Source organism: Nelumbo nucifera, chromosome 1, assembly GCF_055504915.1.
Source record: "Nelumbo nucifera cultivar China Antique chromosome 1, China Antique-T2T, whole genome shotgun sequence".
Lineage (NCBI taxonomy): Eukaryota > Viridiplantae > Streptophyta > Magnoliopsida > Proteales > Nelumbonaceae > Nelumbo > Nelumbo nucifera.
The window spans coordinates 127,324,963-127,397,051 of record NC_142649.1 but is presented as its reverse complement, the minus strand read 5'-3'; the positions used below and the strand labels follow the sequence as shown (position 1 = coordinate 127,397,051).

Below are 72,089 nucleotides of genomic sequence, written 5' to 3'. Positions count from 1 at the left end.
AAAGTCTGAATATCCCTTTTCCCCTCTGCCTTGAGGGCTTTTATAGGGGCGTTTTTGTCAGATCGAGCGTAACCGCCACTGGACCCCTGCCACAACCGTTACCTGCCAGTCTGCGCAGGTGGCCGTTGCAACGTACTCCTTCCCCGGGTGAGTAACACATTTCCAAGGGGCAGGCACGCCTCCGTTTGTCGAGAGACATGGGCGCAGACTATCGAAAGGACAGAGACTGCGCCATCAGTTAAGGGACGTGGCGCAGTCTGATCGGTACGACCTGTCAAATAGAAGCTTCCTGAGGAACGCTCATGCTGTGCACTTGTGAGCCACTTTGTAGCGAGCTTGGGAATATTTCAGGGTTACCCTTAGTAGAATTGGTCCTTGGGACGGCTTATCTGCTTGGGGGCCCGAGCGAGCTGGTTTCCCTAGCTCGCGAGCTAAAGTTGCCTCGGAATATCCCCTTCGGGGTAGCTCAGGGAACCCGGAGCTCGCGTTGTGGCGAGCACCTTCTTTACGAGCTACGATGCGGTGAGCTGCTTTATGGGCTCATTACTTGGTCGTAATAGGCCACGATGTTGAGCTGTTACTCGCGCTGAATCAGGTCCACGTGTCACCGTTTCGTAGGTCGGGCCAAATCATCCTCCATCAGAAAGCAAGGTTATAAAAACCAACGCGGAACTGGAACCTTCTGGCCATCGGTTTTTGGGTCAACAGTTTGACTGTTCAATTCGAACAGACAACCCATTCCAACTTAAAAAATTTATAAATTAAAAATAATTAAAATAAAAAACCATTGAACGGGTCAACGATTCCACTGCTCAGGTCCATGGGTTGTTGACCAAATCAATGATTTTTGGCCAAAGACCGATTTAAAGGTGAAACAGAACCGATTGCCTGGACGGTTCCCGGGCCAAACAATCCAATTGCCTAAGTCAATGATGATTCAAAAACACTGAGAGAAAAAGAGAGGGGGCGGGGGGAGGGGAAAGATGTTTTGTCCGAAACTTAAAATGATATGAGAGTTGCTTTTGTTGAAAAAGTGTCCATTGAGAATTAACAACTACCGTAAGAAGCTGTTTTTTTTTTTTTGTTAATTTTCACCTTTTACTATTTTGGCTATGTTTGGCGGATAAGTGGTTTAAAAAATACTTATTTTTGTTTGACAACCCCTTTCCCAAATCACTATACTTAGATTAAGTACTTATTGGGGTGAGGATATTTTGCAAGCCTCTTCTCCAATAAGTGCTTAATTTTGCGAAAATGATGTTTTTATACCCTACTTTACAAATCCATATAACAAAAAAAGTTCGGGAATTGCATATTATTAGAGTAATATTCCAAAAATTTCAACAAAGAATTCTGATTATGCATATAAATCGTTATATTATGCAAGAACATCCAAACAAATGTCTAGATAATGCATTATTATTTGAGTAATATTCTTAAAAATCCAAACAATATTCAGATAATGGTTTTTTCATTGAAATATGAAAAAAAAAATTATAAAAATGCTAAACGATCTAAATAAGTGGTTTAGGATGGTCGTGCCTGCCATCACTGGCAAGAATCTAAGTAGTATACAGTTAAAAAATTAGATCCACACAAAAATGCAATAGATCTAGTTTCGGGCTTATTATTGTTAAAATTGAAAATCAATAATTATTTTGATTTTTATATTATGTTAACCATTTTAAATGGAAATTAAATGAATAATGTTATGAATTAGTAAGATTAATTAACTAAATAATTAATTTTACAAACTATTATTATTAATTGAATTTAACTTACAACAATACAGGTAATGTCAACACATGGGCCCATATTGCAAAAGAAATCAAAAGTTCAAAGTCTAAGCAGAACTTGTTGATGGAAGTTGGTGAGGGGTAAAATAACCCTCCAATCACGAGCTGTCATGTGCCAGCTAAAACCGTCTTATGACATCTCGACATCACATGTGGCACGATCTCATTTGAATGCACTTTGACAGATTGACTTATGCTACCTAAGCTAACTCCAATCTCGCTTAAGAGTAGACGGGCATATGGGCTTACAGGACCTCTAAAATGCATGTCCATTAACTACCCCCGAACACCGACCTACCTCTCTGACCTGGGCAGCCCACAAGCTGAGGTGTCACGCTGACCTCAGGATGACTCTTTTGCATACCAACTCTCTGTTTCGATTTCCTATCTGTCACATCTCTTCCACCTGGGCAGCTCAGTACTACCTTGACCGTTAGAGTCCCCTACCTGGGTCATTCCCCTAGATTGTCTGATGTGTTTTATCTTGTAGATTCGACATGTCCATCTCATCTAGCATCTTTCGAGTTGTCACTGCCAACAGGGACTTGGTATAGGTCGACCCTCATCAGAAGTCATTTCTTGGTAAATCTTTCATGCAAAAATTGGCATAAATGGAGAATTTTGCTTTGCAACTAGAAGAAGAAGAAAGCATTAAAGATTCGCTCAAATAAATCATTAATTACATGACGGAAACCAAAACTACAATGAAAATTATATATATATAAACAGAGTCCATGGTGGCCATGTTTATCTCCTTCAACCTACATTGCCAAAATGGGTCTAATATTCAGGGCTTTACAACTCCAAGATACACAGCATGTATAATTCCATAATGGTTTTATTTTACAGCCTATATAGGTTGTCCCTGTCTAACAACCTATTCTACCTCGGCAATCGGCAGTCTCGCCAGTATATGATAAAAATCTATACTATATATTAAAATCTGACACCGGTAGTCTAATTCGACAGCACATCCGAGATCCGACCGGATCTCCCAAATGGTAATTCAAATTCGAATCCTTTAAGGATGTCGATCTAATACAAATTCTAAGAATTTTAATAATTATTTTAAAAGAAAAAATATAATAATATGTATAAAGAAAAACAAAAAAATACGTATTTTCATCATATATATTATTATATACATGTCTTTTTATAAAAATTTTACAAAAAATGTAATATAAATAAATATTCTAATAAATATATTATTATTTTTTTATAAGTAAATATGTTTATATATATAGGGGGTGATCTGAATTCAATCCAATTTTCAATCACCTCATATTATCCAAGTTGAAAATCCGACGGAGGGCTAACCCGAATTTGACAAAAATAGGATCGGATTCATTCAAATCAAATTGGATCACAATCCGATCCACTTGCACTCGTAGCCAAGTCCATGTGGGAAGAAGAAAATAGAAAGTTATAACAATGGAAAGCAAAATATTTTAGGAGTTAGTGAGAAAATTGGAACATTGATGTACACATTTAGACTAGGGGTAATCATGGGTCGGGCCGGGCTTTGTCTTTATAACAAAGGGCTTAGGCTAGGCCTAGGCGTGACCCGACCCGCATTATGGACCTAAAAATATAAGCCCAAGCCCGGCCCTACATGGGCCTAAGCCGGGCCAGGCCAAGATTTCATGCCTATAGTAACCTGTAAGAAACTTTAAACTTAATATCAAAATAAAAGCTGCTAACATAAAAGAAATTAAATAATTATACCTTGTAATTTATAAGTTTCAATTGGTGGTTTTGTGAAATTGGTGAGAGAGAGAGCCGAGAACGGAAAGATTAGGGTTTAGTACTTTCTATATTTTATTAAGTACTAAATTAGAATTTGGTAAGATCTAAGACCCTAGGATTAAAATCTTTAATTTCCTACAAATCTCTATTAATCTCTATTTAATATATAAAACATCAATTATCAAATATTTTTAAATAATATATATATATACATAAAGAAATATAGTATAGATTTGCCCAAGAAATTAGGAAAGTGAGAGTGGCTAAACCCACCTTCAAAATTCAAGCCTAACAAAAAAAGAAAAAAAAAAAACAGAGTGGTTAACATCATTAGAAAATTGTTAACTTCAAACACGTATAATCTAAACCAATGTTCTAAACATACAGAGCCATTTAATTTTTCAAAATTTTGGAGAATACACGTTTAAATTAGGGGTGATCATTTCAGCCTGGTCCGGAAAATCCGGGCTTGGACCTAGGTTTTATATTAAGGCCCAGCCCGGGCCCGGGCCCGTATCAGGCCCGCAAAATTTAGAACATCTCCCCCTGCATAATCATATATAGGAGGATGACACAGTACTCATGTGTGACTGCGGTGATATGTGGGTAGACTTGGGCAGGAGATCTGGATTCATAAGTTACCCCTCTAGAATTGCTGAGTTGGGACAATGGAACAAGGAGAGGCCATCTTAGGTGGTCAGCCTTGTTTTAATATATAGTATAGATTAGACTTGCCCAGAAACCACTAATCCCGATTTGGGCCCACCTAGACCTGTTCATGGGTCAGGTAGCCAACGGGCCAACACGGCCTGAGGCCAAGCCCGACTTGATAATATATGTTATATAATAAAAATATATATTGTTTCATAAAAATATATACAATAATTTTCTTTGTATCTCTTCTATTTTTTTAAGTAATAATGAGATGCTTTATTATTTTTAAGTTTTCAGTGCTTTTAATATAAATAAAACACTTTTTATTGAATAAACAAGAAAAAAAAGTTTTGTATTTTCAAATTTTTGATTGGGCCTGAATGTATTCTGTTTATACATAAAAAAAAGCAAGCCAACGAACAGGTATAAGCCCACCTAAGCATCAAAATCAAGAGGTGAAGATGACCACAGGTTGGCTGCTCTACGCTCTAGCACAATACTTTGTTTATTTGCATAGATCCAATAATTGAAACAAATATGAAATAAATGTCAAAAAAATAATTACACATCAATTCAAATATCATGACCAATTGAACAAATAAAATCCCCTAATTTGTTCCTTTCCTTTTTCCCATTTAACAGATAGAGAAAAAGAAACCCTTCTAATTTCTGGTCCTATAACATCTATACCACAAAATCAAATAAGAAAGCACTCTGTACCCAACAATGAAACTGAACATCACCCCTAAATTTCTCCATTTCTGCAACTCTCTCAATTCCTGCTGTCTCAAGAACCCATCCCCATAGAAAATGCATACTCCTCCCTCTCTCACCAAGCACATTCTCCTCCCCTTCTCTCCCCCATACTCATTTATCATAAAGCACTCAAATGGGTACTTGAACAAACTCAAGTAATGCATGAAAATCCAGTAATTGGGTATGCTGGCTTTTGCTATAAAGTACCCTGAGAAGAGGAAAAAAGAACCCATAAACCCAGCTATCAAGGAGGTCCCCATGATGAAATTCGGCACCAGAGCACTGAAGCATGCAGCAAATGAATTCGACATCAATACGGGGATGCTGAAGAGAAGAGCAAACAGTAGAAGGAAAGGAAGGAAGACCAGGGTGTTGGCAATTACATAGGATGAGACTCTGTAGGCTCCTCTGGAAGTCTCTCTCATCAAAATTCTTCTCTCCTGTAAGAAAATTGGAAGACCTTCTGCTGTTGAGGAGAGCAAGAAGGTGAGACTGAAAGCAAAGAAGCCCAGTCTGGTCTGCAACTGGGCCCAGCTTCTGTCATTATTAGCATTCATGAAGATGGTACCCAGCACTACCCCGGCTACTATGGCTTGAATCATTCTTGCTGCGAAAAGTTGCTTGGTTCTGAATGTGTTATTGCAGAATCTCTGGCTTAGAATTAAGACCTCCTGAAACCGAGAATTTGGATAGAATAGATGCTTTTCTTCAACATAATCATATATAGTTCTCATTAACTGCTGCTCTTCTTGCTCATCTTCTTCTGGGTCTCTATTAACTTTCTCCAGAGTATCTGTCACACTAAGAGCGAACTCAAGCACATTTACATGTCGAGGAATACAGTGGCCAGCTTTCTTTAGCCTCTCCTCAAGGTAACACAGTGATCCATGGTGAAGAACAGTTCCATTTGATAGCAGAACAACTTGATCAAATAGCTCGAGAATACGGAAACCGGGTTGATGAATGCTCAGAACAATTGTCTTACCTTGATTCACCACCATTGACTTAAGCAATGAGACCACATGAAGAGCGGATGCAGAGTCCAAACCAGACGTCGGCTCGTCGATCAGAAGAACAGATGGGTCATGCACTAAATCAACCCCAATCGAGACTCTGCGCTTCTCACCGCCGGAGATGCCACGAGAGGAATCCCCACCGATTCTCGAACCCGCCACATGGTCCAACCCCAGCTCCTTCAGTAGTTCTCTCACTCTAGCTGCTGCCACGCTAGGCCCACCACATCCCCTCAGACGGGCACTATACATGAGAGTTTCTTCCACTGTCAACAGTGGGAAGAGCGCGTCATGTTGGGTGACATAGCCCGACACTCTCCGAAAATGCGCAGCATCCATGGGCTGGCCATTGACGAGAACCTGACCTGAAACTTTAGCCGGCCGGTTAATTCCGGCAAGAATTTCCAACAGTGTAGTCTTCCCAGCTCCACTAGGCCCAGCAATTACAGTGAGCTCCCCAGCCTTCGCTACACAATCAACATTCCTTAGAACGAATCTAGTAGTGCACCCAGAACTCCCATGGCAATATAACCATCTGTATTCGTCGACCTGCCGACATAACCTGTAAGAGAGTTTCTTGGTTTCTATTCTATACTGTGTTTTCCGGCCACCGGAAACCGGTGTCCTTACCGGTAACTCCATTCTGGAGACTGTGCCAGAGAAGGTGCAAGGGGAGGGAAAGAAGATGTGAGAAATGTGGAGGGAGAAGATGAGCTAACACACCAAACAGGGCATTTCCAGGGTTCTGGTGGGGCTTGAATTTGACGGATTCGAATATAAAAAGGTAGCTAATTACAACGATTTTCAGGTGAACCGAAAAATTGACCAGCCAGGCAGTGGGTTCAGACTTCAGGGTTGCGTTGCTTGCATTTGCATCAAGGCCGTCGATTTCCAATTGGGATCTGTTCTTCACACAGGGCGGGAGATGTTCTCAGTGGGATGCGCCTGTAAGGTCGGTGTGAGGCGCCCAATGTAAGGAGCAGATACCAACTCCCAAAGTGACAGTTTTAATTGTCGGGTCTCTGTTTTCTTGCTAGCCCTTGGGATTCTGAAAACTTGTGGACTTTGGTGGTGTTAATAAAAAAGAATATACAATTTAATTACTTAGGGTCCCACCATATTTATGCTGTTCCTTAGTTTTTCTAGGAAAGCTCACCTCATTATTTTATACCCTTCTAATGAAGGACATACAATGAAGTGTAGTGTGTCATTGGCAATAGAAATCTCACTTATTCAATTTTCTTTTATATATTTTTTAATATTTTTATTTTTTATGTATATGAAATTATTGTTTTATTTATTATATTTATTTCTTTTAATATGATGAATATATAATATTAAAGATGTTAAATGTATCATATGTTTCTATTAAATTTATGTATTTTTTATAATTGTTTAGGTTTTATTTTTTTTTTATTTTTTATGTTTTAATTCTGATATAATGAGTTAACTCACTTTAACTGGATGGTAGAATTGCTCATTCACCATAGGGATGTAAAAAGATCGAATCAAATTCGAATCAAGGTATATTCGAATCCAATCTAATCCAAAAATCCGATCGGATTTGATAGGATTCAATTTAAATTTGAATCCTATTGGTAAGTCAAATCTTCAGATCTGATCCGATCTGATTTGTTTTCTTTAAAATTAATAAATTATTAAAATAAAAATAAAATATACTAATTTAAATAAAATAAAAACAAAATTTCAAGTACTTTAATTATTTTCATCATATATATACATGTTTTTTATAAAAAAATAAATAATATAACAAATATATAAAATATATTTATAAATAAATAAATAGCATATATGTATATATATTATATTTATATTTATAAATATATAAATATATAATATATACCAGATCAAATAGGCGTGGTCCGAATCCGATCCGAATATCCAAATAGGGGGATCCGAATTCGACCAAATATGATTGGATCTCAGATCCGGATCTGATCCATTTGCACCCATAAACTCACCACGAGGATAGAAGAAGGTTTCACTTTTTGTTTAGCTGAAAAAAACATGGATTTTATATTGTTAAATGTATTAAATATATATCTAATTAATAGAATTTAGGGCCCATTTGATTCCTGGGAATAGGGGTTTGGAATCCAAATCTGAATGACCTATTCTAATTCCAACCATTTGATTGATTATAATCAAAATCCCATTCTCATTCTTAATGGAATAGCATTCCCCATTTTAAGGGAATGATCATTCCCTCTCAACAAATTTTTGGGTTGGGCCTAGGTTTTGTGTCCAGGTTTTGTGGGTTGGTTGAAATAAATACTCCCGTTTGGATTGATGAATTTACAATATGAAGTCTAAATTGAGTTGGGAAGTTTGGATTGGCCAACCATATCACGAGAAGAATTGGGTGGGCTTGGGCTCCTGCTTTCTATGGTTAATGGTTCATAATTCAAATTGAGCAATTACAATTACAAGCTGTTCAAGATTCAATCTGGGTAATTGATTTATGATCAACGTGAAGCAGGAGGTGGTCAAAAAGGGCACGTTCTATGTGGATGTTGTGTGAGAATGTTGGATCGGAACTTGAATATTCATGGGCTATACCAATTGAGCGCTGACTTGTTGATGTATAAACTGGTTTGTTTCAATATTGACGCAAAATCAAAAAAAAAAAGGGTCAGAGGGAGAAATTATTAATGGTATATGGCACCGAATATCAAAAAAAATATCCATAGGTCATTTATGTTGATATGGTGAAATACGCAGTTGCAGGGTGTCTGGCATTGGAACTTGGAGCCTCACAAAATGAGTCCCACTTTTTTTTATCATCTAAAATATTCTTCCTCCTTTCATTAGATTTCACCCTCCCACAGCAGTAGCTTTTAAAATCGAACCAGTCAGGGGTTTGGTTATCGGTTCGAACGGTCTGATCATTTGACTCAAACAGTCAGTCTATTCTGACAAAAAAAATTAAAAAAAATATAAAAATTAATAAACGGTCAAAACCGTTCGAACGATTAATTGGCCAGCGGTTTACTGACCAAAATTAACAGTTTTAGAAAAAAACAGAACTGGTCAGGCCGATTTTTCCAATCCGGTTTTGAAAATCATGCTTATAATCCAAAATATTTTTATGCAAAAACACAACCTTATGGTCGGAAAGCCGGAGAGGTAAGAGTAAGACCCAACCAAATCATTTGTCGTGGGCCTGCATAAATATATTGGGCTGCTTCGAATTTGTGGCTGGGTCCAGATAAGTTTTCCTTGCAACACTAGCATAGAGTATGGACGATGGGACTTAAAATTTTTGGTTTTCAGATCCAGATATTCTGTTTCCTCGGATGTGGCCTGTCCCTCCACATAGACATGGAGGGCTCGTTGCAAAGGACAACATTTAAGGGTGTCAACGGACCGGTTTTGGATTGGACCCCGTCCAGTCTTAAATCGATTTGGACGGATTGGGCAGACCAATAAGACATATTGGATTGGACTAATTCAATAGATTGGATTGGATTGGACCTGGTCCATCCGTAACAAATTTATATTGGATTGGGTTGGATTAAGCCAATATCTGGCCCATTGATATAAAATAAGAATATATGTATCAATGAACTGGCTTTGGGTTGAAATCAATTTAAGTCAAAATGAATTTAAACAGATTGAACAGTCTAAACATTGAATTGGACCGGTCCAAATAAATCCAAAACATTCATTGGATTAGATTAGACCCGATCCATTTATAATGGACTCACATTAGACTGAATCGGATTGGACCAAATCCAGTTCAATTGACATCCCTAAGTCAACATCCACATTAACTAATTTTAAAAGAGTCCCAAAAGTGGGGAATAATTTTCGAAGTCCACGAGAATTATGGGCTTGCTAGTTTAATTAGTTTCGTTTGCGTCTAAGACTTAAAAGGCTGTGTTGGGTTGAAGATTTCCCTACCTTTTCCTTCAAACCAAACACAGCCTAAAAGTAATCTCCGAAAAAAAATTAAATTCAGAATTTCTCTTTGTGTATCTCTTTATTTTAATCTATTGTTTAAGCCAGTGTTTTTAATCTATCATTGACCCAACTATCAGACCAGTGATCTATTTACAAAAAATTATTAACTCAATTAATAATCCACCAACCCAAACAGTTGAACCGTCGTAGTGGAGACTTAGGATTGAATCTGGCCTTCACCAGGGTTAGGGGTTATGGGTTTGAGGGATGAACTACCTTGTTGAACTGTTGATCCATCCGACACATGTATTAGTTTAGTTTTTGAAAATTTTTATAATGATGATTCATTGACCGAGACAGTTGAACCACTGACTCATTGACCTGATGCTCAATTTGGAAGCAGTACAAATGCATATATATATATATATATATATATATATATATATATATATAAAATAATACAAAAAATTGACTCAACCTGAAGGTCGGGACACCAGTGTAAAGAAATGAGCTCATCTTAGTGGCTAGAATTCCAGACCACCAGTTATTAGAATCAAACATATTATCCCTTGAAAACCAGCTAATAGAATCAAACATCTCGTCGCAACATGTTCAGCAACAAAAGCCAACCAACAAATTGCTTTCTCCTCTTCAATTTGTTCTGGGAGGTTGTTGCATTTCGTTGAGGCCTAATGTAATGCATTATTTCATCAAATCCAAAGTTTTTTTTTTTTTTATTTGTTGACTTCAGGGTTCTCACTTATCACCAAATTTGCCGACCCTTCCTCCCATGTCCAGACTCACCTTATTTAGATGTTATCATTACCAACTACCAATACCCAGAACCTTTTTGACTTTAGGCCTGGTTTGTTTGCCGTGTAATTTCATTTGAACTGGTGCAGAAGTATGGAAATGCAAATTTTGCTTTGTTTTTGCTTCAACTTTTACTGTATTTTGTTTGTTTACGGTGTAGACGGTGCAAATGAGGTAATGAAACCCAGAATTTGCAATTTTCTCATTTGTACTCTCATACTAGTGCAAATAAATTAAACTTCAAAGTTCAAACAAACAGAGCCTTCATTTTCCCAACCCCATAAAAGAAATAAGGAAAAAGAGAAGTTTCTACAAACAGAACACTTCTGCAAAGCATGGTTTTCAAAACCGGACCGGACCGGATGGTCGGATTGGAAAAACCGGGAATCAGTCACCTGACTGGTTCCATTTTCTCCTAAAACTGTTGATTTTGATCAGCAAACCACTGAACCGGCCGGTTAACCGTTCAAACGGTTTTGACCATTTTTTTATTTTTTTTTTTTAATTTTTGTTATTTTGTCAGAACAGGTTGACTGTTCGGGTTGAACGGTCAGACCGTTCAAACCGGTAACCAGAACCCTGACCGATTCGGTTTTAAAAACCATGCTGCAAAGCCTTTGCTTATACCTCATCCACTGCACCAATTCAGACTAAAATACGAAATTATCTAGAGTTAAAGATTTAAGTTCAATCTGACTATAATCTAGAATTTATGTAGACTCAAAAACCCAAACACCATCCAAGATATGGTTCGGATTAGATCCACCAAACAACTTTGTCAATGCATAGGTGTTTTTTGGTATCATTTCCACTTCTACCTACAACGTCTGGGGTGGTCAATACAGATGTTTCAGAAATGTGTTGTTACATTACATGAAATACTTCAACCAACAAAGCGCATACATGATATTGATCATTGGCTTTTATTTGACAAAACATCAAGTAGAAATGGTAACTTGCATTAATAAACTCAAAAAGCTTGCAGTAAAAAAGAATATCTTCTCACAATTTTGTATTGACCAAATCCAAATGTTAATGGTAGAAGTGACAATGATACCAAACAATAGAAAACAACACCATAGTTACAAGCTTTCAGCCCATACTGAGACCACAGCTCCTAGAAGACCATCTGTACTTTCTGCAAGGAAACTAAAGGGAAACTAAAAGAGAATATCTCTGTACAATACACCCACTATACGGGATAAGGTCAAAAGGGTGCACGTGCATCAAGCAACTCATAGATCCATACCCCTGCCCTGCACCACAGAGAAAAAACTAACTGCATATCAGAGCAATTGCTTTCGAAATGGCAAATCAATCTTTCATGAATCATTGCAGAACTCTTCTCTCTCACATCACCTTTTGCTTTGCAATAGCCTCTGTGCGATATTAAGCAGCCAAAAGATTGAATAGATGTATTGTGCTATTTGGTGCATGGATGTAAGATGGAACCCCTTTTCAACGTGACCAAAGATACTCTTTTGATCATATTGAGGTGACATCATACCAAGTTCTCTTTTGTCATCAGCAGCTCCATCACTTTTTCGTTTGACAAATCAAAAGAGTAAAATGGTTACGTGCTTCACCTTCTTATTCCAATCCCACCACTCGTTAAACCCATTTGGGTCGTCCAGGTTCATGTCACTAGTTCTTAAGAAAACATGGTTCTTCGGTAAAAAAAATAGAAAACATAGTTCTTCTTTCCTTCTTTTCACAATTCATAGCAGTACATCTCTATTAAGACTGAATAAACACATAAAAACAAGCATATATTTATAACTTTATTTAGTTATATACAGAGGCCCTCTAGTCTTTGCTTAAACTCCCTGGGTTTAAATAGCAGAGAATACAGAGTATAAAGGCCTCTTTTCCACATCCATGCATTCCAACACACATCAAACATGAAACATACCATATTGAATATGCATATTGTCACCATTCCCACAAGGAGTTCTGCACTCATGAAGATGAGCTCAAAGATTCAAAAGGTGAAACCCTTCTCCGTTTGTTCGGTAGTATTATTCCTGGTGAAAATTCTGGTGAGGTATTCTTTTGAATGACAGACTTCAGCGCCTGCTCAATGGAACTCACAAGGTGGCATACCTCAGTGGCATTGTCAGTAATCCCTTCTTCATGGCTAGTCATTACAAAGACGTTTTTAACTCTGCTTCCCAAGGTTGAGATCTCAGCTCTTATTGTTTTCAGATGGAAAGTATCGAGTACTTGTCTTATATCAGCCAGTAGCTCAGGCCGATAATCACAACATAAAGATGCAGTGATTAAAAAAGACCTACCATCACAACCATCCCCATGAGGTTCAACTCTTACCTCATCAACATCCATCGGAATGACAGAGCCCTTGCTAGCTTCTGTAGCATTCTTTTTCAGCTCCTTCACATGACTGATCACTTCAGCAAGCAATGAAGCTTTGTCCATCTGCCAACAGAAGTTGACAATTCAAAAGGCCATTTCCACGCATTCATGGGGAAAAAAAGGATCAAACTCATCAGTTACACTGACAATGACATGCAACCAAATCCGTAACAAAATTTCTTCACAACTTAAGTACAGCTTTAAAAAAATCGGAGATGGTTAATCTCTAATACTACTTGCTGAGAAGGGGAAAAATCTGTAAGACTGTTTTCTTCATTCATTTCTCAAAGAACTATAGATTAATTCAGAATATCAACTCTAACCAGTATTGCTCTTGATAAGTAAGTATATATATATATATATATATGAAAAATTCCTTTTCCCTTCTGATCAGTAAGTTATGATAGATAATGAAGAAAGAGTGGTAATGATCCTTCTAGCAATTTCTTCCATTTATATTCTAATTTCAAAGGCAAGTAAACTAATCAGGTGGTCAATCTTCATTTCTCTTGACCATTTCCAATCCTTAGTTTTGAAACTTCATTATATGAACCATTTCCCTCACAACTTTTTGGTCATTAACTATAAACAATCTTCTAACTTTGTATCTTATTTTCTTATCAAGAATACAGGTCACAAATAAATCCATTTTAAACAGTACCAAATTTGGTTAAAATTGAGTCCACTGGGAAGACTTTCTCAGATTCCAAAAACTATACCATAAATGACATGTTATAGGAACAACCTTTCTAAATAATTTCATGTCTTACTTGTCATAGAATGAATTAAGCACAAACTAAGAAACCAACAAAAGAAAAGGAACGAAATATTTTCTCTCCAATTTATTTTTTTTTCATAGAGACATCTTGGTATATAATGGATTTAACCGACGCCAGATTAATCGACATTCTAAGTTAACTTTAAGCCATCTAATACAAGCATAGGTCTATTTACCCAGATTCATAACTCGAGATGATTTTGGCTTTTGATAAGAACAATTCCATGTCAGTATAGAAGAAACAGAAAGAACGCAAGAACATATACCTTGCCTGTGCAGGGTACAAGCTTCCGGAGCGTAGAGAGATGAGCATTGATCCTCTCCCTCCGCCTTCTCTCGGCCTCACTGTGGCTCTTCAAAGCAGCAATGGCTTTTTCTTCCGATATGGCCTTCTGCCCCAATTTTTCCGGAGCCTTCACGAGTTCTCCCCTCTCACTATCCAGAACCAATGATGAGGACGAAGCTGACCCACTTCGACCCATCATCCGAAACCCAGCATTTGGCGAGAACCCATCAAATAATTTCGGAAATTCAGTCTTATAAACAGCATTTGAATTCCAAGAAAACGAACCCATTTTCTAATTAGCTCCACTCTATGAATCCAAGAACCAGAACTGAATAAGCTGAAATGATGTTCCAAAACCAGGCGGGCGATTCGTCGGAGCGTTCCAAAAGAACAACCTTCGTCGACGCAGTTTATCTTCTAATCCTCCACGCAGTCCCTTTGTTCTGCTTCTTTTCATACCTTCCATTACGCAAAAAAAATAAAAATAAAAGAGAGCAATCTACTCTGCAGCAGTCAAATAGAGAACATCCACATTTTCTTCTTTACCGTCTTGAACTCAAACATTTCTATCTTGGTTTTCGAGTATAAACTACAATATTAAAAACCCCACTTGCAGAAGATTTCAATCTCTGAACCCAACCGGTTGCAGAACCAATGAAGTCTTCTGTTATACTCCCTGGTCAAACAAAACCGATAAAATGTTCAAAGCCCAAAACCTACAGAAGTGGCCAGGTATGAAAACTTGCAGAGGTTTTTTCAGCAGGTCTGAGAAAGAGAACAACAAGGAGGAAAGTGCAGAATCACAGTAATAGATCGTTGAGACTTGAGAGTTGAAGCTTAACTCTGGAGACAGAATATCCTTCCTTATACAACACACACTTATAAAACCCTTGACGAGAGAGAGAGAGAGAGAAGGTGTAGCTTGTAGGACAAGGGTAGGAATTCTTATAATTAGTATTTTATAGTTTGATAATTACAATGGTTTATTAATATTCTAAGGAACCTAATGACCCAAATTGGGTCCACTTATTACAATTTTCTATTTTCTAATTTTAATATATTTATTTTGGGTATACTATTTTATGTTCTTGGACATCGTAATAGATTCTTTTTTATTAGAATAAATTATTTGTATTAAATGATAATTCCACTCATAGTTTATTATATTCTTTTGGTAATTACCCATATTTTATTTATAGTATGGGAGGAAATGGAGGTAAATTCAGCTCATATACCCTATACTCCTATTATCTCAAAAAATAATAATAATAATAATAAAATTAAGAAAGTAATATATTTAAATAAATTTAAAAAACAGGTTAAATTTTTAAAAATAATATGAATAAAGGGCAAAAACATTGTTCATCTTCTTCTTCTTCCCATTTGTTCACCAGAGCCACCACTTGCCACCACCCGCGACCGCCGTCCGCTGCCACCTCCGCCCACCTCCAGCAACATTGCCAGAGGTAGAGGTGGCGACAGTGGCGCTGGTGGTCATTCCTCTACCCGCAACCGTCGCCACCTCTGTCTCCACCTATCTTCGGTAACGTTGCCGGAGGCGGAGGCGGAGGTGGTGGCATTGGACAAAGAAACCACCAGCGCCACCGTTGCCAGAGGCGAAAGCGACGGTGGCAGGTGGTGGCGAGCGGTGGCGAACGGCGGCTCTAGTGAACAAGTGGCAAGAAAAAGATGAACAGTGTTTTTGCCCTTTATTGATATTATTTTTAAAAAATTAACCTATTTTTGAAAATTTTTAAATATATTATTTTTACTGATATTAAACCCCAAAAGTTGCCCTTACATGCTAGAAACCCTTTTAAAAACCAACTCAAAATTGGAATTGTTCTGTCCATCTGTTTTGGGGTTAATGGCTCAATCATTTAATCCAAATACTGTTTCAATGAAAAAAATAGAAAATTAAAAAAAAATAATTAAAATAAAAAACATCCAAAAATCATTGAATAGGTCAACAATTTAATTGCCTAAGTCAACATATTATTGACCAATTCAACAGTTTTTGGGATAAAACCAAACCGGTGTCTGAATGATTCCTGGGTTGAACAGTCGGACCATCCAAATCAACGGCGGTTCGAAAACATTAATTATTAATCCTTTTCAATAAGTGAATATACTACCTAATTAGGTAAAGTGAAAATAAATAATTCTCAACAAGAAAATAAAAATATCATAAAAACTTCTTAGTTTTCAAGAAAACGGTTCTCACCTAGGTTTGCAGTTATATTAAAGGGTTTATCACTCCACTTACCAAAAAGAAAAGAAGAAAAAAGAAAAAAAAGCTCGTCACTTCGATGCTTCTTTCTCCAATCATACACATGCAACCCATATGGACCGTTCATTTAATGAACAAATCTTGAAACAAAATAAAATAATGAATAATCAGATCAAATAGGCACTTCCAACTGTAAATTTTTTATTCAGTAGGGGTGGCAACAACTCAAGCTTTTCATGAGTTTGCTTGAATTCGAGCTCGTAAAAAATTCGGCTCAGTTCAGTTTCAGCCAAGCTCGAGCTCAAGGCCAATTTACAGGCTTGATTAATAAATGAGTTGAGCTCGAGCTTAATAGAGCTCGGCTCGTGAGGTTCGCGCCGAGGTCAAATATATATATATATATATATATAATAAAATTATAGAAAATAATATATAATAAAAATATTATAATTCTTAATTTTTTAAATATCAAATAAAAAGTATTTTTATATATAATTTTTTATTTTTATAAAATATTTTTCCTCAAATCAAGTTCGGATAGAGCCGAGCTCAAGCTTATGAGTTTTTTACTTGAGCTCAAGCTCGAACCTTATACAACCTTGGCGAGCCGAGCTCGAGCTTCATACTATTCAGCTCGGCTCGGCTCGGCTCGAATCCACCCCTACTTATCAGCCATTTGTTTTTTATCAGTTCTTAATTGATTTTTTTTTTTTTTTTTTTGTTCTTATGAAATGGAAGATGACTCAAAGAGGATATGCTTAAAATGATGTTCATTTTCGGATAAGCTATTTAAGTGTTTATATTTCTTAATTAATACTTACTTTGGTAAATGCATTTATATATATATATTTTATTCGGGCGATCTACTTCGAAGAGATTCAAGGGAAATTTCATTTACCTTGGAACACACTTAGCACTGATACCCATTTGGATATTAGCAAATGACAACATGTCATCCCCCAAATTCCAATTCCAAAGAACTAAGGCTTCAAGAAAATATTGCAAAAAAACAAAAGATTCAAGTCCGTGAACATAATAAGAACGTCCTGAGGCAAAATAAAAAAAAAAAATAATAATAATAATCTCATTATCATTACTCTTATCCAGACAACATGAGATCAGCTACGTGAAACCTGTTTCATCATATAACTTGTTATTAAGCTATTTTGTTCAAAAGAATTCAATGATATTAGGCCAGTGCTGGTAGTACTTTTTCTGGGGGCATTTCTTTTATCTAGGGATTCCCCATTTATCACATATAAAGTTTTCTTCTTTTGTCCCACTTATTCTTCTTGTTTTCTTTTTCCTTTTTCCTTCCTTTGGTTCATATGTGATGGAAATTGTTTACAATTCTTAGCTTAGCTGCTTGGTTATCCCATTACTATTTTTTTTTTAATATTCCTTTCAATCCAAATATATAATTAGTGGAGACCATGTAGGAGATTGCTTACAACAAAAAAGCTTGTTCAGATGATTTTAACCATCCAATGTAGGGGCCTTTATATTTTTTAAGTATGGCAGCAGTCTCATGATTTCAAAACTTCATATTTCTTCTTCAGAAAGAGTTTTTTTTTTTTTTTTTTTTTCTTCTTAGAGATAGAGATGATTCTTTCTACATCATTATCCTCTAAGCCTCATCCTAGCTATATATGAACCTTGCTTCATCATTCCGTTCTATTTAATGTCATATTTACTACTAAATTATTTAGGTTTAAATCATTTCTTACTACGTCGACTTAGGTTATTTTCCATCTACCCCTAGTACTAACCCCTTCAACTTGTAACCAATACTTTTTTTTTTTATTATTATTGGTGTTGTAGGTAGTTTTCTATACACAACCCAATAATCTAAGTCTACTTTCTTCCATTTTTATATGAATATACTAATGTACCCTTAACTATCCTAAAACATGAGGTTTTCTAAGATAACTTCACTTCACATGGAAATAAATAAACTTATCTTCTCGTAGAGAAGATAAAGAAGAGAAAAAAGATTTTAGAAGAAATGACACATCATTCCTTAACTGGAAAAGTAGATAGAATTAATATCTACAAAAATCCCTTTCATTAATGATATTGATTTTGTGAGGTATTAGTTTATTGATAATGTTAAGCATAAGGTTTTGTTTTTTCTTTGTACAAATACCTCATACACCGCACACAAGGTTCAAAGTATCCGAAATATCAAGTGTATCAAAAAGGCAATTTTAAGAGATGTATCGGGATACATCTAGGATACGCATGCGTATCGGAAAAAACTAAGATACGCTTGGAAACACTATAAATACTTTAATAAATCATAAAATTACATCAATAACACTAAATATAAGACCTCAATGAGGTGCATATACATTAAATTAATATATTTTAGTGGTTTTATGAAGAAATATATTGTAGTTAATTATAATTTCATTAAAAATCACATGTTTAACTATAATTTATAAATTAAAACTCTTAAGTTTTAATGTTTAATGGCATGGGAAAAACTCAATTCTCCTATCCAACCATAAAACATGCATTTGCACAATTTCTAAGTGAAAATATTATTAATAATTAGTTATTATTTAAATATTATTATTTCCAAAAATTATCAAAAATAAATAAACATTATATAATATATTCAAAAAATAGTTATTAAAGAAGAAATTTCAATTGCTTTGTGGATATGATAGATCATATCCATAAATTATAATATATTCAATCATTGTGATCAAATGATAAAATATAATTACTTATTTATTTATTAATTCTAAAAATAAAAAATAATTATTAAAGAATAAATTTCAATTGGTTTGTGGATATGATAGATCATCCATAGGATTATAATATATTCAATTGTTGTGACCAAATGATAAATTATAATTATTTATTATTTATTTTTTTAATTCTAAAAATATAAAAAATCAAAAAAAAAATTATTAAAGACAAGATTTCAGTTCCTCTATGGATATGATAGATAAATCCATAGATCTAAAACATACCTAGTCTTTATAGGCTGAGAAAAAATTATATTTTCAAATTTTTTGTTAATTTATATTTTGCCTAAATATCTTCATGAAATTTCCGTAAATCTACCGATAACACAAAAAATTGTGATTTTGAATGTAAGAAATGTAGATCAACATAAATTTAAACATTCAAGAAAAAAAGAAATCACAAGATATTATAAAAATTTGAAAAAGCTTACCTATTCTTGCCATATATTTTCAAAATTCAAAAAATCATCAAACAAAATTAACGATTCACACTTGTTTCTTGCAATTTTTTGCAAAATTTTGCAAATTTAGCACTCTAGAAATGAGGTTTGGAGTTTTAAAGTCATTTGGGGGAGGGGGGGAGAAGGCTTATTTCAGGGAAAATAAGCTTGCTTTTCCCCCTTTATTTTTTTTTCAGTTTTTGGTCGTATCTTTTTTGTTGATACGCTACCGGTATACCCTCAATACGAATCCGATACACATGAAAAAAAAGAGACACCCGATTTCTATGCATATCCCTTATTGTTTTTCAAAGATACGATACGATACACCCCATATAGAATATATCGTATCAAAACTTTACACCTTGACCACATATTTGGAACATTGTGTCATTTCAAGGGATCCCCAAGTCATTTCAGGACCCAGATCTGTGGTATATGGTGCATTTGCGAGGCATACAAGAAAACAAATTTGTATGCTCAACATTTTTTTAGCTCATCTATCTATCTATCTATTTTATATATAAGGATGACATGTAAGAAGACAAAAGTACCCCTATTTTTATTCCTAAATTGATATGAGAAAAAAAAAAAAGAAAAGTCAGGAAGAGGATATGATTGGATTGATGAGCCGGCCATTTACATTACCTTAAAAGACCAATCAGTGACAATAAGATTCTCAACCATTTTATGATAACACAATAGAAATTTGAGAAAAGAAATTGTATGTTCCAAATACCCACTTATCTAAATACATTGGAGGGCTTATCTTTGTCATCATCTACCATTGAAATGGTCCCCATTCCACAAGGGCACTATCCCTGAAGAAAAGCTGGGATTTTATATTGGCGTTTTGTCTAGATGCAGTTGATTAAGATAAGATTTCAACAATTATTAATGACAAGTGATCATCAAGAGTTGCCCACGTCTCTTCTTACATCACAACTCTTTTTGTCAAAACACAAAGATTAATTTGTATGCACCAGTTATAGATGAACTAATGTTCAGAACTTCAGATGATGAGGAATTTCTCGTATTAATTTAATAGAGTGAGGTTAGCAATTTGTTGGAATCTCAAAAATGTATTTGAGCTTTTGTCCCCATTCTTTTTTTTAAAAAAAAAAAGATAATAAAATAAAGAAATATTCTCCATTCCTTATCCCTTGAGAAAGGTTGTGGCTAGGAGTGTAAGTCATGTACCTAATTTGAAAAATTATATTGCATTGGGCCAGCGCCCTTGAGCAAGACCCTTCATATTTTGAAAAATACTCAATCCGAGTATGAAGTCTAAATGACCCATGAATCTTCCACGTGGCAATATGGTTATGAAGCTGAAAAATACTTTTCCATTTGCATCTTGCCAGCTTTGGCGATTTTCAGTTAAAACCCATTGCAATATGTCTCAGAGCAAACCGATCTAATAGGTATAAGTACGTTAAATGAGTACTTAATAAGTATTCTGACAACTTAAATGTTAAGGGATAAGTGTCAAAAAATTCTCTAAGGCTGCATTTGGAAACGATGCAAATAGAGTGTAAATTCCGGTTCAGGGTAAATTTGTACTTTGGTTCATCTTTGCCAGTATTCTGCAACATTACATTTATGCATTGACAAATGATAAATCAATGCATATTTACATTGATAATAAGATGTAAAAGTACATCAATAAAAAAGAAGTAAATTTGTATTCAAGTGGGCTTTTGATAAAAAAAAAAAAAGCGTATGTTTTATTGGAATTCATGTTTGTATCCATTACAACTAAAAGTCTGTTTGGTAAGAAGGTAAATTTGTCAGTAGAAAACTAACCCAATTTTGCAATTTATGTGAACCTTTTGCACTCTACATATTTGCATTCACACTTATTTGCATCATTTCCAAACACAACCTAAGTGCTCATTGAACATGCTTACAACGTTGTGCCTACCTGATCAAGAGGGGTGCAATTTGGGTGAGCTCTGGTTAATGTATTGTTAAAATTTGAATGGGCCTGACCCAAAAACGGGTTAGATGCAATATAAGTGTTTTCAAATCGGGTACCTGATTTACATTAGACATCCCTAAAATATACCCCTTAGAGTTTGATATAAAACCTGTCAGTAAATGTTATTTAGGCTGCGTTTGATTGCAATGCAAACACAAATATGTACATTACATATTTACCCATTTTTTAGTTCATGAATGCAAATACAGTTCACATTTTAAATTGTTTTTGCATTCATCTTGTTTGTTTGAAATTGGTGCAAAAGTTTGGGCCCATCATTAAATGCTCCAAATATCATATGCTTTAATGCCTTAACTTTGGTCAAAAAGTTAATTATCAAGAGAGCACAAAATTGTATCCAAAAAATAGGTACAGTAATGTTTTCTTTTCAGAGTACAAAAGTGTCAGAAAATATATTTTTAATCTGATAATCATTACTTTTTTATGCATCAAACAAACGCTCACAAACTCAAATCAAAATACATAAATACCCCAGTTTAGTGTTTATATCGCAAACAAACGGAACCTTAACAAAACCTCTGCCACTGAAGGAAAATGCCTGCATCTAAGACCAATATGAACCAAGGAAGTTAATACATAACCAATGCATAGATTCCTCTATTTTATATGATCTGGGTTATCCACATTATCTCTCCTTGTAAGCCAAATTAGTTCAACTAGGCTTGCCTATACACACATAGACACTCAATACATTTTTTTTCTTTCGTTTTGTTGAAAAGAACCTTACCGCAAAAGTCAGCTCTAAATGTATGGAGTATAACTATGGTTTAGACTTCAGAGCCACAAAACAGCGGGCGCTCTAATGATGTACCACCCTGTTTCTGTAAATTTATAAATTTATAATGTTAAGGTCTGATTTTCATCTTTTTTATATATATAAACTCTAAGAAACATCACAAGTATAGAATATATAGAATATTCTCTGTCCATTTAAAATTCACAAAATTAAACGATTAGTCATGAGAATTGTGATTTAAAATGACAAAAATCTATACTAGTTTTCTTTTATTTTTTTATAAAGTAAAATCATACATAAAATGCATCATTTCAGAACGTCATTCCATTAGTTGATTTTGGTGATGGATATGAACTGAGCTCTACATTAGCTATTTGAGCCCAATATATAAACCCACTTGCTAATTGGGTTGGGTTCGAGTCCAATACAGCTTGGTTCGTTAAACTTGAACTTGTGAACTTTTATATATAATATTTTTGTATTTTTTATATGTATAATTTTCTTTTCTTATTTGAAACTTGATCCACTATCAAACATGAGATGAACTGAACTCAAACTTATGAGCTTTTGAGTTGAGCTTGAGCCCAAACTGGAGACTCATGTTTTTTTGCTGAGCCGAGCTCAAATCACCCCTAATTGTTTTAATTAATTTTTATTTTATCACAATAATAATTAGAACATAAGCAACAAGAAATATTTTAATATTTCCAACCCAAAATATTTGATATTATAAGATATTTCTTATCAGCTGTAATTTAGGCTGCGCTTGGAAACGATGCAAATAGAGTGTAAATTCTGGTTCAGGGTAAATTTACACTCTGGTTCACTTTTACCTGTGTTTAGCAACATTACATTTTTGCATTGACAAATGACAGACCGATGCATATTTACATTGATAATAAGATGTAAATGTACATTAATTAAAAAGAAGTAAATTTACATTCAAGTGGACTTTTGATAAAAGAAAAAGGCACATGCTTTATTGGAATTTGTGTTTGCATCCATTAAAGCTAAAAGATAAGAAGGTAAATTTGTCAGTGCAAAACTAACCCAATTTTACAATTTATATGGACCCTTTTGCACTCTACATATTTACATTATTTCCAAAACGCAGCCTTATGGGGAAATGTTTTTGAAAGAGATTTATATGATAAGGCTAAGATCCATAATCTTAATAGCTGACATTCACAACTTACGTCCTATAGGTGAAAAATATTTTAGTGGGCTTAAATGCAGGGGACCGACCTAAAAAGTTGGTAGTCATGGTCATGGCAGGCCTAGGATTTTTCTTTCCGCCCACCCTATATCATGCTAACGGTCCCGCTTATGGGCCATCCAAATGGTGGTCCATTATTGTTAATGGGCTTTGGTGCATTATTATAGCTCATAGTGGAAAAGAACAGAAGAACAAGAAATTAGTTCCATTGAAGGTCACTCACAAATCACAATCTTCAGTCATAATTATTTGATAGTGAGTGTTCATTGAACCTTGCTTCTGGCCTTCTGGGTCCACATAATCCACAGGGTCCTAGGGATGATCGAAAGAAAGGAATCTGAATCTTATTTTTCGTCTTGGTTTTATTTTATATGAAACACGTTTTATTTATTAGGATTTTGGTTTCTAAAGACGTTCATAGCATTTTTTGACCAGCACAATAGTAACCCAACCAAAAAGAAGATTATCCTGTGTTTTTGAATTTAATACAAGAAACTACTGTTCCAGTGGGAGTTTGTGTGAATAAAGGAAGAGGATTGTATCATGTGGCAGCATGTACTGATCATGAATGCCGATCTCATATAGGTGGGTTAAGGTTTTGATAACAGTGAGCTTTTTTTCTTTTCTTTTTGGCTCCAAGTGGCTACAACGGGGCCATCCCCAAACCCATAAACCCCCAACCTAGGTGTCAACAGGATTCGATGTCAAGTCTTTGCTACAACTAGCAAGAGGCCTTACCAACCAGCCAGTTGGCATCTTGTGATGATAATGAGTTGAACTCTAGTAAATTCCTTGTTTTTTTTTTATAATAAAATCTTTGTTTAAAGAGGAGCCGATTTACATTGTCTCAAGGAACCATTGAACCTAAAATATTAAATTGTTGGGTGAGGTCCCTGAATAAGTTTTTTATTACCTAACATGCCCTCTTACACAAAAGCCCATTGGGCTTGAAATGAAATGTGGACAAGCACTAAGCACAAGACCAGCCATACTTTCTATTAAATTTTAATTAACTATAATATAGGCGATGAAAATCAAGCATTAGACCACTTAAGCAAACAGGTCCTAACACCATCTCAAGGAACCCTTCAACCTAACAGCTTAAATTTGTTCAATGAAGAAAAAGAAAAACTCAAACACCAACATGAGAAAACATGCATTGAATTTGACAAAAAATCTTGATTTTCGAGAGAAAAATCACTTCAAACCTCAAATGCTCTTGATTTGCTATTCGATCAATAGGCATTTAATAAGATCACTACCTGCATTAAGCAATTTAAACCCAGGAAGTTGCTTTTGGGAAAAAAAAATAAACTAAAAATGAAATATATAAATGCTATATAGAAGAAAAGTCATTTAATACGAAAATTAAAGATTGATGAACCCATCATTTATTTGGAGCATCACAAACTGATGAAATTGGATGCTTATAAAGAAAATGGGGGAAGTGATAAAAAAAGAATTTGGATGAAAATATTTAATGTACAAAACACGATGGAATTGCCAAATTAGACTACTGAAATTAACTCCCCCATAAAACAAAAGAAAAGAGAATATAAGATAGCATATATTGCATTAAACAGCAATCTTTCAATTTTATTGACAACTTACATATAAACACTGATCCTGTGGACTTTATATATTCAAAGCTCAACAGAGGGATGACGACCCCCTTGGTTCGGTTCAATTTGTTCGGTTTTTGATGGAGCACCCCTACAGCTACAAAGCACTGGATTTGTGAAGTGAAATTAAAGAAGGAACACTCTGACATTCATATAAAATTTTCATTTCCATCATTAACAATAAAGTCATACTAATACTAATAGTCGTCACAAAGGTAGTCCTTTCTTTGACTAGAATTGCAACTAATGCTGCAAGCAAGCACAGGAACTTATTGCCACACCAGAGCGCCGGATGAGCCAGACATCTTATCCATGGGAACTGTCCATTTGCTCTGTGTCAAACTATGCAAGTCAGGGTATCTTGAAGTCCTATACAATACCAACTTTCGTACTAGAATATGCACTCAGCACTAAAGCTATTCCCGTTCTATATATATAATCTAGACCACCAAAAAGGAGCTCTATGGTTTGGTGAAAACCATAGTCCTGGCAATCTCCAATGCTTTCTGGCGTCCAAATAGCTTTTCCACAATTGCCAGTGAGAACTCTATGGAAGTCCCTGGGCCTCTGCTGGTAATGAGGTTGCCATCGACCACTACCCTGTTCTCAGCCTCGCTTGGATCAGAAAGCTTGTTGCACATTGCTGGGTATGCTGTGGCCTTCTTACCCTTTTTTATTAAGAAGAGCAACAAGTCACAACTAGAAAATGTTCACATAAACAGGAAGCCACACAGAAGACAGCTTGGTGAAAACATGGTAACCATACCTTCAGTAAGCCATGTGGCTCGAAGACGATAGCTGGGGATGCACAAATAGCTCCATAAGGTCTATTTGCTTCCTTCTGTGTCTTTAGCAAATTTACAAGCTTCTCTGAGTTCGAGAATGCTTGTGCACCAGGAAGTCCACCCTGCAAACACTCAGAATATTAGAATAAATCATGCGCATACTTGATACTTCAAGATGGGTCTGGTAGCCTTTTACTGTGGGGCGGGGGGTATGGCAATGCGGCTCTGGCCTCCATGAGGGTGAGGCGCCAACTCTAGACAGTCTGATACGTAATAAAATTCTGTTCAGGCCTTTATGGCAAAAACCCAACCTACCGGTAAAACAATAAGATCATATGACAGCTTAACAGCCTCATCAAGGAGCATATCTGCTACGAGTTTCACTTTTCGTGAGGCCACAATTTCTAATTTATCTTCGACAGAGGCAACCACAACATTTGCTTTTGCTCTCCGTAAAATATCAATGATCATGACAGCTTCCATCTCCTCTGTGCCATTAGCAATTGGAACAAGAATCTGCAGAAAGGCAATTCAACTACTCATCAAATCAATGATATAATGTGGGAGGAGAGGGGAAAAAACACCACACAGAAGTTTGCACAACACTGCAGACAATCGTTGTCTATAGCCTATCCAACTGCCTCCAGGCTCCAAAGATCATAGACAGCTATTCTCAGGAATAGTATAGAAGTATCTAAATTTTCATGGACAGAACTTAATAACATATTTATTCAATTGTTTACATGAGAAATGCACTGTTCCTGTTTCCTGATACTGATATTACTATAGACAAGAACGGGTTTTCACAATTAGAACAAGAAAAGATTCTCTGGATAGGCTTACACTGTAAGACACATCCCACATACATATGATGCAGTCAGGCATTCTTTTTCCCCTACAGTGTTAAATATGTCCATAGAAAAAACAAGATAACACACTGGAAACCATGGGCTAAAGGAACTTGCTGTAAACGTAACAGCAGAAATACCAGGGAGAGAAGAAAAAGAGAATAATCAATCGGATAAATAGATTGTGGAGAGGTAACAGCAGAAATCTGCTCTGCGTTAGATTTTCTAATGTACCAAAAAAATCAGAGTTGGCCATAGAGGATCCAAATTCATCCCCATTTCTGCTAGTAACTGCCATATGCTTCTATTTCCAAGTCCAAAACATCTCATATCCACGATTATATGATAATGGACAAAAAACAAGAAATGGAACAAAAATAAAACATCATCATCTAAGCCTTGTCCCAACTATATGGGTTCGCTACATTAATCCTGTTTCGCCATTCTATTCTGTTCAGTGCCATATCCATCATTAAATTATGGACACTTATCATTTCTTGTTACTTTCATCCAAGTCTCTTTCAACCTGCCCCTAGCTCTTCTAGCCCCTTCAACTTGTAATAGACCACTTTTCCTAACAGGTGGCTGTCAAAGGGGAATAAAAAAAATTAGACTGCCACACTTAAATCATCTCTGTCAAAGCAACAGAGATATTTCACTAAAGAGACTGCCACACTGCTCAGAGAAATTTACAGGGGAATAAAAAAATAATACAAACTTAGTCCATAGAAAGGTATTGCACATACAATACAGAATTTTAAATCTACTTTCTTTCATTTTATCACCTATGGGAGCTACTCCTAAGTTACTTTGTATGACATTATTTATAATCCTGTCTTCTAGTTTTTTTTTTTTTTGATAAGATCCTATCTTTTCTAGTTTTACCACTCATCCATCTAAGTATTTGCATTTCTGCTACAGTGATTTTTTGAACCTGTTGTTTCTTAACTGCCCAACACTCTGCTCCATACAGCATAGCTGAGCTTACAATTATGTTATAGAATTTTTCTTTTAGCTGAAGTGGCATTTCTTATCACATAAAACCCTAGATGCAACCCTCTATTTTACCCATCCCGATCTAATTCTATGGGCAACATCCTCTTCAATCTCTCCTTTGTTATGAATTATTGAACCAAGGTAACGAAAGAGGTCACATTGAGTTATCTCTTGGCCTCCACTCCTAAGCATACCATGATTTACACTCCTATTATTATTAGATTTATATTGCATATATTCTGTTTTAGTCCTACTTATTTTAAAACCTCTTATTTCTAATGCAATTTTTTTATCAATATTTCTAGTGCAATTATCCATAAAACTAATTTTGCATTTAATTCTTTGCTAGTTTCAATAATTTATAAAACAATTGTAAGGTCAAATATGATGTCTACGATGTAATCATATAATGTATACATATAATATAATATATGATGCATCATATAATTATACATGGATGTTGAATGTTTTCAGACTAAAACCAAAGGACAACAAAGATGCCCTCAAGAAAGGCAAATATACAATAGACAAGGACAACAAAGATGAAAATAATGAGAAAAGACAAAACGAAAAAGGAAACAAGAATAAATGCACAAAATCAGACAACTAACCTGAGGAGTATCTTTGAATTTCCACTCCAAGAAGTTCACCTCTCTCAGAGTATATTCTTCTCCATGATTAGAACGCATCACCTAAACAGAAAATTAAAAATTATACACATGCAAAATATAAAAGAAAAAATACATAGAAAATGATGTGGCACAATGATTAAAGACAGAAAAAAAAAAAGAAAAAAAAAACATAAAGCTGGGCAAATGTATCTAAATAAGTATTAAATAATGATAAATAAAGCAATGAAATACATGGTTCGGAACATCGTATTCTGAATGCATTTTGGAATTGACATTAAGGAACATCATCTTCAAGTGTTAAGATTATCATATCTGTTTTTGTAATTATGCATCTGCTAAAATCATGGTCTAAGCAAAAAGACATAATTTAAGCATAACCACTATTACAAGATAATCTCTTTATCCATCCTTCCTCCAGCTCAAGAAGTATGCCATTGACAGTTTGACACATAAGGCCACCAACAAGCCAAGCCTTGGCTCTTACTGTTGAATCAAGTCTGAAGTGAACCAGAACCCAAGACAAGAATTGGCTTCACTTGTGTACGTATTTGTAATAGATGACAAATACTAACCCTATAAAATTTTCCCATTTCTTGATTCCCCAGTTGGACATACAAATATATTTAATGGTGACCACTGTAAACAATGAAATACAACTTTCACCTCTCAAAAGGTAATATTAGAATCTCCCAAGGATTTGCACTCTGTAAAATACTCACTCAAACTCATCATGAATGATTTTCAGGTTTTAGAATGGAAGCTCAAAGGTCAAAGCCAAAAAGAAACTTCAATTGAAGCTTCCTGTTTTTTGGTCTTTTTGGGCTTCAGCTTCTACTGGGCTGTGTCTTTAAAACATAAAAGCATAGAAGATCTTTCTTTTTTTCTTTTGTTTTTTTTTTTTCTTTGAAAGAGAAAATAAAACCCCAGGCACAGTCTGACCAAGCATTGCCTACATCTATCACCATTTCAGATTTACATGATTCCATGCCCTTGATTTGTAATATGTAATTTTCTTTGGTAAGCAGCACCATGGACAAGACACTTCAAAGTAAGCAATACTCCTATATTCTTTGATCTTTATTGAAAGTAACTATTTTATTTTACCCAATGCCTCAGAAATTTCATATCCAAGGACTACCCAAACTATTACTATATGATTAAGGTGAATGGTAGTCAAATACAAAATAAACAGAAGGCCTTGACATAGAAAGACTCTATAGAACAAAACTACATCTCTCCCCCAGCCAGGATTATAGAAACATAAGATTGGCATTACTCAACGGGATTCTTGACTATAATTAGCAAATAAATCTAATTAGGGTTCCCGGCTATACAATCACTGCTCCCTTGATATTTCTACATGCCTAGCATTCCAATATCAGACACGGTATGTACCCAATATGATGAGTTGCTGCTCACCTCAGGAATCTCTTCGAGGGAGACCCTTCCTCCTACGCGGAAATGAAGAGAAAAGAGAAAGAAAGAAAGAGAGGGAGAGATAGAGAGAGAGAGAGAAGAGTGGATTCAATTTGCATGTTTCATTCACTCGGCCAACCCATCAGAGGGACCAGCTCTGAGCTCTAACGAATTCATGCAGAGGGACCAGCTGACGTGTTGCTTGTTGCAGTTGGGTGCTGAAACTGCTTGCATGCGTTCTTCCTCAGGTAAGTGCGAGTAAGTGGAGGCCTGGGCTTCTGGGTTGGGTCTGGGCCTTGGTTCTCAACAGTTCCCCCTCCCTCAAGATGGGCCTTGTCCTCAAGGTCCAAATCTGGGAATTGATTTTTTAGCTGCCAATACGGTTCCCACATGGAGTCATGGAGGGGAAGTCCAATCCAAGTTACTAAGGCTTCTTGCACTATGTTCTTCTCGCGATGGACCCAACGGTAATCCAATATCTTGGCAGGTGTGAGGGTAATGTCTCCTTCCTCTGTAAATGTTGGGAGGCTGCTGCCAACTTTGGTTGGATCCCCCACGGACTTCTTAAGCAAGGAGATGTGAAAAACTGGGTGGAGACGAGCTGTCTTGGGTAGGTCCAGTCGGTAGGCAACATTGCCTACCTTCTCAATTATCTTGAACGGCCCAAAGTAGCGAGGAGAGAGCTTATGCCAGGCCCTTTTTGCTACTGAGGACTGTCGATAGGGCTGTAGCTTGAGGTAGACGTAGTCCCCTACCTGAAAGTCAACGGCCCGATGTTTTTTTGTCGTACTGCTTCTTCATGAGTTGTTGGGCCTTGTGTAAATTCTCCTTCAGGAGGCTGAGTACCTCATCTCGTGCCAGCAACTGGGCTTCAACTTCTGCTACTACGGTTGAACCCATTTCATATGGAAGGATGTGTGGTGGTTCCCTTCCATACACGGCTTTGAATGGTGTCATGCCTGCTACCGCCTGGAATGTAGTGCTGTACCAGTATTCGGCCCATGGGAGCTACTTCGTCCAATGTTTGGGCTTGAAACCCACAAAACAATGTTGGTAAGTTTCCAAGCATCTATTCAGCACTTCAATCTATCCGTCGAACTGGGGATGATAGCTAGTAGATCGATGAAGCATTGCCCCCTGTAAACGGAAATATTCCTTCCAAAACTGACTAAGGAAGGCCGGATCCCGATCTGAGACGATCGATTTGGGGGTACCATGGAGTCGTGTCACCTCTTTGATGAAGGTTTCAGCTACTGAAGCTATAGTGTAGGGATGGGATAGGGCAATGAAGTGCCCATACTTAGAGAGCCTGTCGACCACCACCAAAATCACCGTCTTGCCCCCAGAGGATGGAAGACCAATGATGAAGTCCAGGGATATACTTCCCAAATCTGTGATGGAATTGGGAGGGGTTGCAGGAGCCCAGGAAGGGGTTGGGCCGAGTACTTTTGTTGTTGGCACACTGTACACTGTGCTACGTGCTGCTCGACTACCTTCTTCATGTTGGGCCAAAAAAAATGTGAAGATAACCTCTTATAGGTCCAAAAAACACCTGAATGTCCGCCCAACACCGAATCATGATAGAGCTCTAGCAAGGTCTTCTAATGCGCTGAAGTAGGAGAGAGAACAAATCTCCCTTTAAAAAACAAGTTCGGTCCCTTCATGGTGTACCCCGGTGTAGAGGTGGGGTCTTGCAAATAGCTTTGCCACACCTTTTCAAGGTTGGGGTCATCCTCAGCCTCCTCTCGTAAAGCTTCAAATAGAGGGTAATGGGGCTAAGAGTGTATTAACAGCGACAACTCAGCCTTCCGAGACAATACATCCGCAACTCTGTTGGTGACTCCAGGCTTGTGTTCGATTAAGAAATCAAAGCCCATTAACTTCATTATCCATTTTTGTTGATCTGGGGTAGGAGTTTTTTGGTCCAGTATATACTTCAAGCTTCTCTGATCCGTTTGGATTATGAACCTTCGACACAAGAAGTATGGTCGCCATTTATGGACTGCCAGCACTATTGCCATAAGCTCCTTTGTATATGTTGACTGGTTCTAGGCTCTAGTGGAGAGGACCTTGCTGAAATAAGATATGGGCCTTCCATTTTGCATGAGCACCGCTCCAACTCCCACACCTTATGCATCACATTCAACCACGAAGGTCTCTTCGAAATTTGGTAAGGTTAGGACAGGTGGGCTGGTCATGGCCTGCTTGAGGGAATCAAAAGCTTTCTAGGCCTGCTCTGTCCAAATGAAACAGTCTTTTTTGAGAAGCCCAGTTAGTGGGGTTGCTAGTGACCCATAGTTGCATATGAACCTCCAATAGTAGCCAGTAAGGCCAAAAAACCCACTTAGGGCTTTGACTGTTTTGGGCGTAGGCCAGTCTTGTATACAATTTATTTTTTCTGGGTCAGCCATGATCCGTCCAGCTGCAACCACATGGCCCAAATAATGGGCTTCAGTCTGCCTAAAAACACACTTTGAAAGCTTGGCAAACAGTTGATGTTGTTTCAGCAAGCTCAATGTCTGTTCCAAGTGTTGGAGGTATGAATCCCAATCCTTGTTGTATACCCGAATGTCATCAAAGAAGACCAAAATAAAATGCCAGAGGTAGGGCCTAAAGGCATCATTCATGATGGCCTGAAAGGTAGAAGGGGGCGTTGGACAGCCCAAACAGCATCACTAGGAACTCATAGTGTCCATCATGGGTTCTGAAGGTTGTCTTGTATACATCTTCAGGGTGGACCGGGACCTGGTGATAGCCGGATCGGAGGTCCATTTTGGAAAAATACTTGGCTTGCCCCAACTCATCCACAACCGGGATCGGGAACTTATCCTTGACTGTGATATGGTTCAAGGCCTGGTAATCTACATAAAAACGCCAGGACCCGTCTTTCTTTTTTACAAGGAGCACTGGAGACGAGAATGGGCTTGTACTAGGTTGTATCCATCCCTTGTGCAGGAGCTCCTTCACGAGCCTCTCAATCTCAGTCTTTTAGAAGTGCAAGTATCTGTAGGGCCGCACATTAGTAGGGGCTGCCCTTGGAATTAGGGGTATGCAGTGGTCTTGGAACCGGTTTGGAGGAAGCTGGTCTGGGTCTCTAAAGTAAAGGCCCAATAGGCACTAGAACCATCTGCATCAGTAGCAGGTGTTCTTTTCCAAACCCCCCTTTTATCATGGAGTGTAGACCTTCCACTAGTGGGCTGGGTATCTCCTGACCTTGCAGATGGCAGTGGAGCCCACCGCAATAGAAGTCCATGGTCATATGTCCCCAATCACAAAAGACCGAACCCAGTTGGCTCAGCCATTGTACACCCAACACTACATCTTTTCGTTTTTACAATGGACGCAAGTCCACGATGAAAGTGTGCTCTTGGATTACCAGCTTTTTGTTTTTACAAATACTTTCACATTCAATGTGGTTACCATCCACCACTCTAACAGCAAGAGAACTGTCATGCCTAGTTGGCAAGCCAATACTTGTTTGACAAAATTCAATGTGCTTCCACTATCTAATAGTATGGATACCCAGCGGCCTCTAAGCTTCCCTTCAATCCTCATAGATTTGGGGGATGCCAGCCCTGTCAAAGCTTGCAAAGACATCTCGGGGTTGTCATATTGAGTACTATCCGGTTCCCTTTCCTCCTCAGCTAGTTCCTCCTCCCCTCCAGTCTCCTCCCATTGCAGCAAGAACATCCTTTGGGTTTTGCATCGGTGACCAGGCCCAAATTTCTCATCACAATTGTAGCACAAGCCCTTCTCACGCCGGGCATGCATTTCAGCCCAGTAGAGGCATTTGAAGGGGACTGGGCTCTTAGTTGGCAGTGTGGGTCCTTGGGCGGGCCAATTGGGCTCCCCAACAGTTTGGTTGGGTTCTGTCATGGGCCTAAGGAGAAGCCCATCTTGGCAGGATGGAGTTTTTAACAAGGGCTCGGATGGTCGAGTCGTCACCTTCCTTAGTCGGTCGAGTCGCTCCTCTTGCAACCTTGCCAGACTTGCAGCCGCAGACAAAGAAGTGGGCTGAAGAGCCTTCACCTCTACCTTGATGTCGTCTCTCAATCCCCCGACAAAGCAACTGACCAACGCCTTCTCCGACCACCCATCTGTTTTACCCTAGATAGAATTTCATCATAGTTGTCGTGCCCAGTAGGACCAAATCGTATGCATAACGCCTCCGTGAATTCTTGCCATGAAATTTGGGGACGAGAGCGCCAGAACCACTGAAACAACAAAATCACCTCCCCTTCCAGATGAAAAGAAGTGATGGTCACGCGCTGGAGTCCCTGTACATCATGATATTCAAAATACTTCTCGGCCTTGAAGATCCAAGGAATCGGATCTCCCTCGTACAACGTTGGAAAGTCTAGTTTGGTGATTCTTCCTAGAACATAATTTCCCCTCCTGCTGCTGCCCCAACTGGATTCTTCATTGTCACTTTCTCGGCCGGCAGCAGGAGAAGCTTCCTCCTTCTGAGATGCGATTACTAACATGGCTTCCTTGATCTCCTTAAGCCCCATGACCACCTGGTGGAGATCGACTTCAATCCTGTCCACCCTCTCGTCCAGAGTCACCAGTCGGGTGTTGGTCATCTTTGCTCGTTCAGGTTAGCCGACCACGCTCTGATACCAATTGATGAGTTGCACCTCACCTCAGGAGTCTCTTCGAGGGAGACCCTTCCTCCTACGTAGAAATGAAGAGAAAAGAGAAAGAAAGAAAGAGAGGGAGAGAGAGAGAGAGAGAGAGAGAGAAGAGTGGTTTCAATTTGCAATGTTTCATTCATTCGGCCAACCCATATTTATAATGGTTTTGGTTATAAAATATCTCAACGAACTCTGAGATCTAACGAATTCATGCAAAGGGACCAACTGACATGTTGCTTGTTGCAGTTGGGTGCTGAAACTACTTGTGTGCGTTCTTCCTCAGGTAAGTGCGAGTAAGTGGAGGCATGGGCCTTGGTTCCCAACACAATACAACAGTGATAATGCGTTGACACTTCTACAGTCTATAGCATTAACACTTTTAAAAAGCAAAAGTGATACATCCAAAACAAAACCATAAGAAGTATCAATATGTTATGTAGCTTTGTCAAGATGCAACTTTTGATAAATGACAGATGGCTTCAAAAACTAGATACAAAGACATTTTATAGGCATTTTAGGGGGTGTCCTCACCTATATGTAAGATTTTTGTGTTTTGAAACAAAAGTAATTGTCACATCAGCAAAAATAAACCCTTAAATGGAATACCCATATGGCAGCATCCATATCCATGACCAGAATCTTAGGAAATGGAGAGTCATGTTCCTGTTTACCATATCTATATCTGTGTCAGATACATAAAAAGTTTTGAAATGCATAGCCTAGTTTGTATCAGCTTTAGAAGTTTAGATAGCAAAAGAAGACAAAGGTTTGGTTGGTATATCATATTTCTGAAAGACACAATTATTTGAAGGATGGTTAATGATAAAACAATGATGTACAACAGTAACAATCAAGAAGAAAATAAGGAAACAAAATAGGGGAAAACTGCATAGTTAAACAAAAAATTCATTGAATGGCACACCTAAAACTCTAACCTATACGCTAGAGATGTCTTTGATAGGCACCTAATAATACAAGATTAAAAGATAGTATAACCTTTATTCCAGCAGAAGCTGCCCTTTGGTTCTACCATCACATACCCACATCCAAAATATAAGCCATTTCACAAACTAAGGTATAAGGTTCACCAAAGTGCAAGCAAAAACATTCCCGTTACACATAGCTTTAGGATTTGCCATGGGAAGTTGTTATAGTCCCAAGTCTCCACTGTCACCACATAACCCTTGACACATGAACAGAAAATTCATCATAAGGCTGCCACCAGTGCACAAAGAAAGAAATACAACACCACTTCACTGAGTCCTCTCAAACTCTTTCCCCAGGACAGAAATCGAATATCCTTTTTTCCGAAAACCCTATTGGAACAGAAAAATGGCATCCATGCTGAACAAAGGAACTGAACCTATTTCACAATTTAGCTAGGCATGCAAAATTTAACCCGTTCTTTAAAAAACAAGATGTATCCCCACCAAAAAAAAACAGTGCTACATCGTTTAGCGTAAACATTTATAGAGCAACCCATGAAACAAGTTTCTAATTTACTAAAAACTGATGCTAAGAGGTTTGTAGTATCTATAGTATACTATAACAAACTTGGGTTGATTGATTGTCCAAACTGTGGTTGAAAATTAATAAAACAATACTACCTTACTTTATCATTTTATCTAAGAATGAATTGTCAAATAAGATAAAGCCATCATACCATCGGTCCAGCAACTTCATCTGCTTTGTCTTTCCCGTACAAATGCTCAACCAGGGCTACCGAAAACTCCATAGCCGTACCAGGGCCACGACTTGTCACAGCGTGGCCGTCCTTCTGGACTCTAGATTCAACCGCTGTAGCAGCAGATGATAATTTCTCCATGAACGAAGGGTAGCAGGTCGCCTGTTAAAAGTTGAAAGTCCTGGTTACCAATCAATTGTGATGATTATGACGACGACGACGACGACTAAGACGCCATTGAAACTTGTTCTTACCTTCAACCCCTTGAGCACACCCCATGAAGCGAGCGCAACAGCAGGCGCTGCACAGATAGCTGCGTAAAGCCGTCCATCAGCTGCCTGCTTTTTCACCATGCTTTCTAGAATTGCACAGTCTCGAAGAGTGGCCGCGCCTGGCATTCCCCCCTAAACCATAAAACGATACTTAACACGAAACCCTCATCCACGAAACCAATTAAACAAAGAGCAGGGAGAGAAAGATATAGATAAACAGAAGGCCAGAGCATTACAGGTAGAGAAATGAGGTCAAAGACGCTATCAACACAATCAGTAATTAGAGTATCAGCAACAAGTTTCACTCCATGACAGGCATCAACTTGGTGCTGCTTTTCGACAGACGCAACGGTGACATCAGCACCTGCTCTTCGCAGGACATCGATCGTGATGACTGCCTCCATTGGCTCGGTACCATTTGCGATCGGAACCAAGACCTAGACGACGGAGCAATAAGTATTCCATAGATTCTATCAACAAAATGAATCTTAGAACAGAAAAATATAGGACGTAGATGGAACTGATGAATTAATTACCTTCTGCACAGCAGACGCCATTGTTGTAGCAGAGAAACTCTTGTTCTTCAGAGAGGAAGGAAATGCTCGAGAACTTAGGAATAATCTTTTTGGGGCGAATCTTATAAAGGGAGAAGGGGAGAGAGAGGCTAGATGACATATAGCCATTACTCGTGTCTGTTGATCGAGATAGCACCCAGAAAGCTCGAGCCATGGCGGTGTGGAGTGTGGGTGGATATAGCTTGGAATTTTGACATGGGGCTCTGGTTTATTTGGTTTTCCCGGCCAAGTACACGTTTGGAAATAAATATAAGCAAATCCATATAGACAAACAACAGGTATGCAGGATACACTAAACCCGGGCAGCTTACGCGCACAGGTTCACGTATTCCCCTCACACGTGTATCCCAACAAATCTTTGCTTTATCTTGTATTTGGTTGCCGTGAAATTTTATTTGTATGAGAGTGCAAATGAAAAAATACAAATTTTGGTTTAATTTTGTTTTTAATTTTATTTTATTTTGCTTCACGTCTTATTTTATTTTATTTTTAATTCAACTGAAAAAGATAAAATTTTAAATAAAAAATAAATCAAATTTTATAGCCAAATCATTTGCACTATCATAATTTTGCATGAATGCAAATGAAATTGCACTGCAACTAAGTACAGCCTTACGTGTGAAACGTCGAGTGCATCCTCTACTCTCTTTCAAATGAAAGCCGGTCATCAAGGTTGACATGCCCCACCACATTGGATGTATCACATTAAAAGCCCTTCATCTTTTAACATAATTTGCTCTCACCCAACCCATTCAATCATGGATAATCAACAAAACCGCAAGAATCAATAAGTGCAAACCACTCAACCGTGGGAGGCAAACGAGAGCACGGCAATATGTAATGGCCTACACTCGCTTTTCGGATGTAAATAGATTAGATTGGATTTGAATTAGTGTGTTTCTAATTAAATCTTACAAAGGTTAATTCAAATTCAAATCCATTAAGGATATTTAAATACAATTCAATCTGATTTAATTTTTGAAAAAAAAAATATTAACAAATTATTAAAAGAAATTTTGAAAGAAAATGTATAGAGGATTGGATTTGAATTTGGACGGATCACGATCTTGTCCATTTGCAAAGTTGCACCATTCTTAACGAGTCATTTACTAAAACATCCCCTATAATTTCATAAATTTATTTTATATTTTGCATTTTATTAAAATACCCTTATAGTTGTAATCAATTTACTTAATAAATCTTTCATCAGCTGACAATAGAAAATGACAATTTTAACCCTAATGTCCATTTGAATAAATTTAATTAAAAAATAAAAATATCATTTTAACCCTAACAACCATTCTATTTACATCAATTTTGTTTCAAGGTTTTAAAAATCAACCTAGAACCATAATCGTTCTGGCCAACGTTTTTTATGGGTTGATGGTTTGACCTTCCAATTCAAATGGACAATCTGTTCCAATTTCCAACTTAAACAATAAAAAGTTAAAATAAGAGGCCCCCAACTGTTGAACAAGTTGGTGGTTCAACTGACCGGGTCAATGGGTTGCTAACCAATCAACATTTTTTTTTGTCAATGACCAAGTTTGGGGTAAAATGGAATCGATTGTCTGGATGGTTCTTGGGTTGAATGGTTTGACTGTCCGAATAGGTGTTTGGTTGGCATCGATGTCGTTTTCAAAAAATGATGCCATATTAGAAAAGGCGGTGCTTAATAAAATGACCTCTTATTTGGTATTGCTTTTTCAGGAAAAAAAAATAAACGTTTCTTCAAACCATTGAAAGCAATGCCAAATTTAATGTTTTCTCAAAAAATAACCCATTTGCTACCAATAATGCAATGATGTGGCATTATCTAATTCTTACAACTCACATATGCCCAACACCATTTTTATGAGAAAATTGTACAGTGTTCTTGGCACCAATGCCAAACACCTACCAAGTCAACAACGGTTCAAAACACATTGCAAATAAGCATTAGGGGTATTTTTGAATAAATAATTATAGGCCCATGCCCTTGAGCATTTTCTCTTCAAAGTAGGTGATAATATGGTAAAACAATAAAGTAAACAAGATGCAAATTATTACCTTATTGAGAACGTTTCAGTAAAATGAAAATGTAGGGTATGTTTAACTAAATTCACAAAACTATAAGGGTGTTACAGTAAATGACTCATTTTTAATAAACTCTTTTCAACTCACACGTGTATTCCAGGACTAAGTCATCATTAACCGTCGATTTATGTGTATGGACGTTCAGAATGACAGCCAATTGTGAGTATTATTACCTATCAAAAGAACAAAAAAAAAAAATGGGAGCACTATTAGGAGTGCGAGCAGGAAGAAGTTGAGTGAGCCTGCGATTGCGAGAAGGAAACTCCCCTCACTCAGGGTACGAAGGTAGGCTTCTTATCATTGGGTTTTCGTGGTCATAACTTCTATAGTTTGATTTTTGACGAAGCCGCATTTATTGTTCGATTTCAAATATTTTTCAATACAATAGATAGTTGAGGCATTGTTTTGATGCCTGAAATAATGTAGATAAGCTTATTTCTTTGGATTAATAAAGCAAATGCTCGCATTTTGCATCATAAGTTTGATTCTATTGGACTGGTAGATCTTCGTAACTGTTTCCGAGGAGATTTTGGTCTTATCGACTGAGTTATAATTGACCTATTGATATTACATGCTTAGGGATAAGCTGTACTTGGTTGATTTTATGAACACCAACCGTTTGTTAGTATTACTGATTTAATTGTAGCAGAAGCATCAGAAAACATGTTCCGGTTGATGATGATAGAAGAAGGAATAAAAAAAGTGTAATTCTAAATTATATTTGATATTGCTTTCAGGATTTTCCATCAGAAAACGTGAAACTATATGCACATCCAAAAGGAAAAAGAAAAATGTTACATATAATTTTCCTTCAAGAATCCATGGGGCGTTAGAGTCCAAGGCATGTTCAACACATGTACTTTATCCATTTAAGAAAGTCCATGCAATACATGGTCTTTTAGGACTCTTTTATTTCTTCCTTTCTTTTTTCCCCTCGAGAAGGAGGTGTCAAACTATACAAGGTGCTAGCTGGGTGATTGTGTATTTCTCTCACCTCTCTTTTAATTATGTTCTTCTATTTATGCTGGTTTCTCTATTACAGAAGTATATATGCAATCAAGTCCTAACCTTTAACATTTTTCTCAAACTCTAATTAGCATTCTCATGCTTGCCACTCCGAATTCTCACCATCACACCAAGTTATGGCCCTTTATTTTTTTATTCGCTCTTGTACTTATTTGTTTCTGATTTCTAGCATTTCTACATATATGGTTAATAGTCCAACTTTGTCTTCCTTCTATTAAATTACTACACCCTACTTTATCATTGAACCCTTCTTATAGCCCATTACAGAGCTAAAATCAAAACCTATACTCATTTGCTGCGTGGTATGTTTGAATTAGGTCAGTTTGGGGCCTTGCCTTCCACATATTTATAAAGGCACCATCACATCAATTTACTTGTTTAATTAATCCAACTTCTTCCGAATCTTTTCACTGGTAATAACGTCAAAACTTTAATTGACACGTGTCCCTGGTTCATGAATTTTGAATCCTTTACATCTTTCATTGTGAGTGTGATATCTGGAAGAAGAACAATGGGCATCCCTGCAACAATGGTTTCAAAGATGTATACATCTCAGGATAGTGCAACATTTCATTGTAGGACAGTTCTCTACTTTTTGAAACAATTCACCCCTTATATTCTCACATTAAAAAAAAAAAAAAAGTAAAGGAAACAAAAGTATCATTAGAAGTTTTTTTTCCCCTTTATTAAAGTAAAAGCATGGTTTCATCCCCACAGATCCCTGTGTAATCATAAGCCCCATTCAAATTGCAATACTTTGTTCAATGCTTATTAAGCAAATTTTTTTGTTCATTTTCCCCTCAATAAAAATCACTTGTGAATTGCTAAATTGGATTGAGAAGTTATGCTTTTCCATTAAAAGGCCACTACCCAAATGTCAGTCCCGGTGATATGGGGTTGTGGGACAGTGGGAGGGGTGGATTGGATAACCTTTGGCAGCTTTTTTTCACAGAGTGCCTACTCTCATACTCAAACCCTTCTTCACACCTACCAGCCTGAGATTTTACAATGCTTTTTCATTGTTATCTAACAAAATTTTGAAGGAAATTGGATAATTTAAAAAGTCCTTTATACCATGTTGTGTAAAACTTAAACTTCTAGGATTAAAAGAATAAATTGATGACTAAATTTTATCTAAGAACTTACAAAGTAAGCCTCCAATGGTTAAGACCTCCTAAACATTAACAAAAGGGAAAATTCCCGATTAGTACCCTATACTTTGGGCCTCCAAAGTATAGGGTACTAATCTGAAATTTTCCCTTGACAAAATGAAGATACATCTAAGTTTCTCAACAGACAATGGGTGGGGTTCAAATGGTTCAAGAGGAAACAACTAGGGTTATTAATTGGCTTTTAGATCTGTAAGCGTTTAATGGAGTTGCTAGCTATGTACTCAGATATAGGGGTGCTCACGGTTCGGTTAACTGCACCGTGGGCCTTTTTTTGTAACCGAACCGGTACTACCGGTTTTTGGAAAACCGGTAACCGAAACCAAACCGAAGCCAATCGGTTAACCATCGGTTCGGTTCGTCAGTTTTTTGGTTTTTTAATTTTTACAATATATATTATAAATATATATAATAAAGAATTATAAATATATATATAATATTATATTTTAAATAATAAATAATATATCATATATTATATATATAATGCATATTTATTAAAAGGAAAAAAAAAGAAATTACAGAGGAGTGTGACCAGAAGTCACTCGAGAGAGAAGAAAAACTAACTTCAAAACCCAAACAAGCATTCCAACCTAATCAAACCTCAACAAAAACCACCAGGACCCAGAATCCCTATAATCCACCAAAAACAAAACCCCTCAACAACAAAGAAACCCCAAACAGCCCAATCCAAACTAAAACTCAATGACAACCCTAACAAAATCACTTAAAACCCTTTGAGAACAAACCTCACTCGACAAAACCAACAACAAGGAGGCCTTTAGAAACTACAACCTTTGAACCTCTAAACCACTAAAGTCTTCTTGAGACTTTCTTGACCTTTGAAACCTTCCTGATTGGTGTAATCCCAAAGAGATTCCCTTTTAGCGTAGCAGAAGCCTTTGAAACCAAGACATCTTGATGTTTTCTCTGTTTTTTAAGTTTCTACTTGCTAAACATTCTTCCTGAACTCCAACGAGCAAGAAGGGTTCTCATTAATCCTTTCCAGTTGAGTTCTTAGGCATGTTTGGTTCACTGCCATGAATTCACATTTGCCCCCCACAAAACGGGCCCCAAAAACGCCCTACATGCACATCTCAGCGTGCATTGAGAACGTTTCTTGTACTTGTCATTGGGAAATGTTCTCATACATGATTGGGATGTTGGACATTTTTGGGGTGCGTTCTGTGAGGGCAGATGTGAACTCCGCTGCCACTAGCTTCATTTCTTATCGATTCTGAAAAAGAATGGGCAGAATGAGACATGGGTGGTTGTCTTCTTATACCTTGAGTATAATAATTAATACATCTTCCACTAATATTTATTAGCGGACATCAAAATTCAAAAGCTGGAGATAAAAGCAATTGCAATAATATAAATATGTACCTTACAAGTGAACATCTTTGCATCCATTTATTGCCATTTCCAAAACATTTTTTTTTGGTGTTCGATAATACCTTGCAATACGAGTGTACCATCTTAATGTTTAATGTTTAGTTAGGTATCTTAAAACTTCTCTTTTATTGTCATTGACATAATGTAGATCTATGTTGTTACGTGGATACCTGTACATGCCTAGTGTATCGGTATCATATCTGATACTTATTGGATATGATATTTGCCTAGCGTATCGGTATCATATCTGCCTAGCATATCAGGTGCCAGTCCTCTTTGAATAGCTCATCTGGAGCACTTCAAAGCAGTTGAACCTACTTAGCTGCATTTTCAGTTCAGCCCTCCCAAACAGGCCCTTAAACATGTAATTTATGCATACTGCATGGGATACCCATGCCCGTATCCTGCTTCCATGTCTTGTATTTTAGGAAATGGAGAACATATGATTCATATCCCCCATTTTTACTGTACACAACCAGAAGCCTTAAGATCACATTTGTTGGGTGTAGGCTCAAGAAGATTTGCCTATAGGTAAATCTTGTAAGTCCCAATTTACCTATGCATCTTCCAGTAGGTAATCTCATAAATTGAGTCTTCCTATGGGACAATAAAAGGTTTACCTAGGCAAACCAATATAAATGAATCCAGAAAAAAAAAAAAAAGAACACAAGACAATGGCTTATGTGGTTATTAGGTCTTATGCCTATGTCCACAGGGAAGATAGATCCATTCTTTACAATGAAGAAGGATGAGAAACAGTACAACCCAAAGCAACCCTTAACCTTTGTACATCCTTTCTCCCTTCTCTCTCTCAAACCCAAAGAATCCTTGCAGAAGAAAAAACCACTATTTTACAAAGAGCATCCACTTTCTCTTGGCCTTTCTTTTTCTTCAAAAGAGATCTCCCTCTTTTCTCCTCAAGAGAGAATTTCTAGATACAAAGGAAGGAAACCTTTTTATATGCAAAAAAAATTCTTTCCTAAGGAGACCACACCCATCGAAATATATTCTAATTTCACGTTTTTGTAAAAGCAGGACAATCCTAACAGTTTCCTGTATCTGAATCTCTGTCTGCATCCGTATCTGGGCATCATAAATTTAGATTTGATCTAACTATATCTACCCAGAAAACTTTTTATCCACATTTCTTGGAAAATGCATCTAGGCTTTTCTTTATCATCCATGACCCAACTTAGAAGATGCTAACCTTTGTCTCTTTCTCTTCCTATGTGACAATTGTGATCTCAATTGCATCTTTGAATTGTTGTGCTTGGGTTGCCCTTTATTTTTTCTTCCCCAGTAAGAAGTTTCTTTATTTTGGTCACATCTGTTTATTATGCGCAGGACAAATACGTATTACCATGGCAACAGCTAATAATTCAGATGTGGGATCTGACTCCAAATCCCAAGTAATATACCGGTGCAAAAAATGTCGAAGAATTGTTGCTGCACAGGAGAATTTGGTTTTTCATGAACGTGGTGAAGGTGAAAAATGCTTCAAGTGGAAAAAGAGAGATGGTGCTCCATGGGAATGTCAAAAGGAACCACCTGAGTGCACCTCCATTTTCGTTGAACCCATGAAGTGGATGCAATCAGGTGATGTTCTATTTCTGACCAATATATTTTTATGACAATCTTTAAATTTCTCCCCTAATCAGGCTCATTAGCTCTGCATTTCGGACTTTCAGTTGAAGAAGGTTGTGTGGAAGACAAATTACAGTGCATGGGTTGCAAAGCTCGGCTGGGATCCTTCAACTGGGCAGGGATGCAATGCAGTTGTGGTGCTTGGGTGAATCCGGCGTTTCAGCTGCATAAGAGCCGAATAGATAAATGTCATACATGAACTAAGCTATTCATCTTGTGCAATATATTAATACAAAATTACTTACAAATAAAACCTAGTTGTTTTATGTGGATAGATGGAATGGATACCAGATAATCAAATGGGGAACATACAAGAAGGAGAACAAATGATTGTAGTATAGATAATCAACTTTCCGAATGTAGAAATGATGAAGATGCTTAACCACAATTTTGGATTAAGAGTAGTTACTCTTTCTAACGACCTCAAGCTCCAATTGAATCATGCCCCCCTTTCTAACGACCTCAAGCTCCAATTCACTCTAGTTGTAGAACTTCAAATCTAATGTCTCAAATGACTTCAAGGATATTTGCATAGTGCAAATAGACTGCTTGGCTTGGATACTTCAAAGTAGAGATGACTATTTTGGCATCAAATTCCAACACGACTTTGATACTGAGAGATCAATGTGGTCATAGGCAATACAAGCGAGGCCAACTAGGAGAGAGTCATGAATAAAGTTGGCACCAGTGTTGATTCTAAGCTATCCTTTAGGGGGCAAGGAGCTCGTTTAGGAGTCGCGAGGCTCTTGAGATGACTTGTTCAAGGCAGCTATCAATACTGTTGAACAAGAATTTGTTTCTTCCTTTCCAAATCTCCCAACTAAGAATTGAATGGAGGGAGGCTCTTTGCAATTCTCAAACTAAGAGAATCCGATTTGCTATCGGGAAGGGGGGGGTGGATTTCTCTGTTCTTAAGGAGAGTGAACTACCAACCCAGACTGCCCTAGGCAATGGAGTAGGATGTATTGGATGTCTTCCTCCTCGTTGCCACAGTAAAGGCATTGGGGTCAATGTGGACTCCATGTAGGGGTCAGTTGGACTGGATTTGGTCCAATCCGATCCAGTCCAGTGTCAATCCATTACAAATGGACCAGGTCCAATTTGATCCAATAAATATTTTGGACCGATCCAATTCAATGCTCGGACCATCCAATCTGTTTAAATTCTTTTTAATTTAGATTGGTTTCAACCCGAACCTGGTCCATTGACACCTATATTCTTATTTTATATCAACAGACCAGATATTGGCTTAATTCAGTCCAGTCTGATATAAAATTATTATGGATGGACCAGGTCCAATTCAATCTAATAAATATTTTGGATCGGATTGGTCTAATCTAATATGTTTTGTTGGTGCATCCAATCTGTCCAATTTGATTTTGGACTGGATGGGGTCCAATCCAAAACTAGTCCACACCCTTATCCCGGACGGGCTTGAACAGGTTTTTTGGCCCGTAGGCTTAACCTCGGGCCAAAAAGCCCAGCCCACATAAAATTCAAGCTGGGCTCGGGTTTTGCCATAATAGCCCGGCCCGACCTATAGTTAAACCTAAGTAAAAACCCTATGTGATGTCCATTTGAATAAATTTTTTTATTTGAGAAGGTTGTTGATTCACTTGTAGGCCCATTGTTCATTTAAATAGGAGAAAAAACATCTGAATTAAAATAGATAATGTCTATTTGAATAGGGAAAAATTCGAATTTCTTTTATTAGGTCGGGCTCAGACTTCGGGCTTTTTATCAGGACTGGGCTCGAGCCCAAGTTGTAGGCTCGTTGGTCAGGCCGGGCTCGGACTCGGACCTAACATTTTTTTGTTAATAAAGAGACGAAACCCAACCCGAGCCTGGCCCGGCCCGGCCCGGCCCGGCCCATGAACAGATCTAATGAGCAGCAAGAGGCTAAGGCGTTGGAAACGTGACGCCAAACAAAGTTGATAATTTTTGGAGAGATACAAAGGACCCGAAAAAGATCTCCCAGGATCATATGGGATGGGGAAGGCCAGGGCAAGGTTCCTGTTGGATAGGTTTTAGGAAAGGTGGTAAGCTGATTTGACTTTGGATTCCCCAAGTTTCGCAAGTGCCATATAATTTTGTCAGGCCTTGGGCTATGGCTAAAGGGAATGGTTGCAGTGGCTCCATGGGGGACAACATTTCCTCTAACCTCATGATGTTTGCATGTCGTCCAGGAAGATTGAATCTGGGACTTTCTTAATAGTCCCCTTTCGGCCTGGGGGCAAGGATTTTGTGGCCAGGGATGATTCCCTTTCTTAATGGGCTCTTGGGGTCATCCCAAATATTAATGGAGTCATTAATCCCTACTCCCTACTCCCTAGATGATTCTCTTATGGAAAAGGATCTTACCTTTGATGAGACTCTTCCAACCCTGGAAGGGGCAGTGATATACAGGTGGGTTTGATAAATTTAAAATCTGAAAATTTAAAAGATATTATTAGGGTCTGAAATTAAAAAAAAAATAGAAATGTTTTTATGCTTTTTAGAGGTTCTGAAAAAATAAGATCATTTGAGTTGGAGCAATTCTCCAACATCTGAAATTGTGAAATTTACTATTTTACCCTTGTAAATAGATTATTTAATAATATTATAAATAAAAAAGAATATTAAATTAAAATAGGATTCTATTAATAAACAAATATTATATTTTTTGAAATAAATAATTATTTATTATTTAATTAAAAATAATATTTAAAGCATTTTTGTTGTTATTAATAAATATATTATGAAATATTCTTATTACTATATAAATATTCTTATTTATTTAAATTAAAATGATAATATTTATAATTTAAAAATAATAATTATTATTATTATTATTTAATAGTAATGTATTTATTATTTGTCGACGGTGACAAAGAAACCTCCAACGGCGACGTGTTCTTCTCTTCTTCTTCGACAAGTAGCTCCGGTGGTAGGGCCGGCGACCACAACATCATCAACATCTTCGTCCCCAAGCCCATCTTTCAGCTGGGGAAGAAGTGAATCTTCATTCCCAGCTGAAAGTCCAGCCTTTATTATCTGGTTTCTTATGAGCCCTAATTGGGAGCTGGTTAGCTACAATGATGATTCGTTCACGGGGAGCAGAAGAAGAAGGATCAGAGGAAACACTATCAGCTGGGTCATCGTCGAGGTCTGAAATTATGCCAGCGACCGTCATTATACGTGGAATTCGCTGGCTCATTCGGCCGAACGACGGAGGCTCGCTGGAGGCCAGCTCCAAGAGATTCGAGTAAGATTTAGACACCATACTTGTACTTCTCACAAAGATTTAAAAGCAAAAATTAAATTAAAAGACCTACCCAAATACAAGTTCTTTTTAGAACTGATCTAGACAGAATGAAAATGATAAAAGCAGTAATAAAACAGGAATATGAGATCGAATGGCTCTACTGTTTCAAAAAGTTTTGCTTAGAGAATTACAGAAAAACAGGGTCTTCATTTCTGCTAAACGAAACATCGACCAAAATCTTAACTTTACGAGTTCCCACAAATCTATAACCAAAAATGGAAAAGGGTCAGAACTAAGTACAGAGAAGTGGAACAATGGCATGAAACGATTAAAAAATGCTAAGATTTCTTCAAAATGAAACTCAGAACACTGAATCAAGCCACGGATAAAACTCGAAAACTTTCTCCAAAACAAGAAAATCCGATAAGAATCGAATCAATTCAGTTCTAACCTATAAGAAATCCATTGATACCACGAATAAAACAATAAAATACTCGATTATTGACCCTTGAAAAGAAAAGCAAAAAAAATTTGAAAAAAAAGGAAGTTGCAAGAAATTACCGTAATCGGAGAACCGAATCCCAAAACCGTGAACCCTAATCTAACCTCGTACTCTGACTCAAACCCTAATTTCTAGTACCATTTGCGACCTTCATCAATGTTCTTATATAACCCATAACCCCATTTCTCTCTCTCTCTCTAACTGGTACTAAGCTAAAAAATATCGTAATTGTAAATAAAATGGAGAGGAGAAGAAGAAGGAGAGAAGAGGAGAAGAACACGTCGCCGCTGGAGGGTTTGTTGTCACCGTCGATAAACCGCCGAAGCTCTACCGCCGCCGATGGAGGAAGGGTTTGGTGTTGGGAAACAAAATCGAAGAAATGAAGCCCTTTTGTCTGAGTTCCAGACCAGTTCGTGTCGCACGAACCGGTTTGCATCCGCGTGAACCGACCAGACCACGTTAACGCTCAAACGCGCATTAACGTTGGCCTGGTCGACGTGTCCTTTTTCCATTCGCGGGTTCACGCGTTCAATGCACCAACGGGTGCACAGAACACGAACTCGCCTTATTTGTTTTCCCTTTCTTCTCCGGAACGGGATATGCTCCTCACACGGGGGCGCCTCACATGTACATCCACCGTGCATTGTGAATATCTCCCGTGAATTAATAATTTATAAGTACGGGAGATGTTTCCAATGCATGAGGAGCAGATCCAGTGCTTCTCCGGCTAAGGTTTATGCAACTCTGCTTTGCCCCTTCTTTTTTTTCCTTTTTCTTTTCCTTTTTTTATTCAATTTTGCGTGTGTAATAGATTGGACCATGTTATTGGAGCAAACAGCTTCTTTTTGTCTTATAATTGGTCTCTATTTGATGAATCTGGTCTTGACTTATGATATTGAGCATGAGATCTAATCTTTGTTAGCGTCAACATTAGCATGAGATCTAATCTTGCAATTTCTTTGAATTGCAAGATTTCTCTCCTATTTTTGTATGTAGTAAATGTTCTGACTGGTTAGAATTTCTCCAGTCTCTCTTTTGTTTGCTTGCCAATCCATCGATTTGGAGATTGATAATTAGTCACTATCTTTTTCTTTTCTTCCAATGTTATTGATTGCTTGAAACCTTTTCAGTTGCAATCAGTTATCTTTCATCATCGTCAAAAAATGGGCAGAGGGAGATTGTTGCATATTTTCAAAACCTTTTGCTAGCCCCTCAAGTAATTCAAAGAAATGCCTGAACTATAACTTCCTTTTAATTTGGTTGCACAGGGATGGAGAACTCCCGTACCTGCAAGAGCTGCAATAAGAAGACTGTCATACGTGATGAGTTCACCGACACCTTGGTCTGTAAGAATTGTGGTATTGTGCAAGAACTTGACAATTTCCAAGCAAGTTTTGGAGGTATCAATGGCCCCCAGGGCACCTTTGTCCGTGTTGGTGCTTCTGCCAGTGGTGAATACAGTTATAAAGAGAAGAAGCTCTATGAAGCTGATAAGGATATTGAAGATATTGCTTTAAAACTAGGGTTCTCAGCTGCAACTTCTGCAGAGGTAAAACGAATGATCCAGCAAATTACTGATGAAGAGTTCGGTGGTGGAGAGTGGTTCCTTGTTCTCGTGGGTGCTTGTTCATATGTTGTGATGAGAAAGAACAGCAGACCCCTTTCTATTGCAGAAGTTGCCTCTATAATTGGTTGTGATGTTTATGAGCTTGGCCGGATGATCTTTCGTGTCGTCGATTTTCTTGATTTGAAGTTGCCTGAATTTGATATTGTGACCTCTTTCGAACATGCAATTAGGATCTGCCCTACTTTTTCCAGATTTTCAAAGGATGTGATGGATAAGATGGTTAAACAGGGAAGGTTTCTTCTGCAGTGTGCAGTTAAATGGTTCTTGACAACAGGAAGGAGGCCTCTTCCTATAGTTGCTGCTATCCTGAAATTTGTAGCAGAGTTAAATGAAGTTGATGTTGAAATTGAAAATATAGCAAAGGAGGTGCATTCGACAGTCGCCACATCCAAAAAGAGGCATAAAGAGCTCAAAGAGACACTAGTAAAGGTGGCTCAAAAATTACCATGGGGAAAAGATGTGACAGTTAAGAATATAGTAAAAAATGCACCTTTAGTGATTCAATATATGGAGATGAAGTCAAGATTGAAGCCAGACATTAAGAGGAAGAGTATAGAACCTGACAGGTTCAATTTAGAAGATGTAACTAATGATTCTCAGTACTTTGAGCTAGAAGACAGAAACAGAGTTCCATATCTGAGTTATGATGATGTGGAGAATCTCAAGCTGTCACAAGAATGCTTGGCAGGCATTTATTCAAAGTTCTCAAAAGAATCTTCTTACTTTAAGAATGTAGGTGAAAATGGTGAGGATCACCAAAAAAATAGGAAGAGATATGAAGATCGAGAAAGCAAGGAATGGTGGAGTGGAAAATCAGATTTGAGCAAAAAGCTCTCACTTCAACAGATTTTGGAGAAGAATGTGGGGTTTAATGCCTTGCCTCCATCTTTCATTACTGGTAGTTTGGCATGCAAAAGGAGGAGAGAAAAGATAGATGCAGCTAAGCTGCGAATTGATGAGATTATGGGACCTCCCAGCACTGTTTCAGGTGAAAAGAAGGATAGTTGCCTTCTAGAAGACTTGGAAGCTAGGAAGCAACAATGTCAACAATCAAAAGGAGGTAATATTGATTGGGAGGATTTCATAATTGAACTCCTACTTCTTCATCAGGTGAGAGAGGAGGAAATAGAGCAGGGCCATTATAATACCTTGTTGGAGTTGCACGTATTTAACTCTGGGAATATTTGTGAAATGTTTCAGCATGGAAAAGGAAATGGGTAGAATAAAAAGTTCTTGAAACTCAGACCAAATTTATTTTTCAATTATTTTACTTGTGAATCTTGATTCAATTTTGCTACCTAAGTATATTGAGATTCAAGGGTGATAATACTCCATCTGTCAAAATGATATCTTCAATTTTTGTATCCTTTGTTTTTATTTTATTTTTTTAACTAGTCTCCAATTTTTTTCTTCTTTTTGGTTCTTTTAGTTCTCTTTACATATTTATGATTTTTTTAGAAAACTTGACTGAAATTTTCATTTAGAGAACAGAAACATGAGAAGTAGAATGCTATGGAGATGCACTCGGGCAGCAGTGCTTTAGGTGATATGGGAGGAAAGAAATCTGAGAATCTTTGAAGAAAAGCAGAGGTGCAAGGAAGTGCTGATAGAAGGGATCATGATAAAGGTGATTTTGTGGGTAAAATCTGTGGGATTGTTATCAGATTTTACTGTGGATGATATCTTCAGAAATTGGAGGACAGTAGCTTCCTCTTCATCAACTAAAAAGAAGGTTTTAAGAGAGTGGGATCCCCCTGATTCTGGCTTCCTCAAATTAAACTTTGATGGAAATGGTTTTGGCAACCCAGGAAGGAATATCTGGAATTGGAGGGATGATAAGAAATGACAAAGGGGCTGTGGTGGGGATGTTCTCAGGCCCTATTGGAAGGGGAGACTCCACTACAGCTGAACTAAAGGCAGTGGCTTTTGGGATACAAAAGGCTATGGAATTGGGAATGAGAAAACTGGTTGTGGAAGGTGATTCCAAAGTGGTCATAAGCTGGTTAAAGCAAAATGAAAAGACTCCCTGGCTCTATAGAAATGAAATTAAGAAGTTTAAATGCTTTTCCAAGGACATGCAGTTGTTAATACAGTGGACTCCAAGCGCGGCAAATAGCTTTGCAGATCAGCTAGCAAAACATGGGGTTAACAAGGAACATTGTTTCTGGGCTCAGTTGTAAGGCTGGATAATTAAAAGTCGATAGTTGGCAAACTCTAAATTCTAGTGGGGTAGCTGAGGCTACTCATTTCTGTAATTTTTCTAAATTTATAATGAAATCTTTTTTACTGATCAAAAAAAGATGTACAGTACAGTAGCCTTAAGATATTCTCTATGAACTCCAGATTTGGCTAAGCTGTCAGCTATGGAGTTTAGTTACCTAGGGATCCAAATCAGCTTCACATTCAGAGAATCCAAAATATCTCTAGCCTCAGTCAGCAGATGAGCAAGCCTCCAAGACCCTCCGTTCTTCTCCCTTAACCATTTTATCGTATTAGCAGAATCACCTTTGATGATTAGAGAGGAAAGGCCTAGCATTTTGACATAACGAAGACCTGTGAGAGCAGCTAAGATCTCTGCCTTGGCAGTGTCAGCTCTCCAATAGATGTTCCCCCCTCTCCCATGGATTACTCCTCCAAATCCTGCTTGACCTGTGGATCTTTGAGCACTACCATTGAAGCTTAGAGTTATCAGTCACTCCTCCCTAGTAAAAAGTGTATGAGTTAAACCACTTCCAGGAGTAGAGGAGATCTGCTAAATTTCTCTGAAGATCATTGAAAGAAATACCTTTAAAATCTTATGAATTAAGAGCCCAAATGTTGCATAAAGAATATGAGAGATCAGATCTTTGATGTTCCTGCCTTCCTGGTTTTGTTTTCAAAGGTACTGTTGTCTCTTTCTTACATATTTATGATTTAAAGAAAGTGATTTTCCCTGTGAAAAGTAAATGCTTGGAAACTGTATTCTGTTGGTAATTCAAAACCCAATGTTTGAGAAACCAGACCAAGCAGTTAAACCATGAAATTCAGTGTAGGCCAGGGTCCCTGGTCAGTGGTTTTGAATTGTTTTAATTCTCTTAACCGGTTAACTGCTCCTTAATCTATAAAAATTATGAACGGCCATGCCTTCAAAATGAATATGGATTTGGTCTTAAAAACATTGAAGAGACCTTTTTTTTATAAAAAAAAAGTAAGGTATTGTATTAATGGTATAAAACAAAATGAGGCTAGCTACAAGGCCTGATGTTATAATGGAGGCCTTCAAGGAGTACTCCATGGATGATGTTATCAGTGCATTGATGGAAGAGGAGGAGAAGAGAGAGGAGAGAGAGAAGAGAGAGAGCAGAAGAGAGGAGAAAAGATTGAGAGTCAAAAAGCATGCTGGTGGCGCCAACTATTTTGTTATATATACTAGGGTGACAACAACTAAAAAATAAAAGGGTAAAAGTACAATAGTACCCATGTGGTACTATACTTAGGAAAATACAAGCTTTCAACACTCTCCCTCAAGTTGGGACATAGATGTCAATCATGCCCAACTTGTCACACAAGTCATAATGCCATGAATGGTGTAGCCCTTTTGTAAAGATGTCCGCAAGTTGATCCTCAGAGCTGACACAAGGAGTACACACTTCCCCTGTAATAACTTTCTCTCTGATAAAGTGTTTGTCGACTTCGATGTGTTTAGTTCTATCATGCAGCATTGCATTAGCAGCAATGTTTATGGCTGCTTTGTTATCACAGAATAGGATCATAGGCCTGTTCACTATAAAACCCAACTCACTCAACAGATTCTTTAGCCACTCTATGAGCCATTGTCCGATATTCAGCTTCAGCACTACATCTAGCTACCACATTCTTCTTTTTGTTTCTCCAAGTAACTAGGGGTGTCCATGAAAAACCGAAAAACCGAACCGATCAGTTCAGTTTTTGGTTAACCTACAAAAAAACCGACGGTTAACCGAACTAACTAGTATATATTTTTTATGTATATTTTATATATACTTTTAATATATGTCACATATTTTCTATGTATTATATATAAATATATATTCATTATATATATAAATATATACTTATATTATATTTATAATGATCTATTTATAAATATATTATATTATATATATATTATATATTTACAATATATTATATTATCATTTATTATTTATAACATAATATTATATATATATTGATGAGCATACAATTTATCTATAATTTATGAGGTATTTGCATAGATTTTTATGTCATTTTTATTTAATTTTGCCCTAATTTAGTTTAATGATAAAAAAAAGATTTCAGGGGTAATTAATCCAAGAAAAAGAAATAAAAAGGCAAGAAAATAATGTCTAAAAAGACCAAATTCAGCCCAGCCCAGTTATGGAAGCAAGAAAGCACACTTCGGCCCAAGAAAAACAAGTCGATTTCTTGAAAAAACCCAAGAAAAAAAACCTAGCAAAGAGTAAAATTCGGCCCAGTAGAGAATGCCCATTCTCAGCCCAAAAGAGCAACCTAGAGTGTAACTATCATGTGCTAAGAGGGAGTCTAAGTGCAGCCCAAATAGTAGCTCAAAGAGCTATGGGTGGCAACTCTTAGAAGGCTTTCAAGAGAACTCTAGAAAGTTCAAAATTCTAGAGGCTTCAAGAAGGGGCAAGAGCCTCTTTGAAAATCTATATAAGGAGGCCTCTAGAAGGGGGGAAGGTGTTCAATTGCTTGAGAGAAGGGCTCTTCCACTCCTAAAGGTTCCAACACCTTGAAGATAAGAGAAGAAAAGAGAAGAAGGGCTAGGCGCAAGGAAGAGAAGAAGAAGGGTTGAAGGAGTTCAAGTGAAACTAGCAAGAAGAGAAGGTGAATTCGAAATTGGGGATTTTTTATTCAGAGATCTATTGTAATAATTCCATTCTAGTTTCATTTTCCTTTGATTTGAATTCAGCTTCTTTGTTGTAATTTTCTTTTCTTTCTCCTTCTTTCATTCTTTCTTAATGTAATTAAGTTTGTAAATTTTCAGTTCAGCAAACAATTTCTTTTTTATTCATTCGAATAGGTGTGAATTGTTCTTAAAGTTTCTTGATTAGGGGTTAATTGTAGATCAATTCAGCCAATTAAACTTTCAAAACTCAGATCTGAATTCTCAGATATGAGATTGCAAGATCTGAATTGCTTGAAATAGAATTCAGATCCACAAATTTTCAAATTGGCCGAATTGATCTAAGCTTGGAATTCTTAGAGTGCTTGAGAAAGACTATAGGAATTCAGATCTACTATTCAAGAACTGAGTTGGATGCAAGGTTAGAGATAACTTGCACAATTCAGTTGGTGATCAATTCAGATTTGAATTGATACCTTAGAAGTGTTTGAAGAAGTGCATGCATGGGATTAGATCATTGATAGAGATATGGGGATCATCACTAATACATAGGATGAACATGCACTCGAAAGAGGTTGTTCATGACCTTGGGGTTTTACCAAACCAATGCTTAATCACAATTTATTCGAATGATTCAATTTGATTGATTGCTAAATTCTGAGATTAACATTAATTGCTTACTCTTCTAACTTGAATTGAAGGCAATTGAGCCAATAATTTAGATAGGTTTTAGTTTAGGATTTTTAGTTTTTGAATAAAATTTTGATTTATTGTTGATCAGATAAGAAGTGCCCAATTTAGTATTGGTAATTGTTTCCTAAATCCTCGCGGGAACGATACTTTATTCACTACTTTACTACTTGAACGGCTAGTGCACTTGTTAGTCTCACAATGGGCCACATCATATATATTTGTATAATATATATTATACATATAAAAAACCGAAAAACCAAAAAATCAAAGAATCAAACCAGTCAAAAATCGAAACTAGCAAACCGGTGGTACGGATTTGGTTTCGGTTTGGAGAATTGGAAAAATCGATACCACCAATTCGGTTTATAAAAAAGTGCCATGGTTCGATTAACCGAACCGTGGACACCCCTATAGGTAACTAGGTTTCCTTCTATGAAGGCACAGTAGCCACTAGTTGACTTTCTATCATTTAGGGGTCCTACCCAATCTGCATCAGTATACACTTCAACTTTCAGATGTCTGTGCTTTTGAAACAACAAACCAGTGCCTGGGAACTTCTTAAGATATCTAAGAACTCTTTCTGCTACTTCAAGGTGAGTGGTCTTGTGAGCATGTATGAATTGGCTAAGAACACCAATTGCACAAGCAATGTCGATGCGGGTCATAATAAGATATAACAATCTTTCTATAAGTCTCTGAAACTGTTTCGCATCCTTGATAGGTTCACCTTGGCAGTCACATAATTTGTGGTTAGGATCAATAAGGGAATCAACTGGCTTCACTCTTAATTGTTCTGTATCCTAGAGTAGATTTAGGAGATACTTCCTTTGGGAAATGAAGATACCCTTTTGTGAGTGGGCAACTTCAATTCCAAGAAAGTATCTTAGAGGACCTAGATCATTTACTTCAAACTGTGTAGCAAGAAAAATCTTCAACTTTTGGATTTCATTCTTCCAATCGCCAGTGATAATTATATCATCAACATATACTATCAGAGCAACGATTTTCCCTTCTCTTCTTTTCACAAACAATGTGTGATCATATTGACATTGCTTGTATCCTTTCTGCTGAACCGCTACATGGAACCTGCTAAACCAGGCTCTCGGTGATTGTTTCATCCCGTATAAAGACTTCTTCAACCTGTACACTTTCCGTTCATTGCCTTGAGCCCGAAAACCAGGGGGTTGTACCATGTAAACTTCCTCTTCAAGGTCATCATTCAGGAATGCATTCTCGATATCAAGTTGATGTAGATCCCAGTCAAGATTAGCAGCAAGGGAGAACATGACTCTAATGTAGTTCATCTTGGCAACGGGTGCAAAAGTCTCTACATAATCAACTCCATACACTTGTGTAAACCCCTTTGCCACTAAACGAGCTTTATACCTCTCCACAGTGCCATCAACCCTATGTTTGACTGTGAACACCCATTTACATCCCACTGGATCCTTTCCCTTAGGAAGATCTACTAGTTTTCATGTGCCATTTTTATGTAGAGCATTAATTTCTTCCTTCATAGCATCATACTAAAAGAGCTTCTGCCACATTCTTAGGGATAGGAATATTGTCAATGGAAGTGAGAAAGGCCCAAAAAGAGGGTGAAATGTTTTCATAGGAAATAAAGTGAGAAATGGGGTGTTTAGTGATGCAAACTTTAACACCTTTCCTGTGAACAATAGGAAGGTCAATGTCATTAGCAATAAAGGTATCAATAGCAATAGGGGCAGGGACATCGATAGGAACTAAGATACTTGAGTGAGTATGATCCGCTCCGGGGAGTTTGATGGCATTGGAGGTACAACTTCTAGGTTCTCCACAGCTCTTGCACTTGGTTGGCCTTTGTGACGACGAAATAAGATACACAAAGGAGGAGGATCAGGAAGAGGAGAGAGCTGAACCAGTTTCTCCTCATTCCTACACTCCCCCTGAGAAAAAATAGGGAAAAAAGACTCACTCTCAAGGAAAGAGACGTCCATGGAAACATAAAACTTCCGAGAAACATGATCAAAACAACGGTATGCCTTCTGAGTGAAAGAATACTCCAAGAAGATGCAAGGAATAGCACGAAGGTCTACTTTTTCACGAGTGGGTGATAGATTTTAGACAAAACAACGACAACCAAACACACGAGGAGGAATGGAAAGAATGGGAGTCTTAGAAAAAAGAAGCTGATGTGGGGCTTTGCACTCTAACCAACGAGAGGGCATACGGTTGATGAGATAGGTAGCACAAAAGACAACCTCAAGCCAAAATCATTTTGGGACATTCATATGGATTAGTAAACACTGGGCCATTTTAAGGAGGTGTCGGTTTTTTCTTTCGGAAACACCATTTTGTTGTGGTGTTTAGGCACAAGAGCTATGGTGAAATGAACCATGTGAAGCAAAAAATTCCGTAAGATCACTATGAAAATACTTTTTGGCATTATCTGATTGAAAAATTTAGATTTCAATTTGAAATTGGGGGAAGATCATCTGCTGAAAGTCTTGGATAATTTTTTGTACTTCATCCCTTGTCCGCATGGGATATACCCATGTATATCTAGAATAATCATCAATAATAGTAATAAAATACTTGTACCCACTCTTAGGTGGTAAAGTAACCAGGCCCCATACATCAAAATGAACAATGTGAAAAGGAAATTCAGATTTATTATTCTTTAAAGGAAAATGAGTTATACATTGCTTACTCAATTAACAAGTTTGACAAGAAAAGTCTGAAATTGACATTGACTTAAACAATTATGGAAACACTACTTTTAAAGACTCAAAAGATAAATGACCAAGACGACAACGCCATAAATAGACTTGACTCTTATAGGATTGACTCTTAAACTCTGAAACTTGAAGACCATCCTTATTCTCCAGCATGTAAAGTCCATCCACCATACATTCTCTACTAATTGTCTTCCCCGAGGCCAGGTCCTAGATCATACAGTAAAAAGGGAAAAAGGTAACTGAGCAGTTTAAGGAATTTGTAATACTATTAACAGAGAACAAATTAATGGGAAATTTTGGGACATGTAAAACATTAGAGAGTGTAAGGCCAAAAGGAAGAGAAATGGTTCATTGACCAGCTATGGTAGTATATGATCTATCAGTTAGTCTCACCTTGTCTCTTCCAGAAATGAGGTGATAGGTTTGAAAGTAAGAGGACGTACCAGTCATGTGTTTAGATGCTCCAAAATCAATAATCCAGGGAGTGTCAGGGGTATGAAATGCAACATGGAAGGTTGTGGCAGAGTTACCTGATGTAGACACAAATGATGTTGAGGGAGGAGCATCCATCTAACGAATTACTCTACCATAAAGCTCTAAATGGTCACAGAAGGAATTAATAATATCCTCCCTTGGGTCAGATCCAGAGACATGAGTCAGTGTCATAGTAGTAATGGGGGGATGATTTCCCTGAGAAGCCATGTTTGTTGTAGTGTTCTTTCTTGTACTTTGTTGTCCTAACTTTTTGTTCAGATCTGAACCTTGCTTCTTATTAAAATCTTGAGCCCATTTTGGCTTCTCATGGAGATCCTAGCATGTATCTCGGGTGTGTCGGGGTTTCTGACAATGAGTACACCATAGTTTGTCTTTGTCATCCACCCTTTTTTGAGAGTCCCCTCTCTTAAAAGAGTCTCCTCCAAAACTGTTCATCAAGTTCCTTCTACTTTCTTATGATTGTACAAGAGCATAAACTTCCTGGACGGAGGGAAGATCCTTGCTACTTAGGATCTGAACTCTGATGGATTCATATGCCGGATTCAAACCATGTAGAAAAACAAACACTCTCTATTGAGATACAAGTTTCTTGTATAATTTTGTATCTTCATCACACTTCCAGTCCACACTCTAATAATGATCTAGCTCCTTCCATACAGAAGTCAAGTCGGAGTAGTACATAAAAAGACAACTCTCCCCCTGTTTACAAGTGGACAATTCTGCCTGTAACAGATAAATCTTTGCATGGTGACACAACTCAAAATAGGTTAATTTTGCCTGTTCCCAGATTTCATTTGTCGTTTCAGCCCACATAAAGTTCCTTCTTATTTGGGGTTGCATAGACACTAAAAGCCAGACATAACCATGTTGTTCTCCTAGTTCCATCTATTGCATTCAGCACTCCCAGAATTGGGTTCTTTGATTCTCTCATTTATATAACCTATCTTCCCCCTTGCAGTAATGTATAATTTGATCCTTGTTGAACATTTCAAATAATTTAAACCGTCGAGAGGAATAACAGCCATGGGAAAGGATAGGTCCACACCCCCACTCATTCCATTCGGCATTGAGGAAACACTGGATGTAGTAGAATCTTCACCACTCATGATTTCAGATTCAATAAAATCTTAGAGGGGTACACAACTTTAAAAAGAATCCTAACACAGAGTACCAAGGAGAACCCATTTTTTCTTCACAAAACACACCTCTTTTTTGTAAAACACAGGTGTTGTAACAACACTAACAGGTTATCCTTTGACCTACAGAATTAACATAAGTGTTGCCACAGTGCATACAGGTCATCTCTTGACCTACACATCAATAGGAAGGCAATTACATCAAGTACATGTCACTTTCTGACCTCCAGTTCCCAATAAAAATTGTTGTTGCAGCACACAAAATCTATTACAGCAAGTACAGGTCACTTTCTGACCTCCAGTTCACCATAAAAGTTGTTGTTGCTGCCCACAAAAGGTCCTCACGACCTACAGTTTTACAGGGATCAGCTAACCCCACAAAAAAGGAAAAAAAAGGGACTGCTCGCCTCACATTAACAGTCTGAACTTATTACAGGTTCTGTTCTGGCACACGACCAGAAAAAAAAAAAAAAAAAGATAAGGGAGAGAGGGTACTTCAGTTTGATCTGGATTTGGATCTGAATCTTCAATGAATCTCGATCTGGATCTGGTGAATGGAGAAGACAGGGAAGTTATGCTCGATTTCTTCTTTTGGATCTAGTAGTCCTGCTCTGATACCATGTTATCAGTGCAGTGATGGATGAGAAAAGAGAGGAGAGAGAGCAGAAGAGAGGAGAAAAGATTGAGAGTCAAAAAGCATGCTAGCAGCGCCAACTATTTTGTTATATATACTAGGGCGATAGTAACTAAAAAATAAAAGGGTAAAAGTACAATAGTACCCTTGCGATACTATACTTAGGAAAGTACAAGCTTTCAATAGATGACATATTGAGGGCATAGGGAGAAGTGGCAAGTTCCTTCACAACTAAAGAGAGTTATAATGGAGTGGAAGCCTTTAGGAAATAATAGGGTAAAGTGGAATTTTGATGGAAGCTCAATTGGAAACCTGGGATCAACAAGGATTGGAGGTGTATTTAGGAATGCACAAGGCAAGGTGGTGGCTTCATTTTCGGGACCAATTGGTTATGCTGATTCCTTAAAGGCTGAAGTATTTGCACTACTACAAGGCCTAAAGTTAGCTAAGGAATATGAACTGCAACATGTAGGAGGGAGACTTGAATATGGTCATCTCTTGGATTTATAGGCAAACTTCAAGGGAAATTGAGAAGCTAGAAGGGGAAGTTGGAGCAACATTTAGATGGGTTAAGAGAACCACTAATGGGATGGCAAATCCCTTGGCCAAACAATAGGGAACAATATTTCTGGGCAGCATTGTATAAGGTTAAATACAACATATGGGTGGGTGGGTCTTCTGTTTCAGCTCTATTTGTAATTGTAATCATTAACTCAATTATTAATAAATCTGTTATTTGCTGATAAAAAATATATATATAAAACAAAATGAGATGCATTTGTAGCAAATTGTTGGTGGTGCATGACAATATTCTAAACCCAGAGGCTTATAGTTAGCAAACTGCTGTTATATGTGCAACTGGGAGGAAGAAACAGTTCTGCATTTGTTTTTCTCATGTAGTGTGGCAAATTTTATTTGGAAGTTCTTCTCCTACCTGTTTGGATAGAATGCATTTCATCCTTTGGTTCCAGTAGAGATTTTCTCCAAATGGCCAAAGATCAAAGGAAGTAAGAAAGCTAAAATTCTGTGGAGTTGTATCCCATGCACAGTATGCTGGTCCATCTGGAAAGAAAGAAATATAAGGGTTTTCAAGGACAAGGAAAAAAACATTGAATATTTGATAGTAGGAGTGGGCAATATGATCAAAGCTTGGGCTCTCAGTTTTCCAGAGTTTAACCAAGTGAATAAATCTGATCTATTAGAGAATTCCTAGGGTACTCTGGAGTTGAATCCTTGTAGTTTTGATTCTTTCACAGTTTGATCTGATCTGTATTTGGTTTGTCAACTTGACAACCATCATTTTGAGATGTATTGCCTTTATTTTCAATTTAATAAAATTTCCTTTTTATCCTTAAAAAAATGAGATACATTTGTAGGCCTTGTACATCCTATGAGTATATATCTATACAACTTGGTAGCAAGAAATTAACAAGAAAGAAGAATATCTCTATAAAAAAAATCTATTATAGCAATCCCCCTGAAATCCTTATGAGCAGCTAACTATGAACAAAGCCTTCCTTTAATTCTGTTCAGGAGCACATCACTATCAGTTTGGAAACAACCTCTGTGTATGTGCAAGGGTAAGGTTACATACATTTGTCCCTCCCCGGGTCCTACATTGGCGGGAGCCTCATGCATTGGGCTGCCCTTGGCATATCACTATCAACATAGATGTTCTCAAAAACATGAGTTCCTTTCCTCCCATATAGACCAAAAAGCAGCCATGGGGAAGCATTCTCCATACAGTTTTGTCCCTACTATCAACACTCTAATCTACAAGCTTCTTAAAAAGCTTTAGTAGATTGTTGAAAGCAGCTAGTTGAGCCAAATACATTCAAAAAGCACACTCCAAATTTTGACAGCATTTGGGCTATGAAAGAACAAATGATTGGAAGGTTCCAAATCTTCTGAAAAAGACACACCTCTGCTAGTCTATGTCATTCTCCTATGCAATAATTTATCCCAGGTTAAACATTCTTCCAAAGCTGTAGTCAGGGAAAAACAATTTTGGACGGCACCTCACTATGCTAGATTTTGCTCACTGAGAAATTATCATAATCTTCTTGGCACAGACTTCTGTAGAAAGATTTTACAAAGAACCTACCATTATTTTCTCCCACAACCAACTACAAGAATCAAGATGACCCACTTGAGGTGGGTGAAGTTGCACAGATTGTAATAGATCCAGTGTTAGGAATCTGCCTCAAGGTTCTTTCGAGGGAGTCGGTCTCTAGACTGAGAAGAAGAAGAAAGAGAGAGAGAGAGAGAGAGAGAGAGAGAGAGAGAGATGTGAATGAATTCTTTCTTGTCCAAGCCTCTTCTTTCCTCTTATTTATATATTACTAGTGAATGACCCTATACTAAGTACGGGAATCAGTAATATTAAATTTACACTATGGAATCAATAATGTTAAATTTATATTTATTAATATTTTAAATAATAATTATTAAAATTCCAGGAAATATTTATTTCAAAAAAGTAGCTTTTTAATAATTATTAGAGTATGAATAGTTTTCTTTTGTTATGATACATAGAGGGTTAATGATTAACTGAGATTGATAGAATGTAGGTAGAAGTGGTTGTGGATAACCACTTTTCCATTTTATGCATTTTTTAGGAATGGATTGAAAATGGTGGTAGTGGGTTGTCGGATTTAGTAGCAACTTCTCAGAAATTGCCACGTGTCTAGAATTCCAGAAAAAACGAGAAGGCCATGTGTTTGAATGGTGGGAGGCTATAGCCTGCTAGTGGGTTGTGGACTTTCGCAGGAATTTCTCAAAAATTGCCACTTGTCTTGCTTTCTAGAAAATGAGAAGGCCAATTGTCTGAATTGTGGTAGTGGGCAGCGACTTCTCAGAAAATGCCATGTGTCTAAATTTGAAAAAGCCACGTGTCCGAATGATGGAGGTTGTAGTCTGAAAACCTTCCTTATATATATATATATATATATATATATATATATATATATATATATATATATATATATATATATATATTTTTGTATGCCGATGTGTCCTCTTGTATATTTCATTCTTCGGTTGTCTATTCCCATATAAAGGCATGGGTTCTCTGTGAGCTCCTGTTCTAACAATTCCTCCCCCCTGTTGAGATGGACCTTGCCCTCAAGGTAAATGTGAGGAAACTGGTGTTGCAGGTGTAGGTATGGCTCCCATGTAGCATCCTCCTCTAGTAGTTGAGTCCAAGGTTCAAAGTATTGATATGCCCGTGTATTGGCAGAGGCGCATTGGTACTAAAAGCATGCACTTTTTTTTTGTTTTTTCAAAAATTGGTTTTTGAGGAGGTTTTGTGTATATTTTTTATTAAAAAAAGAGGGTTCCTGAAACACCTGTAAACATGTGTACCTTGTAAATAGGTGTCTTGGGAGTCGAGACCCCAAAGATACAATATGATATGCCCAATATGGGGCGTATCTTATCAAAATTTTGATCCTTGGTTGAGTTCATACCACTAATGCTTCTGGCATCACATAGGTGCCATTTTTAACCCAACGGAAATCAATTATACATAACGGTTCTGTCAAAAAATCCATATCCGTGGAGAATTTTAGGAGCTTAGGTTGTTTAATTACCCATGGTATTAGCAGAAATCAATTATACATAATAGGTTGTCCATCTTGCATTAGTGTTGCTCCACCCCAAGACCTGAGGCATCACATTCTATTATAAAATGTTTTGTTGAAATCCAGAAATGTTAGAGCATGCGGTGAGGAAATGGCTGACTTAAGGGTTGGGGTGGCAATTTCCAACCCAACCCGTTAAACCCGCCCAACGCACCCATTTATTAGCGGGTTGGGTTGTATCCTTCTATGTTGGGTCAGTAGCGGGTTGGTTAACCAAATAAAATGAGAATTAACGGATTGGGTGGGTTGGGTCACGAGTATTCATTAAGAGATTAGGAATTTTTTTTCTTCTTCCTTCCTTCTTTTCTGCTTCTTTTGCGTTCACTTCTCTCTCTATCCTCTTGTAACCCTAACCCATGGTTGAAGATCTCAGTGATTTATTTTCTAACCCTACCTTCCTCTCTCTCTCTCTACCTCTCCCTCCCCAAATCTAAACCCTAACCGATACTAACTTAGTAGTAGTGGTCCCTCCATACATGAACCAAACTGCTACAACCATGACACATAGCTCATTCATTTATTTCTATTATGCTCTATTTCACATTTTATACATTCGTTCAGTTGCAACAATATGGACAAGGGAGTTCAGACTTTGCCGTAGTTTATCAAAAGCAAAAGGGGGTCCCCAAACAGAGTGTGATGCACTTCAAACATACGAAAGTTGCTACCTAGTGTGTTGTTCTCATGTACCTCCAAAGTTGATGACCTTTTGTTGGGAAGTGGTTCTCCAAGAAATCAACACTTTGAATGTACTTCAGAGATAAAGACCAAATTGGTGCTTATCCCCGCATGTTTGTAGCCTTGCTTAAAGAGTGCTGAGATAGTAAATCATCCACTAATCTCTTGTCCTTTGGTTACTCTTATTTGGGATTGGTTTTCCTTTCTCTTTGGGTGCAAATGGGTTCCTCCAACAAGCTTGGTGGATATTTTTGAATCCAGCTTTTTCCATCAACCAAAGAAAAGAAGAAGGGTGGTGTGGAGAACAATGAGGGTAGCAGTTATTTGGGCAGTGTGGGGAGAAATAATAAAATCTTTCAAAGGTAAGAAAAAACAACACATGAACTCATAGAAGGGATCACTATTAAAGCTATATATTAGCTGAAATCGTTAGACTTGTTCAAGGACTTTTCTATAGATGATTTGGTTAGAGGATGGAGCACAATAGCAAGCTCATCCTGCTCCTCAATAGCTATTCAAGAAGACTGGTCCCTCCCCCCTCTAACTGCGGATGTTTGTAGGTAATTCAGGCCCCTCTCGAATTAGGGGTGCTTTTAGAGCTCGGGAAGGAAGAGTTATGGCTCTGTTTTCTAGCCTGATAGGCATGGGAGACTTTTTTAGAATAGAAGTTTTGGAAGTCCTACAAGACTCAAACTAAACAACCATGCTTCCAACAATTGGAAGTGGAGGGAGATTCGAAATTGGTAAAAGGATGGATGCAATCAAACAATTTGGGCACTTGGTCTCTTAGACAACCTGTAAAGGAAATTATGCACCTAACAATGGAGTTGGAGGTCATTTTTAAATGGTCCAGGATATCAACATGGCTGATACTTTGGCAAAGCAATGAGTTAGTAGGGAGAACCTTTGCTGGGCGTGTGTTTAATTTTTGTTGTGGGCTCACCTTGCTTATGAAGGTAATAGTTGTACTTAATCTTTAATCTTCTTAAACATTAATGAAAGTTACCATTTCCCATCATATATATAGAAGGAGTAAGTTTGAAGCTCAACAACTAAAAAGTAAAAGAGACTTTTTTTATCTACTATTTTAAACGTGAAAAAGGTAGAAATATATAAAAACTTTGATAAATTACTACTACTTCATTTTTTCTTTTAAAAATATTTTTTTAAAAAGCAACCCGTGCATCACATGGATCGCTACTAGTTAATCATAGAAAACAAAACAATCAGGACTACCTAAATGAATAAGGTAATGTCTAAAGATTTTCCCTTCAGAACTTTCTCAAGTGCATGCTTCTCCAAAAGCCAACTTCACTTTCTTAAAGGGACCCCATACCTTAGATCTTGCTTCCATTGGCTAGAAGTAGAAATGTCTTGATGATATTTTCATCGTTATTTGGACTTTCAAACCAGGTTCACTTATGGGTGTATTAGAAGCATAACTATGATGATTGCAACAACTTGAAACAGAAATATATTTGCGAGTGTGATAATTTATACAATTCTTGCCGTCTTTTTTTTTATGATAGCAAGAGTTACAAAAATTTCAAACGTTAGCATTGTTATTATAACTCTTGCTGTCTGAAAAGTGAAAACACATAAGTTACATATATTATTGTATTGTAGGGGGTTTTCCTTTCTTCCATTTTCTTTCGAACAAACAAAAGTTTACGACAAGTGTTACACCTTGGATGAGGTTGTGAACTCAACTGACTTTTACATTACTATATCACTTTTTTGTGAATTTTTGGAGCTAAAATTACCAAACGTCATGCCCATCAATGAATTTAATCATGATTAAGCTATCACTCTTACAACTTTTGGTGCAGGTGTATCACAGGCTCCCTTCTTCTCTGGACCTCCCTTATGAAGAAGTTAGCAAAGTTGAACCGGTTTTTCTATTATGTGGCCAAGAAGAGAACACTAGAAACCTCTTCCTTAAATGTGATTTCTCTAATAGAGTGTAGTTTGGCTCCGCACTCATTAAATTAGATTAAGTGCAATGCTCTATCACAGGGTGGATTTTCTGGTGTCTTAAGGCATTCTCACATCTAAGACTGCTCACTTTCTTGCTCAAAACTGTCAATCTGAACAGTGTTGTGAGCTGGATTAATTCCTCTCTAGAAGGTGTTATAAACTTTTATTGGAGGATATTAGCTCTTGTAACACCTTATTAAATGTTGATCGAATGGAATGAAATTGAAGGCTACTTAAAAGAGAGAGAGAGAGAGAGAGAGAGAGAGAGAAAAAAAGAAAAGATTTTAAAAATGTATGCTGATACAACTCTTAAAATTGCTTCTTTCTAAACCCTTTGCAATGAACCTTGGAAAAAACCTCGGCCTGACAAGTATGAGAAAGCAACCAGAATAGTAAGTTCATGCTTGTCTAGAACATCTCCCAGGACCCTAGGTTGTCAAGAACATCATTGGATAATGGCATTCTACTTTTCTGGTTTGATTATTATATTCTAAGGACTAAGGAGGTTGCAACCTTGTGACTCAAGTATTATGAAAAGTCACTTGTTGGTTGGTATTTTGTAATACCAACAGTGTATGAGTATGGCATCTAAATAAAATTAGAGTTCGTGAAGAACCTTTAATGGAGCCCAATACAATTTTGAATGTTGCTCATTTGGTATCCCTAAAACTTGTAATCAATTGGAGGGATAGAGAGAAAGAGAGTTAATTTTTAGGAGAAGAATATTAATTTTTAGCATTATCAAAGAAAATATGATATAAAGAAGTTAATGGCTCCACCATGCAACAAAAGAAATGATTAGTTGAATGTGATGATAAGTACACCTTGTTAAACATGAAAATATATTTTGCCAAACATGAACCAATGAAAAGTAAATGTATTGGTCTTTGATTGAATGCCTTTGCCGAAAAATAAATGTATGTCTTTGTTTGGTTTCTAGTTTTACAAAAAAAGAATGTTGAAAAATTTTTTATTTTTCCCATTATTTAATATTTTTTGTATATGTTATAGCTTAACTATTAAATATAGTTCTTCTCATTTAAGGCCATAGGAAACATCTATCATCTTCTTCCTTGACTTCTTCCTCTCGGCTGAAGGTTACAAGGGCTGGTTCAGCTTTAACTGGCTCTCTACAGTGGATTCCAACGTGGAAATTGAAGTCATTGTCACTTGATAGATGCAATCCAATGTTTATTAGGCGTAGCGATCTTGAATCCTTAGCAGATGGCGACTGGTCCATGGATGAAGAAAGTGACGAATCAGGCTCTGATGACACAGACAATTTGGGTAGTGTTGATCTGCATCAAATTGTGAAGTTCATGGAAGAGGAAAGTTTTAACACAGAAACCCTGGCCTATTTCTAGAAAAAGATAAAGGGGCTAGAGATGGAGAGAGTGTGGATCAATTGCCTGGGTCAGACGCTACACATTCCATTTCTCCTTCCATTGAGGGGGCCATTCCAACTTCTCAACTTTATCAAGAAGTCAGCAAAGGGGAGCAGGACTCTATAAAGGAAATCTGCAAGGATAACCCAAAAAGGACAATAGTGGGGTCAAGTAGGCTCTTTGATTGAAGTGTATCTATGAAAATTATATGGAATGTGAGAGGGTTGGGGAGTGCAAGAAAGAGGAAAGCGATAAAGGATTTACTGAATAGGAAAAACCTGAAATTATGATGTTCCAAAAGATAAAATTATCAGAAATGATTGAAGGTGGGTCAGAAGTCTTTGGAGATCAAGGGGAGTAAGCTGGTATTTAGCTCCGTTATGGGGAGCATCAGGGGGTATTGTCATAGTGTAGAAGGATGAGATAGTAGAACCAGTGGAACAACTGATACGTAGGTTCTCGGTCTCGATCAAATTTAAGAATGTGAAGGATGGATTCATTTGGGTGTTAAGTAATGTTTATAGCCCTTACAATTATAGAGAAAGAAATGAACTATGGCAGGAATTGTCTGCAATACAAGGTTTATGGGATGGTCATTGGTGCCTGGGAGGGGATTTTAATGTCATAAGATTCTCTGTGGAAACAAGTAACCCTTGTCAATCAATTACAAAAGCAAAAGGAGTTCAAAGGTTTTGTAGAAAAGTGCAAACTAAAGGAAATCCCTCTATTGAAATGTAGGTTCACTTGGTCTAACTTTCAAGAAAACCCTTTATGCTCAAAATTGGATAGATTCCTTTTCAACCTAGCTTGGGAAGGTCACTGGAGAACCTTAGTGCCCAAAGCCCTGCCTAGGGTCACTTTCGACCATTGTGCCATTAAGATAAGTGTGGAGTCATTTGTTAACCGGGAAAAAGTAGAGGAGTGGTGGAATGAAGAGCTAGGGGGGTGAAGTGGAAGGGGATAAGGTTTCATAAGAAGCTACAAAGGTTAAGATCCAAGTTGAAGGAGTGAAATAAGGAGCGTTTTGGTAGAATTGAGGAACGAAACTTGAGTTTAATATCTTGGATTGAGGAGTTGGATAAAAAAGAAGCTTAAAGGATCATGAATGCACATGATAAAGAGCTAAGAAGACAATTGAAAAAGGACATAGAGGGGAGATTTGTTGGAGACAAAAGTCAAGACACTAGTGGATTAAGGAAGGTGATGGAAACACTAGATTCTTTGAAGATCTAGCAAGTGGAAGAATGCAGAAAAACTTTGTGGCCAAATTAGAGGTAGAAGGGGAGGTGATTAAAAATCAAAATGAAATAGCCGGAACTATCATGACCCACTTTAAATCCAGTTATAGAAGGCCTTTGAATGAAAGATTGTCTATGGAAGGGTTGGATTGGCCACGTTTGGGAGAGGAGAAAGTGAGGGGGTTGGAAAGAAATTTTGGAAAAGATAAAATAAAAAAAGGCAATGTTTCTGACTACCTTCAAAGTGTTTGTTAAGGTTGTAGATCAATTGAAAAAAAGTAATGAGAGATTTTCTTTAGGAACATGGGGATTCAAAAAATGTTCATCTAGTAAAGTGGGAAGAGGTGTCCACGACAAAAGACAAAGGGGGATTATGGATTGTAAATGTCCATTTAAGAAACACAACATTGTTACGTAAGTGGTTATGGAGGTTTCCCAAGAAACAAGGAAGTCTATGGCATAGAGTGATAGAAAGCATACATGGATTGGCAGCAAATGGATGGGATGTTGGTCTCGACCTTAAGGCTTCCCATTCCTCTTTGTGGAAATACATTGTTGGTATCCTACCTACCTTTTCTCCTTTCATCAGGTATGATGTTTAATTAGGTGATAAGGTTTTTTTGTGAAGACACATGGATTGGAGACCAACCTCTTAAGGATAGGCTCCCGGCCCTCTACTCCCTTTCTTTGAATAAATTTAAAGTCATCTTTACATTTTGTGTCTTTGGAGAGTCGTGGGATTTGGACTTCAGGAAAGGGTTGAGGGAGTCAGAAATGGGGTTGGCAGATGAACTTTTCTCTCTTCTAAACTCAATGTTTTTGGACCAGTCTTGTCCTAATAGTAGAATTTGGTCAAAAGATTCCTTTGATTGTTTTTCTTGCTCTTATTTCTTCAATACTTTAGTGCACTCCTCCAACTTGGTTTACACTTTTCCTATTAAAGAAGTGTGGTGTGCTCCTGAACCTCTAAAGTTGAGGACCTTTTGTTGGGAAGTGGTTCTCTAGAAATTCAACACTTTCAATATACTTCAGAGATAAAGACCAAATTAATGCTTATCTCCGCATGTTTGTAGCTTTGCTTAAAGAGTGTTGAGACAGTAAATCATCTACCAATCTCTTGTCCTATGGTTACTCTTATTTGGGATTGGTTCTCCTTTCTCTTTGGGTGCAGGTGAGTTTCTCCAACAAGTTTGGTGGATTTTTTTGAATCTAACTTTTTCCGTAAATCAAAGAAAAGATGAAGGGTGATGTGGAGAATAATTAGGGCAATAGTTATTTGGGCTGTATGGGAATAGAGAAATAGTAGAATCTTTCAAGGGCATGACAAAGCAACACATCATGAACTCATAGAAGGAATCAGTATTGAAGCTATATATTGGCTGAAATCATTGGACTTGTTCAAGGACTTTTTCGCAGATGATTTGGTTAGAGGTTGGAGCACAATAGCAAGGTCATCCTACTCCTCTATAGCTATTCAAGAAGGTTGGTTCCCCTGCCCCCCCCCCCCCCCCCCCCCAACTATGGATGTAAAGCTCAACTTTGATGGCAACTCTGTACATAATCCAGGCCCCTCTGGAATTAGGGGTACTTTTAGAGATGGGGAAGCATTAGTTATGGCTCTATTTTTTGGCCTGATAATCATGGAAGACTTTCTTAGAATAGAAGCTTTGGCACTCCTATAAGGGTCAAACTGGCTAAACAACTAGCTTCCAACAATTGGAAGTGGAGGGAGATTCAAAATTGGTAATAGAATGGATGCAATTAAACAATTTGGGCACTTGGTCCCTTAGACAACCTATAAGGGAATTTATGCACCTAACAATGGAGTCAGAGGTCTGTTTTAAATGGACCAAGAGATCAGCCAATGCAATGGTTGATACTTTAGCAAAGCATTGAGTTAGTAGGGAGAACTTTTGTTGGGCGTGTGTTTAATTTTTGTTGTGGGTCACCTTGCTTATGAAGGTGACAGTTGTACTTAATCTTTAATCTTCTTAAACATTGACGAAAGTTACTATTTCCCATCATATAGATAGAAGGAATAAGCTTGAAGCTCAATAACTAAAAAGTAAAAGAGAATTATTTTATCTACTATTTTATATGTGAAAAATGTAGAAATATATAAAAACTTTGATAAATTACTATTACTTCATTTTTTTCTTTAAAAATATTTTTTAAAAAAGCAACCCGTTTATCACATGGATCATTACTAGTTAATCATAGAAAACAAAACAATGAGGACCGCCTAAATGAATCGGGTAATGTCTAATGAATTTTCCTTTAGAACTTTCTCATGTGCATGCTTCTCTAAAAGCCAACTTCACTTTCTTAGAGTGACCCCATACCTTAGATCTTGCTTCCATTGGATAGAAGTAGAAATGTCTTGATGATATTTTCATCGTTATTTGGACTTTCAAACTAGGTTCGCTTATGGGTGTATTAGAAGCATAATTATGTTGATTGCAACAACTTGAAACAGAAATATATTTGAGAGTGTGATATCAAGCACAATAACAATGTTAGTTGTTTGATCATTTATACAATTCTTGTTGTCTTTTTTTATGACAGCAAGAGTTACAAAAAAAAATCAAATGTTAGCATTGTTATTGTAACTCTTGCTGTGTGAAAAGTGAAAACACATAAGTTACATATATTATTGCATTGTAGGGGATTTTCCTTTCTTCCATTTTCTTTTGAACAAACAAATGTTTATAGCAAGTGTTACACCTTGGATGAGGCTCTTAACTCAAGTGACTTTTACATTATTGTATCACTTTTTCTATGAATTACCAAATGTTAAGCCCATCAATGAATCTTATCATGATCAAACTATCACTCTTATCACTTTTGTTGCAGGTGCATCACATGCTCCATTCCTCTTTGGACCTCCCTTATGAAGAAGTTAGCAAAGTTGAACTGATTTTTCTATTATGTGGCCAAGAAGAGGAGAACACTAGACACCTCTTCCTTAAGT

General features: G+C 37.2%; 3 protein-coding genes and 2 pseudogenes across 7 annotated transcripts; 2 read left to right on the top strand and 3 right to left on the bottom strand.

Moving 5' to 3' along the window:
* Positions 1–4,757: 4,757 nt before the first annotated feature.
* On the bottom strand, positions 4,758–6,974 carry LOC104613104 (ABC transporter G family member 10 pseudogene; annotated as a pseudogene). Its single transcript, XR_016080119.1, has one exon. The product of XR_016080119.1 is annotated as an ABC transporter G family member 10 pseudogene (transcript).
* A 5,436-nt stretch (positions 6,975–12,410) lies between these two features.
* LOC104613105 (transcription factor bHLH30-like) lies at positions 12,411–15,071 on the bottom strand. The gene is made up of 2 exons (XM_010280801.3): positions 14,120–15,071; positions 12,411–13,138 (listed from the first exon to the last, which is right to left on the bottom strand). The coding sequence occupies exons 1-2, from the start codon at positions 14,426–14,428 to the stop codon at positions 12,662–12,664; spliced, it is 786 nt and encodes a 261-aa protein (XP_010279103.1). The 5' UTR covers positions 14,429–15,071; the 3' UTR covers positions 12,411–12,661.
* Positions 15,072–25,068: 9,997 nt separating this feature from the next.
* Positions 25,069–37,151, bottom strand: LOC104613106 (protein DJ-1 homolog B-like). Its single transcript, XM_010280802.3, has 8 exons — positions 36,945–37,151; positions 36,645–36,845; positions 36,391–36,540; positions 36,116–36,298; positions 28,382–28,462; positions 26,242–26,442; positions 25,908–26,048; positions 25,069–25,809 (listed from the first exon to the last, which is right to left on the bottom strand). Exons 1-8 carry the CDS (start codon positions 37,089–37,091, stop codon positions 25,603–25,605), a joined length of 1,311 nt encoding a protein of 436 aa, XP_010279104.1. The 5' UTR covers positions 37,092–37,151; the 3' UTR covers positions 25,069–25,602.
* A 2,060-nt stretch (positions 37,152–39,211) lies between these two features.
* LOC104613107 (dual specificity protein phosphatase-like protein) lies at positions 39,212–44,678 on the top strand. Of its 2 annotated transcripts, none has more exons than XM_010280803.3 (3): positions 39,212–39,344; positions 43,991–44,242; positions 44,335–44,678. In XM_010280803.3, exons 2-3 carry the CDS (start codon positions 44,008–44,010, stop codon positions 44,487–44,489), a joined length of 390 nt encoding a protein of 129 aa, XP_010279105.1. In that variant the 5' UTR covers positions 39,212–39,344; positions 43,991–44,007; the 3' UTR covers positions 44,490–44,678. The 2 variants fall into 2 exon arrangements, with proteins under 2 accessions (XP_010279105.1, XP_010279106.1); XM_010280804.3 differs by having other exon boundaries at positions 39,220–39,336.
* Positions 44,679–47,193: 2,515 nt separating this feature from the next.
* On the top strand, positions 47,194–50,988 carry LOC104613109 (plant-specific TFIIB-related protein PTF2 pseudogene; annotated as a pseudogene). 2 transcript variants are annotated; one of them, XR_016080118.1, is made up of 2 exons: positions 47,194–47,534; positions 49,305–50,988. The product of XR_016080118.1 is annotated as a plant-specific TFIIB-related protein PTF2 pseudogene, transcript variant X2 (transcript). The 2 variants fall into 2 exon arrangements; XR_016080117.1 differs by lacking the exon at positions 47,194–47,534 and adding an exon at positions 48,635–48,768.
* The last annotated feature ends 21,101 nt before the right edge of the window (positions 50,989–72,089 follow it).

Excerpts from the sequence above, each read along its gene's own strand:
- LOC104613107 (XM_010280803.3), top strand. The coding sequence starts at position 44,008 with ATGGCAACAGCTAATAATTCAGATGTGGGATCTGACTCCAAATCCCAA. Across the intron at positions 44,243-44,334 it reads CATGAAGTGGATGCAATCAG|TTGAAGAAGGTTGTGTGGAA; the intron begins GTGATGTTCTAT and ends TCGGACTTTCAG.
- LOC104613106 (XM_010280802.3), bottom strand. The coding sequence starts at position 37,091 with ATGGCTATATGTCATCTAGCCTCTCTCTCCCCTTCTCCCTTTATAAGA. Across the intron at positions 36,846-36,944 it reads TGGCGTCTGCTGTGCAGAAG|GTCTTGGTTCCGATCGCAAA; the intron begins GTAATTAATTCA and ends TCCGTCGTCTAG. Across the intron at positions 26,049-26,241 it reads ATGATCTTATTGTTTTACCG|GGTGGACTTCCTGGTGCACA; the intron begins GTAGGTTGGGTT and ends GAGTGTTTGCAG.
- LOC104613105 (XM_010280801.3), bottom strand. The coding sequence starts at position 14,428 with ATGGGTTCGTTTTCTTGGAATTCAAATGCTGTTTATAAGACTGAATTT. Across the intron at positions 13,139-14,119 it reads TTGTACCCTGCACAGGCAAG|ATGGACAAAGCTTCATTGCT; the intron begins GTATATGTTCTT and ends TTCTGTTGGCAG.